The sequence below is a fragment of the Pan troglodytes genome, chromosome 3, assembly GCF_028858775.2.
Source record: "Pan troglodytes isolate AG18354 chromosome 3, NHGRI_mPanTro3-v2.0_pri, whole genome shotgun sequence".
In the NCBI taxonomy this organism is placed as follows: domain Eukaryota; kingdom Metazoa; phylum Chordata; class Mammalia; order Primates; family Hominidae; genus Pan; species Pan troglodytes.
In genome coordinates, this window is record NC_072401.2 from 144,617,943 (window position 1) to 144,685,142 (window position 67,200).

Here is a 67,200-nt window from a genome sequence, read left to right on the forward strand (position 1 = left end):
CCTCCAGATGACTTGATCAATAGCATAATATGAAACCTAATTATGAGATATATTAAGACAGAAGAATTTTTTGACTAGACAAAAAAATAGTACTGCCATTGCCTATAAGTTCCACTAAAAGAGGACAGACTTTCTTTAGCTTTGCAACAATGTACTTGTAGATTATATTCGAAGTTTCTATTACAAGTCTTGAAAACAAGGCTCATTATCTTTTTATCTCAAACAAACCAATAAACAAACAGAATCCAATTTTTAGCTTTTCCACCAATCCCACCACTCTCTTCTCTTGGGCCCCTTTGTAATAGAGAAATTCTGTAATTAGCACTAATAATTTCACAATTCAGTCACAAGGCCTTCACAAGGCAGACATTTTGCCAACAGGCATTTCACTCATGACTAATCTAAAACCAAGCTTGTCCTTGAATCTGCATTGAGGTTGCACATTTGTTTCATTATAGCTTCAATTGTGAATTTAAAGCTTTTATTAAAGACTTTCATCAAGATTAAGTTTATTATGCCCTTTATGCCTGTTGATTCTAGTTGCCACAAAAAGTCAAAATCAACTCATCCTCAGGACTCTAATTCCCAAAAGGTTCTGAACATCCCCTTATTTAACTCCATTTCTTATCTCTGCCCAACTCCTGAAATCTTTCCACTATGCTAAGACTCAGACAGTCACCAGCAAAATCACCTCAACATTCACTTAATTTTTACTTGATCAACCCTGTAGCCCTCTTGTCTGCAGCTTACTCAAAAGGTAGATGTTCTTTCCCTCAAACTCTACTGCTATTGGGTCTAGAGATTAAGAAGGTGACATTCTTATTACTTGTTACTCCTTCCAGACTATTCCGCCTCCCTCCTTCATTTAGATTTTATTAAATCAAACTATAGCGCTATCAACCTTTCCCTGATGCAGTGCTCAAACAACCTCCAAGTCACTCTCCTTCTACCTCATATCTTCAAGATTGTAGCTCCTGACTCACTGATACTGTCACAAACCTTATTCCTGTCATAATTCTCGGCTGACTTCAATGTCCACATAAATTACCCTTCCAGTATATTGTCACACAGTTCTTTGACTTGATCTCCTTTAATGGTTTTGCCCTCCCCCCTCTTCCAGCCACTTACTCTCATGGTCATAACTAAATGTCATTCCCAATAATTACAGCCCCTCTATCATTTCAATTTAAAACATTCGGTTTTCTGAGCACCAACTCCTATCTTTCCAGCTCACTCCCTCTAGTTGGAATTTGGAGAATTCCAACAACCCTCTGACCTACCAGAACCTGTAATTCATTGATCCTAACATCTTTTTATTGTCCTTCGCCCCTTATATTATTTACTCACTTCATTTTTATTCAGCTTAAATTCTGTGGTCCATCATAATCCCTCCCTTGCATACAGCCTAACTTTCCTGCCCTTAGCTTGCTTCCTTGTACTTGGCTAAGACACCACCCTGGTTCTATCCAACTCTCTACCTATTCCATGCTTACACCTGTACACCTGTACATGTGAACGCAGTTGGAGGAAAACAAAACAAACAAATTGACTGGTATCACTAACTTCAAACAAGCCCTTAATGCTGGCTAGGAATTATACTTATTTCCAGTGTCCTAAACAACTATTACATCACTTCACCTCTCTCTTAAAATCTCCATCTCTTCCTCTGTCAGTCTCATTCTCAACTGATGATCTTGCTTTTTATTATACTGAGAAAATAGAAGCAATCACCACAGGCACATTCACTCACCTACAATGAGTGAATTTTGTTCATTCTCCTAGCAAAGGAAAACCACTTAATTTGCATGCTACATTCTTTCTTGCCTACTCAAGGGCATTGTCTCAGCAACTTTTCTTTCTCTAGCATCAATAATTTTTCTTCCTCTTCTAAGTTTTTTATCCATTAGCCCAACAAACATACTTTTTTTCTATTCTTAAAATAAAACTTTTGCTTGATCCTACTTCACTCTATAGCTACCACCCCCATTTTTTCCTTTCCTTTGGTAAGTCTCCTTGAAATGAGTGTTTACATTTGCTGTCACTACTTTCCCATTTTCTCCTGAGCTTACCATTAGGCTTTAATACTCACCACTCCATCCAACTGTTAATCTTTATGTTGTTAAACCCAGTGATCTATTCTTAATCCTCATCTTATTAGACTATTTAGCAATAGGTGACACAGCTAATTATCTTCCTTACATGGCTTCCAGGATACCACACTCTCTTGGTTTTCCTCCAACCTCACTGGTTACTCCTTCAAAGTTTCCTTTGTTCCCTCCTTGCTATGGTCTGAATGTATGTGCCTTCCTGAAAATTTACAGTTGAAACCTAACTCCAAGAGGATGGTATTAAAAGGTGGGGTCTTTGGGAGGTGACTAGGTAATGAGGACAGTGTCCTCATGAATGAGATTAGTGCTCCTATAAAAGCAGCTCAAGGGAGCCCCCAGCTCTTTCCATGTGACCATGTGAGGACTCCACAACAAGGCACTGACATTAAAGAGAGCTGTCACCAGACTTCAAATCTGCTGATGCCTTTATCTTGGATTTGCCCACCTCCAGAACAATGAGAAATAAATTTCTATTGTTTATAAATTACTCAGTCTAAGGTATTCTGTTATAGCAGCTCAGATGAACTATGACACCCCTTTTCTCTCAAATATCTTAATGCTGGAGTTCTTAACTTAGGGCTAGATCTCTTCTAATTTCTTTAGTGATCTCAATTACATTGTGCCTGAAATATCACCATGTGTGAATAACTTGAATTTTATCTCTAGCTTTAAAATTTTCCCTTAACTCAGGACTCATATATTCAACTAATTAACATCTTCACTTGGTGGTTTAGTAGACATCTCAAATATAATATACCCCAAATTAAGTTCATCTCTCCTAAACCTGCTTCTTTGGCAGTCTTCACCATCTTAGTTATTGGTCACTCCATCTTCCAAAATGCTCAGATGAAAAACCTTGGAGTCATTCTTGACTTCTTTTTTCTCTCACCCTCCTGATTCAATCTAACAAATATTAAGATTGCTATCTTTAAACTGTATTTGGAATCTTAACACTTCTTTCCACCTCCACTGTTAATAACCCTGGTCCAAGCCACAACCAACTATCTCCTAGATTACTCCAATAGTGATTTAACTAATCTCCCTGCTTCTGCTGTAATCCCCCATGCCTTCCTTAAGTCTTCTCTCAAAAAGAGATCTAGAATATTCTTTGTGGGGTTTTTTTTTAACTTTTTATCCCTATCACCTATTTTCAACAATTATCATAGGCCACTGTTTTTCAGTGAAACCCACAACCCTACTCCTACATCATTCTGGAGTAAATCTATATTTTATCTGTGACTATTTCAGTATGTATCTCCAAAAGATAAGGATTCTTTTAAAACATAATCACAATGCCATTATTAAAGCTTTAAAAACTTCTTTTATATTATCAAATATCCATCCAGGGTTCACTTTTCCTCAAGTGTTTTATGTTAATTTTTGTGTGGTTTAAATTGAGATTCAAATAAGATCTATACATTTTGATTGGTTAAGATTTTTTATTTTTTTGAGACAGGGTCTCACTCTATCACTCTGGCTACAGTATAGTGGTGTGAACATGGCTCACTTCAGCCTCAACCTCCTGGGCTCAAGGGATCCTCTTGTGTCAGCCTCCCTTGTAGCTGAGACAACAGGTGTGCACCACCACACCTGGCTACTTTTTAAATTTTTTTTAATGGAAATGAAGCCTCACTATTGCCCTGGCTAGTCTCAAACTGCTGGGCTCAAGCAATATTCCCGCCGCACTTAAGGCCAGGAGTTCGAGACCAGCCTGGCCAACAGGGTAAAACCCCATCTCTATTAAAAATACAAAAGTTAGCCAGGCATGATGACATGCACCTGGAATCCCAGCTCCTTGGGAGGCTGAGGCAGGAGAACTGCTTGAACCCGGGAAGCAGAAATTACAGTGAGCCAAGTGATCCATAACAGTGCACTCCAGCCTAGAAAACAGAGTGAGACTGTCTCAAAAAAAAAAATCACTAGGAATATTTCCTTTTTGTGTGGTATGAACCAAAGTGCTATATTACACAAGTAAGTTTGTTTCATTGTATTTTGTAGAGATTTCTTCTTTTTCCTTTATTGTGTTCTATAATTATGTAAAATATTTACATCGTCCTAAAATCAAACATGCAAAACAAGAAATTTTCAAAGAAGTCAAGTCATACGTTCTTCTTCCCTTATGTGTATCCTTTCTAGGGCTTACTCATTTTAAAAAATAAGCAAATACGTGTGTGTGTGTGTGTGTGTGTGTGTGTATTTCTACTCCCATGCCTTTGGAGATAAAAGATAGCTTCTTATAAACATCAATACAGCTTCTTTTCCTACCATACTTTTTAAAATTAATAGTAGGGGGTGGAGACAAGATGGCCGAATAAGAACAGCTCCAGTCTACAGCTCCCAGCGTGAGCAACGCAGAAGACGGGTGATTTCTGCATTTCCAACTGAGGTACCGGGTTCATCTCACTGGGGAGTGTTGGAAAGTGGGTGCAGGACAGTGGGTGTAGTGCACCAAGGGTGAGCCAAAGCAGGGCGAGGCATCACCTCACCCGGGAAGCACAAGGGGTCAGGGAATTCCCTTTCCTAGTCAAAGAAAGCGGTGACAGACAGCACCTGGAAAATCAGGTGACTCCCACCCTAATACTGTGCTTCTCCAATGGTCTTAGCAAACGGCACACCAGGAGATTATATCCCGCGCAAGGCTGGGAGGGTCCTACGCCCACGGAGCCTTGCTCATTGCTAACACAGCAGTCTGAGATCAAACTGCAAGCCAGCAGCGAGGCTGGGGGAGGGGCGCCCACCATTGCCCAGGCTTGAGTAGGTAAACAAAGCAGCCAGGACACTTAAACTGGGTGGAGCCCACCGCAGCTCAAGGAGGCCTGCCTGCCTCTGTAGACTCCACCTCTGGGGGTGGGGCATAGCCGAACAAAAGGCAGCAGAAACCTCTGCAGACTTAACATGTCCCTGTCTGACAGCTTTGAAGAGAGTAGTGGTTCTCCCAGCACGCAGCTTGAGATCTGAAAACGGACAGACTGCCTCCTCAACTGGGTCCCTGACCCCCGAGTAGCCTAACTGCGAGGCACCCCTCTAGTAGGGGCAGACTGACACCTCACACAGCCGGGTACTCCTCTGAGACAAAACTTCCAGAGGAACGATCAGGCAGCAACATTTGCTGCTCACCAATATCTGCTGTTCTGAAGCCTCCGCTGCTGATACCCAGGCAAACAGCATCTGGAGCGGACCTCTAGCAAACTCCAACAGACCTGCAGCTGAGGGTCCTGACTGTTAGAAGGAAAACTAACAAACAGAAAGGACATCCACACCAAAACCCCATCTGTACGTCACCATCATCAAAGACCAAAGGTAGATAAAACCACAAAGATGGGGAAAAAACAGAGCAGAAAAACTGGAAACTCTAAAAATCAGAGCACCTCTCCTCCTCCAAAGGAACGCAGCTCTTCACTAGCAACGGAACAAGGCTGGACGGAGAATGACTTTGATGAGTTGTGAGAAGGCTTCAGATGATCAAACTACTCTAAGCTAAAGGAGGAAGTTTGAACCCATGGCAAAGAAGCTAAAAACCTTGAAAAACAATTAGATGAATGGCTGACTAGAATAACCAATGCAGAGAAGTCCTTAAAAGACCTGATGGAGCTGAAAACGACGGCACGAGAACTATGTGATGAATGCACAAGCCTCGGTAGCCAACTCAATCAACTGGAACAAAGGGTATCAGTGATGGAAGATCAACTGAATGAAATGAAGCAAGAAGAGACGTTTAGAGAAAAAAGAATAAAAAGAAATGAACAAAGCCTCCAAGACATATGGGACAATGTGAAAAGACCAAATCTACGTCTGATTGGTGTACCTGAAAGTGACGGGGAGAATGGAACCAAGTTGGAAAACACTCTGCAGGATATTATCCAGGAGAACTTCCCCAATCTAGCAAGGCAGGCCAACATTCAATTTCAGGAAATACAGAGAACGCCACAAAGATACTCCTCAAGAAGAGCAACTCCAAGACACATAATTGTCAGATTCACCAAAGTTGAAATGAAGCAAAAAATGTTGAGGGCAGCCAGAGATAAAGGTCGGGTGACCCACAAAGGGAAGCCCATCAGACTAACAGCTGATCTCTCGGCAGAAACTCTACAAGCCAGAAGAGAGTAGGGGCCAATATTCGACATTCTTCAAGAAAAGAGTTTTCAACCCAGAATTTCATATCCAGCCAAACTAAGCTTCATAAGCAAAGAGAAATAAAATCCTTTACAGACAAGCAAATGCTGAGAGATTTTGTCACCACCAGGCCTGCCCTAAAAGAGCTCCTGAAGGAAGCACTAAACACGGAAAGGAACAACCAGTACCAGCCACTGCAAAAACATGCCAAATTGTAAAGACCATCGAGGCTAGGAAGAAACTGCATCAACTAATGAGCAAAATAACCAGCTAACATCATAATGACAGGATCAAATTCACACATAACAATATTAACCTTAAATGTAAATGGGCTAAATGCTCCAATTAAAAGACACAGACTGGCAAATTGGATAAAGAGTCAAGACCCATCAGTGTGCTGTATTCAGAAAACCCATGTCATGTGCAGAGACACACATAGGCTCAAAATAAAGGGATGGAGGAAGATCTACCAAGCAAATGGAAAACAAAAAAAGGCAGGGGTTGCAATCCTAGTCTCTGATAAAATGGAGATCAAAAGAGACAAAGAAGGCCATTACAAAATGGTAAAGGGATCAATTCAACAAGAAGAGCTAACTATCCTAAATATATATGCACCTAATACAGGAGCACCCAGATTCATAAAGCAAGTCCTTAGAGACCTTCAAAGACACTTAGACTACCACACGATAATAATGGGAGACTTTAACACCCCACTGTCAACATTAGACAGATCAACGAGACAGAAAGTTAACAAGGATATCCAGGAATTGAACTCAGCTCTGCACCAAGCGGACCTAATAGACATCTACAGAACTCTCCACCCCAAATCAACAGAATATACATTCTTTTCAGCACCACACCACACCTATTCCAAAATTGACCACATAGCTGGAAGTAAAGCACTCCTCAGCAAACGTAGAAGAACAGAAATTATAACAAACTGTCTCTCAGACAACGGTGCAATCAAACTAGAACTCAGGATTGAGAAACTCACTCAAAACCGCTCAACTACATGGAAACTGAACAACCTGCTCCTGAATGACTACTGGCTACATAATGAAATGAAGGCAGAAATAAAGATGTTCTTTGAAACCAACGAGAACAAAGACACAACATGCCAGAATCTCTGGGACACATTCAAAGCAGTGTGTAGAGGGAAATTTTTAGCATTAAATGCCCACAAGAGAAAGCAGGAAAGATCTAAAATTGACACCCTAACATCACAATTAAAAGAACTAGAGAAGCAAGAGCAAACACATTCAAAAGCTAGCAGAAGGCAAAAAATAACTAAGATCAGAGCAGAACTGAAGGAGACAGAGACACAAAAAACCCTTCAAAAAATCAATGAATCCAGGAGCTGGTTTATTTAAAAGATCAACAAAATTGATAGACCGCTAGCAAGACTAATAAAGAAGAAAAGAGAGAAGAATCAAATAGAGCAATAAAAAATGACAAAGGGGATATCACCACCGATCCCACAGAAATACAAACTACCATCAGAGAATACTATAAACACCTCTATGCAAATAAACTAGAAAATCTAGAAATGGATAAATTCCTCGACACATACACCCTCCCAAGACTAAACCAGGAAGAAGTTGAATCTCTGAATAGACCAATAACAGGCTCTGAAATTGAGGCAATAATTAATAGCTTACCAACCAAAAAAAGTCCAGGACCAGATGGATTCACAGCCAAATTCTACCAGAGGTACAAGGAGGAGCTGGTACCATTCCTTCTGAAACTATTCCAATCAATAGAAAAACAGGGAATCCTCGCTAACTCATTTTATGAGGCCAGCATCATCCTGATACCAAAGACTGGCAGAGACACAACAAAAAAAGAGAATTTTAGACCAATATCTCTGATGAACATCGATGCAAAAATCCTCAATAAAATACTGGCAAACCAAATCCAGCAGCACATCAAAAAGCTTATCCACCATGATCAAGTGGGCTTCATCCCTGGGATGCAAGGCTGGTTCAACATACAAAAATCAATAAACGTAGTCCAGCATATAAACAGAACCAAAGACAAAACCCACATGATTATCTCAACAGATGCAGAAAAGGCCTTTGACAAAATTCAACAGCCCTTCATGCTAAAAACTCTCAATAAATTAGGTATTGATGGGACGTATCTCAAAATAATAAGAGCTACCTATGATGAACCCACAGCCACTATCATACTGAATGGGCAAAAACTGGAAGCATTCCCTCTGAAAACTGGCACAAGACAGGGAAGCCCTCTCTCACCACTCCTATTCAACATAGTGTTGGAAGTTCTGGCCAGGGCAATCAGGCAGGAGAAGGAAATAAAGGGTATTCAATTAGGAAAAGAGGAAGTCCAATTGTCCCTGTTTGCCGATGATGTAATTGTATATCTAAAAAACCCCATCATCTCAGCCCAAAATCTCCTTAAGCTGATAGGCAATTTCAGCAAAGTCTCAGGATACAAAATCAATGTACAAAAATCACAAGCATTCTTATACACCAATGACAGACAAATAGAGAGCCAAATCATGAGTGAACTCCCATTCACAATTGCTTCAAGGAGAATCAAATACCTAGGAATCCAACTTACAAAGGACTTGAAGGACCTCTTCAAGGAGAACTACAAACCACTGCTCAATGAAATAAAAGAGGATACAAACAAATGGAAGAACATTCCATGCTCATGGGTAGGAAGAATCAATATCGTGAAAATGGCCATACTGCCTAAGGTAATTTACAGATTCAATGCCATCCCCATCAAGCTACCAATGACTTTCTTCACAGAATTCGAAAAAACTACTTTAAAGTTCATATGGAACAAAAAAAGAGCCCACATTGCCAAGTCAATCCTAAGCCAAAAGAACAAAGCTGGAGAAATCACGCTACCTGACTTCAAACTATACTACAAGGTTACAGTAACCAAAACAGCATGGCACTGGTACCAAAACAGAGATATAGACCAATGGAACAGAACAGAGCCCTCAGAAATAATGCCACATATCTACAACTATCTGATCTTTGACAAACCTGACAAAAACAAGAAATGGGGAAAGGATTCCCTATTTAATAGATGGTGCTGGGAAAACTGGCTAGCCATATGTAGAAAGCTGAAACTGGATCCCTTCCTTACACCTTATACAAAAATTAATTCAAGATGGATTAAAGACTTAAATGTTAGACCTAAAACCATAAAAACCTTAGAATAAAACCTAGGCAATACCATTCAGGACATAGGCATGGGCAAGGACTTCATGTCTAAAATACCAAAAGCAATGGCAACAAAAGCCAAAATTGACAAATGGGATCTAATTAAACTAAAGAGCTTCTGCACAGCAAAAGAAACTACCATCAGAGTGAACAGGCAACCTACAGAATGGGAGAAAATTTTTGCAACCTACTCATCTGACAATGAGTAGGCTAATATCCAGAATCTACAATGAACTCAAACAAATTCACAAGAAAAAAAATGAACAACCCCATCAAAAAGTGGGCGAAGGATATGAACAGACACTTCTCAAAAGAAGACATTTATGCAGCCAAAAGACACATGAAAAAATGCTCATCATCACTGGCCATCAGAGAAATGCAAATCAAAACCACAATGAGATACCATCTCACACCAGTTAGAATGGCAATCATTAAAAAGTCAGGAAACAATAGGTGCTGGAGAGGATGTGAAGAAACAGGAACACTTTTACACTGTTGGTGGGACTGTAAACTAGTTCAACCATTGTGGAAGTCAGTGTGGCGATTCCTCAGGGATCTAGAACTAGAAATACCATTTGACCCAGCCATCCCATTACTGGGTATATACCCTAAGGATTATAAAACATGCTGCTATAAAGACACATGCACACGTAAGTTTATTGTGGCGCTGTTCACAATAGCAAAGACTTGGAACCAACCCAAATGTCCAACAGTGATAGACTGGATTAAGAAAATGTGGCACATATACACCATGGAATACTATGCAGCCATAAAAAATGATGAGTTCATGTCTTTTGTAGGGACATGGATGAAGCTGGAAACCATCATTCAGAGCAAACTATCGCCAAGGACAAAAAACCAAACACCACACGTTCTCACTTATAGGTGGGAATTGAACAATGAGAACACATGGACACAGGAAGGGGAACACCACACACCGGGGACTGTTGTGGGGTGGGGGGAGGGGGGAGGGATAGCATTAGGAGATATACCTAATGTTAAATGACGAGTTAATGGGTGCAGCACACGAACATGGCACATGTATATGTATGTAACTAACCTGCACGTTGTGCACATGTACCATAGAACTTAAAGTATAATAAAAAAACTCTTCAAACTATAAAAAATAAAAAATAAATAAAATTAATAGTATATTCTGAAGATCGCTCTTTTTTTTTTAATGGACTCAATTGTGTAGATTTACTTTATCAGCCATTCCCCTACTCATGGAAACTTGGTTTACTTACAGTAGTCTTTGGTTACTACAAAGACTGCTATCATAAGAAGACTTGCACACATACAGTACATGTGTTTTCATATTTTTACCAGTATGTTTTAAGGATAGATTCCCTCAGGTAAGATTGCTGGATCACATGGAAATGCAGGTAATTTTATTATTGCCAGATTCACCTCTATATATCATTTTACATTCCCATCAGCAATGTATGAGAATGCCTGTTTCTCCACAGCCTCAACAACAAAGCATGTGGTCAAACTTTGGAATTTTTGTCTGACACATGAGAAATACATTTAAGCATAATTTTAATTTACATTTATTTTATTAAGAGTGATGTTGTGTATCTCTTCCCATGGCGGATGGCCATCTCTTTGTAAACTGTTCTAGCCCACTTTTCTATGGAGTTGTTGGCCTTTTTCCAATCTATTTTCAGGAGCTCTTTATATAGTAGGTATATCAAACTCCTTTTTTTCCCCATGACTAACCTGCAAATGTTTTTTCCTAACTTGTAATTTATCTTCTATTTTTCTTCTTTCCTCCCATACAAATTATTAATTTTTATGTAATAAACTTTTCCATTTTTTTCCTTATTTTATCTGGATTTTGAGTAACAGTTAGCAAGGTTTCCTCACTTCTAGATTAAAATTAATTCACCTAGGTTTTCTAGTACTTGTATGGTTTTATTTAATTTAAATTTAAATTAAACACATTTAATTTTCCCAATTAAACTGTATATTGAACATAGGTTTAACTCCATGAAAAAAATTACCTGGTGGCACTGTAGTTGTGACTATATTAAATTTCCAAAAAAAAATAATAACTTTGGAAAGAATTGACTTTGATAATATTGCAGACTGATATTTTTAAAACATCAAGTCAAATCATGCCATCTCTCTGCTTAAAACCCTCCAGTGTCTCTCTACCTCACCTGAAGTACAAGCCAAAGTGTTTGCAATAGCCCATGCTATTTGACTTCCGTTCCTAATAGCCTCCCTTGAAATCACTCCAGCCACACCAGCCATAGCAGTTGCTGGTCCTTCTGTGGGACTACTCTTTCCCCCAAATGTCTGCAGGGTCCTTTGGAGCTTTGCTCAAATGTCACCACTCTTAACAAGCATTTCGTGATCATACTACTTAAAACTGTAATTACTATCACCCTCTTCCCTGAATTACTTTTCCTCATAGCACTTTACACCAACTAACACACTATATGTTTTACTTACTTATCATGCATCTTTGGATCATATTGAATGTAAATTCCATATACCCCACAGAGAATTAAACTGCCAACCAGCAATCGAATTTTTTTAATTTAAAAAACAATTTAGTATTCTAAGAAACTTTGTTTAGACCAACTCTATCTGAAGCAGATCTTGTAAGTATTATCACTACCTAAATTGCCCTTGCTTATAATATCAAGTCTTAGGTTACTAATCTAATTAAGATGAATTATTTAGCATCAGACGAATGGACGCTCGCAGAGGTTCACCATGCTTGAATTTTAATCCTAGTCTCCTTGCTTCTTCAGCTATGGCTTTTGCCAGCAGTCTAAGATGCCTTCAATATTTAAGTCTCTCAAAGTGAGTTTCTTTTTATACCATCCCTCCAAAGTCTTTAGTGCAATCCACTATACACTGAGAAATTCATAACCTAGTAAAGTTATAGCTGTGTCAATAAGATGCCTAACTTTTCCCCATCTAGTTTCTCAACCGCAATTTAATGTGGGGAGAGGGTTTGCTTAGATTAATGTACTCAAACGTGGTAATGCAGAAGAATCAATTGGGGTCTACTAACAACACAGATTTCTGTGCCCTACCCCAATTAAAATTTTAATTAATAGATCTGGCAACAACTCAAAAAAGTCACTCAATTTTAGGTGTCTCATTGAGAAAAACTAGCTTTATGTCTATTAGGTAATAGCAATAATGCAATCCACAGAGAAAAAATTGGTTTCTCTTATGGACTGAATTTTTTCCTCCTTCCCCCCCAAAAAAATGTATACATAGAAGTCCTAAGCCTCAATGGGCATTTGAAGATAGAACCTTTAAGGAGGTAACTGAGGTTAAAACCCTTATTTCTAGCAACAATGATTTATTAATAACTTGTTTCCCATTTACATCTAGTTAGATAAGAGCAAGAATTAATGGCCTCATAGGCTGCATAGGCCACTGTCTATGCATAGTCATGAATCCATTTGCCTCTTAAAACATAATCCTGGCTGGGCACAGTGGCTCACACCTATAATCCCAACATTTTGGGAGGCTGAGGCAGGTGGATCACCTGAGGCCAGAATTTCCAAGGCCAGCCTGGCCAAGTTCAAGACCAGCCTGTTGAAACCCTGTCTCCACTAAAAATACAAAAATTAGCCAGGCATTGTGGTGCACGCCTGTAATCTCAGCTACTTGGGAGGCTGAGGCAGGAGAATTTCCTGAACCCAGGAGGCGGAGGTTGCAGTGAACCGAGATCATGCCACTTCATTCCAGCCTGGGCAACAGAGCGGGACTCTGTCTCAAAAATAAATAAATAAATAAAAAACATGATGTCGGAAGTTCCAATCTCTTAGTTTCTAAATATTATGGAGTTTGGGGTTTGTTTCGGTGGGGAAGATCAAACAGGGCAGACTAAAGTCACCTAATTGAAAGTACAGGCCACTTATGGCCAGGGTTGGTTTTTTAAGGGGTGTTGTGTTTTAAACTTTTTTTTTCATTTAGAATGTTTATTTAAGATCTTTTCTCTTTTTTGCCATAAGCATTTCTTGCTGTAAATGTCCCTTTTAGGACTGCTTTTGGTGCAAAAAAGAGCCTGCATTGCCAAGTCAATCCTAAGCCAAAACAACAAAGCTGGAGGCATCATGCTACCTGACTTCAAACTATACTACAAGGCTACAGTAACCAAAACAGCATGGTACTGGTACCAAAACAGAGATATAGACCAATGAAACAGAACAGAGTCCTCAGAAATAATGCCACATATCTACAATTATCTGATCTTTGACAAACCTGACAAAAACAAGAAATGGAGAAAGGATTCCCTATTTAATAAATGGTGCTGGGAAAACTGGCTAGCCATATGGAGAAAGTTGAAACTGGATCCCTTCCTTACACCTTATACAAAAATTAATTCAAGATGGATTAAAGACTTAAATGTTTTAAACTTTTTAATTTTGAAATCATTATACAGTCACACGAAGTTGCAAAGATAATACAGAGAAATCCTCTGTACTCTTCACTCAGTTATACCTCAATGTTACCTCTTACATAACTATAGCATAATATCACAATCAGGAAATTGATATTGATACAACATATGTATAATTCCATGCCACTTTACCACACATGGAGTCATGCAACAGTCGCAATCAAGGTACAGAACTATTCTATCACCACAAGAATTACCCTCATTCTACCCCTTTATTAAAAGTTCTACTCATCCCTCTGCCTCTCCCATCTATACCTAGCCCTTGACAACCACTAATCTGTTCTTCATCTCTAAAATTTCCTCATATTGAGAATGTCGTACAAATGGAATCACATAGTATGTGACTTTTGAGATTAGTTTTCTTCACTTGGCATAAAAATGCCCTTGAAATCCATCCAAGTTGTGTCCATCAATAGTTTCTTTCTTTTTATTGCTAAGTAATATTCCACAGTAAGAATGTACCACAGTTTGTTTAGCCATTCAGCATACTGATGACCATAGTTTGTTTAGCCATTCACCTACTGATGACAATTTTGATTGTTTTTGGTTGTTGGCTATTGCAAATAAAGCTGCTTTGGACATTTGTGTATATGTATTTGTGTGAACATAAGTTTTCATTTCTCTGGAATAAATACCTAGTAGTTCAACAGTTTGATCATATGATAGCTGCATGTTTAATTTTTAAGACACTTCCAAACAATTCTCCAGAGTGGTTAAACCATTTTGCATTTCCACTTGCAATGTATGAGAAATCAGTTTGTCTGCATCTTTGCCAGCATTAATGTTGTCACCATTTTTTATTTTAGTGGTTCTCTAATAAATGTGTTATAATATCTCATGGTCTTAATTTGCATTTCCCTATTAGCTAGAAATGTTAAACAACTTTCCATTTGTTTGCCATATGTAAATCCTCTTCATTGAAATGTGTCTTGAAATCTTTTGCCCATTTTTAATTGGATTGATTTTTTTACTGTTGATTTTAATTTTTTATTGTGGTAAAATATAACCTAAAATTTACCATTCTTAAGTGTACAGTTCGGTGGCATTAAGTACACACTGTTGTGCAATCATCACCACTATCCATTTACAGAACTTTTCATTCTTTGAAAGAGAAACTCTGTACCTATTAAACAATAACTCCCCATTTATTTTCTCCCTAGCCCCTAGAAACCTCTAATTTGGATATTTATCCACATGTGAGAGCTGTCTCTGATTTTCCAAATTCTTACAAGGTAAAAACCTTGGCAGTCATCAAATCTTATAGTCTTAGGTGCCACCATCTTGTTTACAGTAATTACCAACCTGAGTGGGTAGGGAGGAGTCCCCTGATAGTTTCTACTTTGACCTTCTTCTCTTTGCATAGTAGCCCATCCCAGCCATATTAATTTCCAGAAATGGGACCAGCCCATGTTTTCTTTTTAGATTCATCTCAGAGTTAATTTTAAGGGTTCCTCAGGTGACCCATGTACTTTCCACTGGTCTTTTTCCCACCCTTCTAGGGTCTCTTTTACCAGTCCCTTGACAAGTATAGTGAGTCCACCCCCATTCAGCTGTACACATGGCCATCTCAGGGGTCAGCAGCACTTGACAGGGACCTTCTCAGCTTGGGTGGAGCTTGTCTTCTTTCCAAGTCTTAATCAGCACCTAGTCGCCAGGCTGGAAGTGGCAAACTGCAAACTCAAGAGGAGGAGTTTGAGTCAGAAGTCCTTTTAACCTAAGGGATGACAGGGTGGAGGATAATGCCTGTATGTAATTTCTTAAGAACTGATCCTTGGTTTCCATAGTAGGAAGATCTGTAGCTCTGCCCAAATACAGGAGCCCATATAATAACTCACAGGGGGACAATCCCAAGTCTTTTCTTGGGACTTCCTAAGGAGTGCTATTGGGAGACATTTTGTCCAAGGCATTTTAGTTTATTAGTTTGGTGAAATGCTTTTTGAGAGTTTCAGTCATTCTTTCTACCTTTCTAGAGGAAGGGGGATGCCAAGGGGTGTAATAATCTCATCTAATTTGTAAACCTTCCATAATTCCCCTTAACACCCGGGAGGTAAAGTGGCTGCCACTGTCTGAATCAACGTTTTTCACCAGGCCAAATCTAGGTACAGTCTGTTATAATATTATTTTGACCACATTCCTGGCAGTGGCTGTTGGAAGGGGAAAGGCTTCCACCCAGCTGGAAAGGTAACCTATAATCACCAGTAAATACTTCGGTCTTCCTACTTTGGGTATTTATGTGAAATCTACTTGAATGCTCTGAAATGGTCTTAGTCCAGGAGGTCTTCCTCCCGTGAACTGTTTTCTAATCACCTCTTTGTTTATCCTTTGACAAGTTACACAACTTCCACATACTTGTTTAGCGAGGGTATAAATCCCTATCTATCCATAATTCTTAAATATTGCATCACGCGGACTCTGGGGTCCCCAGTGACTCCCTTTGGGGAGTAATACAGACATCAGTTCTCTCATCAGGGGTTTACTTATCATTTCTCTCCCATCAGGAAGTACCCATTTCCCATCTTCAGTTTGTGTGACCCCTATCCTGCCTAATTCTTCCTTCTTCTCTCTGGTAAACTGAGGCCTTAATACCACCTTAGGGATGTCTGGTATCAGGCTAAATAGTCTAATTTCTTCCTCCAGGGAGGCTTGCCTAGCAGCTTCATCCACAAACCTGTTTCCTACAGCTTCTATAGTGTTCCCGTTCTGATGATCATTTACATGAACTATGGCTACCTCTGCTGGAAGCAGGAGACTTTCTAAAACCTGTTTGACCAGTTCCCCATGTACCAATTCTTTTCCCTTGCTATTTATTAGGCCCCACTCTGTCCAGATTTTTCCAAAAGTGTGTACCACCCCATAGGCACATTTAGAATCAGTATATATATTTCCTTCCTGGCCTTCAAGGAGCTTTAGGGCCTGGTCAAGAGCATGTAATTCACATTTTTGGGCTGACCAGCCATTAGGTAATCTACCTTTCTCACATAATGACTGTTTATTTCCATCAAAGACAGCATAACCATTATGTCCCTTGCCATCTATCACTCCGGATGACCCATCCACAAACAGTCTAATCCATCACATAGTGGAGCTTCCCTAAGGTCTGGTCTAACTTTGGCTTGGTATTCTATGGTATCTAAGCAGTTATGATCTGATGTCTCTTTGTTCTGGTCTCCTTTCCATAGGACACTGGCTGGATTCAGGCAAGTATCTGGTGTTACAACCAAATAATCTTTTTCTAGTAATATGGCTTCATATTTTAGAATCTGAGAATCCACTAACCATCTCCCAGCTTTCTGATTTAATATATTCCTGACCTGGTGTGGGGTGTTTACTATTAGGGCCCCACCAAACATTAGCTTTCGACTCTCCTCTACCAGCAGGGCTGTCGCAGCTACTGCTTGCACACATTCAGATCACCCCTGAGAGACAGGATCGAGAAGCTTGGAGACAAAAGCAACAGGTTGCCTCTTCCCTCCCCAGGTTTGAGTGAGCACCCCAAGGGCCATGCCCCGGTCTACTGTTACAAACAGATAGAATGGTTTCTCTAAAGATGGGAGGGCCAGGACCAGGACTGTAATGAGGGCCTGCTTTAGCTCTTTCACTGCCTTAATTTCATCTAGGGACCATTACAAGGGATTGGGCTCCTCTTCTAGTAACTTGAGATACAGAATTTTGTCTTTTAAGCATATGAGTCAATCCATAACCTACTGTAGCCAGTTAAACCTAAAAATTTTTGGAGTTTTCTCTTTGTCTTAGGCAAAGGCAAACCCACTATTCCCAATATTCTGAGTTTATTATCCACTTCCCTTCACCAATCAGGTGTCCTAAATATTTAACTTCTTTTTCTACAAACTGCAATTTGTTCGTAGAGACTCGCAATCCCCTTTCTCAAAGAAAATAAGGCAAGATTATGGTGGTTTCTGATCACTCGGCCTTCCTTTTGCCAGAAATTAAAAGTTCATCTACATATTGTAACAACTGGGTTCCCCTGGAAGGTTGGAATTCCTCCAGGACTAAGATTTGACCACGTAAGTTTGGGGCTTCTGTGAAACCCTGTAGCAGTACAGTCCAGTGGTACTGTTGTTTTCTCCCAGTTATAGGATTTTCTCATTTCTTTTTTGCCTATGAACATCCAGTTACTCCAGCACCATTTGTTGAAAACACCATCCTTCCTTCACTGAATGGCTTTTGAATCTCTGTCAAAAATCAGTTGGGTGTATTTGTGTGGGTCTAGGTTATTGTTGCCCATTTCACTGATCTATGTGTCTCTCTGCCATTACCATACTGTCTTAATTACCCTGGCATACAATGAGTATTATTTTTGGGTAGTGATATGGTTTGGCTCTGTCCCTACCCAAATCTTATCTTGAATTGCAATGCCCATAATCCCCACGTGTTGAAGGAAGAAACAGGTGGATATAATTGAATCATGGGGGCAGGTTCCCCCTTCCTGTTCTCGTGATATAAGTTCTCACGAGATCTGATGATTTTATAACAGGGTTCCCCCTTAGCTCAGCTCTCGTTCTGCTCCTTCCTGCTGCCATGTGAAAGGATATGTTTGCTTCCCCTTCCACCATGATTTTAAGTTTCCTGAGGCCTCCCCAGCCATGCTGAACTGTGTTTATAAACCTTTCCTTTATAAATTACCCAGTCTCAGATACGTCTTTATTAGCAGCATAAGAACAAACACAGGTAAAATGATCCCTCTCACTTAATTCCTCCTTTTCAGAATTGTTGAAGCTACTCTGATTTGTTTTTCCAAATACATTTTAGAATAATCTCGCCTGTATATGAAGAAGAAAAAAAAAAAACTTTGCTGGAGTTTTAATAGGAATTGTATTAAACCTGCATATCGATTTAGAGATCATTAACATCTACACTATGGTGAGTCCTCCAATCCATGTATATGGTCATTTATTTAGATCTTCGATTTCTTTCATCAGTGTTTTGTTGTTTTCAGCATGAGTCCTGTACATCCACTGTCAGATTTACACCTACATAGCTTTTATTTTGAGCAATTATCAATGGTATATTTTTAATTTTGGTTTCCATGTGTTCATTGCTAGTACATAAAAGTACAACTGATTTTTGTCTATTATCTTATATTCTGAAACCCTGCTGAGTTTTTTAGTTCTAGAAATTACTGTGTAGACTCCTTACGACTTTTTCTAAACCATGTTTTTCATTTCATTTTTTAAAAGTTCATTCATTCAAAAAATAGTTAGATTGAACTGGGCATGGTGGCTCACGTAATCCCAGCACCTTGGGATGCTGAGGTGGGAGGATCATTTGTGTCAGGAGTTCAAGACCAGCCTGGCCAACATGGTGAAACCCCATCTCTACCAAAAATACAAAAATTAGCCAGGTGTGGTGGTGGGTGCCTATAATCCCAGCTACTCAGGAGGCTGAGGAAGAAGAATTGCTTGAACCCAGGAAGTGGAGATTGCAGTGAGCTGAGACTGCAGTGAGCTGAGATCACACCACTGCACTCCAGCCTGGGCAATAGAGTGAGAGACTTCATCTCACAGACAAAAAAATTGATAGATTGTTTACCCTAGTGCTCTAACTGCTAGATATAGAAGTAACTAATAAAATTAAGGGGTTCTTTTTGACCTCATGAAGCTTAGATTCTAGAGAACAGAAAAAGGCTGTAAACATATGATAAATGAGAACAGTAGGAAAAGACACAAGAGCAACTTGATGGAGGGCCTTAAAGTCAACAGTAGCCATTTGAATTTTAAGATGAGAAGCACTGGAAGATTTAAAATAGGGTAGTGAGGCTGCTCTGCCTATGAAGTAGCCAATGGTATATTTTTAATTTTTAATTGTCTTTTATTCCTTTACTTTCTTAATAAACTTGCTTTCACTTTGCACTGTGAAAAAAATTAAATGAAATAGTGTCGTAAGATTAGCTTGATGTCCATTTTAAGTCATTAAAACAAAAACCATATCAAAGTGGTTGGTGTGTTTCTTTACAGTCTTTTTTTCTTTACAACTTAAAAAACATATATAAATTTCATAAAGTCAGGGATTATTTGTAATTACTTCATATGATGGTTTATTTATCACAGTCCTCTCTAATCTATACAATCAGTTTGCTTTTGATTCTATGAGGTGATATAAATTTCCTAAGAGAAAACTAACCTCACAATAATGTTATTGCAGTTGGCCAACTCTAACCACTGCTTTTGGGACTGCCTTTTCTCTTTGCTTATCACAAACATAAACACATACACACACTTTTCATCTAATAGTATGATGGAAATAATGGAGACTCTAGAGTCAGACTTGATTATTTTTTTTAACCTCCTTTGGCTTCAATACCTTATCTATAAAATGCAGCTATTAACATCTATTTCCAAAACCCCGTTTTGAGAACTAAGGATAAAGTATAATATATTGAGTTCCAGGCACACAGAGGTTGCTAAATAAACAATCACTCCTTATCCTGTGCTTTTTCTCTTTCATCCCCATCACTCAGCTTCCATTCTCAGATCTAACATATTTGTAAAACCATGTAGTTAGCAATTGAGGCCTTAGACTAAATCTTTATACGAAATTTTAAAGCCCATTACAATAGCACCCACTAATCCAATGATTAGTGGCATGATTCACTGCAAAAAAATCTTCCACAGACTTCTGAAAATATTTTAAAATGTTAAAAAGGAACATGGTATTATTATAGAACTTTTAGTTATGCTATAAAATAAATTTAAAGTTGGCCACTTTCAATTGAAATCTTATAAAAGAGCATATTACATACATTTTTTAACCAGTGGCAAAAGAAGGAAATGAGCGTTGAATATCTTGGTATAAAAACCTAGTATTTCATTTCATGCATCTATCATTCAAGAGGTACTTTAAAAATACAGAGTCATGGTGCTTTTGGAAGTCTAATATTATGACATGTAATTTACATGGACTAATAGCATTATGTTCTCTCAGACATCTTATTTTGTAATATTCAATTTTTCAAGACCTAATATTAACAGAAAGAAGAAAATGTTATAGACAATTCGAAGTAATCTGTCAAGTTTTAAATCTACCAATTTTTTTTCTTGTCTACTTTGGAATAATCACTTCGCTGGTACTATTCAGCAATCTTCATTCGTCCTGTTAGTTTCTTAGCACAAAGACTAATTCCAAATTTCCTCCACTCCACCTCAAATCCACGATCCTTCTTAATACTTAATTCCTTCTTAATATTTTATTTTCTATATTACTTTTGTCTTCCACTGTGGCATTATTCCCAGTAAAGACAAACATCTGTGTACCTTCACCTCCTACTGGAAAAATCATTCCTGTCTCTAGCATGACTGATAGATTAATTACCTCAATTCTCTTTTATCTTCAGTATCTTCCTAGAAGTCAACTTGGTCTTAAGTTCCCTTTTACTCAAGCTCCTGTCTCCTCTAAACTGCTCTTCTTAAGACTACCATAATCGACGTGTGAATATATTAGTGTAATCGTGTTTGTAACTTGGTAAAAAAACAAAACACTATTTAGCAAACTGAAGTAACAGAATTTTGTTCATTTTTCTACGGGACATTTTAAATGACCTATTTCTTTAAAGTTTTGTCTGTATTACAGGGCCTTAATGTCTAGTTTCACAACTATATTAACCAAGCCTGAAGCAGGCTACAGTTAGGCAATATTTTCCAATATAAAGACCTCTGATTAAATTCTTACTGTGAATCTTTGGAATTTGGCATGAAACAGAACAAGCATGATTGCACGTGTTCTTCCCTATTGTAAACCATCTTCGGTGTCAACATATACAATAAGTTTTGTGGTATTTCCACCTGGTTTTCTATTTTCAAAGTACCCTTGTATGACACAGGCATAAAAATACTTTGATTCTAATCTGCCATTTTCCTTACTCTCCTCACACTTTCTTGGACGGCTTATAATTTTCGATATGGTACAAAGCTCACTAACTGGTTCTTTGCTAGAGGCCTGCTACTGATACTGATGGTCGCTAAGTGCTAGGTACGCCGCCGGTATTGCTCTTACTTCAATACCGACATCGCAGGATAAAGGCAGTCACATGTAGGCGCGCAAGCGCAATTCTTGATTAATGAGCCAAGGCAAAGATTTCTCAATCCGAGTTCTGAGTTTTCCTTACTTTTCCCCCAAATGCTCTTTTCCTCGGATTTCACATCAATAGCACTTATTCGAGTTTTCACGAGTAACCTGACGCAGGCGGAACCGACGAAGACTAGCCGGCAAGAATCCTACAGTCGCAGCCATCTGCGCAGCGTCCGCCGGGGACGCTCCGCGCGGAAGACCGCCTGTGACTCGACACACTCTCCAGTGACGCGGCCGTCGCCGCACCTGCGCGGCGGGGCGGGAAGGAGACTCCCAGCGCCGGGGGGAAGGGAGTCTACGACTCGGGACAGAGGTGGGGGAGCAGGGAGGGAGAGAGGGAAGAAGGGAGGAGGAGAGAGGCGGACAGGCGGAGGGGCGGAGGGGCGGTCCTTCCCGGAGGTTCTTAGATCCTTCACTTCCTGTTTGCCGGCACTTCAAAATCCGGGTCAAAGGGTGTCGCTTCGGTCTCTTCTCCCCGGCTGATCCCAGCACTCTCCGTGACAGCGCCTCCTGACTCAGCCCAGGACCGGCTTCTTCTCACGACCTGCTGGAGACTGGACGCCCACACCTGACCCGGAACTCGGAGGCGTGCTTCCTCCACCCGCCGGCTAGCAGCCCCAGGCCCTGAGCGCCCGCCGACGCCGCTGGGGGGCCCGACAGGCCCCTCGGCGCTGATGCTGAGTGGGATCGAGGGCCCGGGGCGGCGGCGGAGTACGGGCCTCTGGCGCCTTAGGCCAGCCGCAGGTGTCGGTTCTTAGGCTCTCCAGGCTCACCAGCTCCCGCCCCGGCTTGGATGGGTCTCCCTGCGCCATAAATGTGGCTGCTGAGGCGGCGGTGGCCGTGGCCCGTCGCGCTGCTGCTGCGGCGCTCCAAGTTCATCTCCGCCCCGGGGCTCTCCTGCCCCACCTCGGGGCTGCCGCCACCCGCTCCTTATCCCCTGGCCCTGGCCTTGCAGCGTGGCGACAATGGACAAGATCCTGGAGGGCCTTGTGAGTTCCTCGCATCCCCTGCCCCTCAAGCGGGTGATTGTGCGGAAGGTGGTGGAATCGGCGGAGCACTGGCTAGACGAGGCGCAGTGTGAGGCCATGTTTGACCTGACGACCCGGCTCATCCTGGAGGGCCAGGACCCTTTCCAGCGGCAGGTGGGGCACCAGGTGCTGGAGGCCTACGCACGATACCACCGGCCAGAGTTCGAGTCCTTCTTCAACAAGACCTTCGTGTTGGGCCTCCTTCATCAGGGCTACCACTCTCTGGACAGGAAGGATGTAGCCATCCTGGACTACATTCACAACGGCCTGAAGCTGATTATGAGCTGTCCGTCGGTGCTGGATCTCTTTAGCCTCCTGCAGGTAGAGGTGTTACGGATGGTGTGTGAGAGGCCGGAGCCGCAGCTCTGTGCCCGACTGAGCGACCTTCTGACCGACTTTGTGCAATGCATCCCCAAGGGGAAATTGTCCATCACGTTCTGTCAACAGCTGGTTCGAACGATAGGCCATTTCCAGTGCGTGTCCACCCAGGAAAGAGAGCTGCGGGAATATGTCTCCCAGGTGACAAAAGTTAGTAACTTGCTGCAGAACATCTGGAAGGCCGAGCCTGCCACACTGCTGCCTTCCCTGCAAGAAGTTTTTGCAAGCATCTCTTCCACAGGTAAGGGTCATTATCTTTCAGAATATCTCATAAAAAATCAGTATATGTCTCTCTTGCACACACACATTCACACCATGTTTTCCTCCTGCCCTGAAAACATTCTTAAGCGAGAGCAAATCCTAATACCTCATCCCAAATTTATTCACATTCACTACCTTATTCAGGACGTCACATCGTACTTTAAAAACAGGCAGCGTTCCCATTTTAAAGGTTGAGAACGTCCAGGTCTAAGACCTTTGGCACTAAGCAAGTTGTTTAATTACCCAGCCTCTGCTCAAGTTATTTGGAATGCTTTGAGGATGACAGCTACTGCAGAAAGCTTCCATTCATTAGTGACTAATGGTAGCATGATGTTTACCATAGTATTTATTGTACGTGTCTCTAATTTTGTAGTGAGTTTTTCCCCCATTTTTGTATTTCCTCATTTTTGAATTAATGGATTGTGCAGTTTGTTTTATTACTGGATTATCCCAGATAACTATGAAGTTTTTAAATACTGATATTTTTTGTCTACAGTATCTAGTAGGCAAAGGAGGGATACAGATAGAATGAGGGAAGGAAGAGTACGAGGATTTAAATATTTGTTTTTGTGCCCATGAACTGCATTCTTAGAAAGCAGAGAAGGGTCCCATGATACTTGCCTAGAAAATGCTTTCTCGCCGAGGAATTTTACCAGTACCTCTACCTTCGTTGTTCTGTCTTGGACCTTTCAGGTCTGAATAGATTCAAAACCATGTCCATTTCCGCTCTACTTGGTACAAGCATTCTCCTTCATTTATAACACCAGTGGGGACTGTGTGGCTGTTCAAATTGAACTTGTGAGGGATGTGTCCTCTTCTTATCTTAAGAACCAGAAGTAAAGGTGGAGTTTTAACAAACGTTCTATGTTCTGATGAATTTAATATATTTACGAAAGAATTACAAACGATGTATTTGCAGTATCTGAGTTTGTTTGTTTTTTTTCTTATTGTAATTTTACTTCTATTGCCTGTGTTGTCATAACTGTTAGGTTCCTCCCAAATTTTTTGAACTGTAGCAGTAAAGGTACTTGTCTTGGATTTGCTTAATTTGTATACAGTTTAAGCAAAATCTCCACAAAAGTCACCTTCATTTCTACTTTAAGAGATTTTTTAAAAATCTTCCTTAGAGCAATGTAATGATGAATAGTTTTAAGTTATTTTGGAGGGTCTGAAGTGGAAGTTGAAATGATACTTTATGTTTCTTTATATTTCCTTTCTGATTAGTGATTTACAAGTTAATATTTTAGCTCAACAATAACTCGATAAATTATGAAAAATTAAAGTAACTTATGGACTAACCATATCAATATATTTCAGTATTCTGTCTATAGTATGAGTGATCATTGCTGTTCACTCCTAATCTTTCATTCCTGTAATTTAACATTCCTTGTAAATTAAGAGTCTACCCATGAGGGTGTAGCATAATAATCTTTCCTAGTTAACACCTTTGCTGCAATTACTTTTTTTTTTTTGTAAAGTGTTGTTCTTTTTAAATACTTGAACCTACTTGCCATGTTCCCTTTTCTTTTTAATTGAAAAAACAGATGCATCATTTGAACCTTCTGTAGCATTGGCAAGCCTTGTGCAGCATATTCCTCTTCAGATGATTACAGTTCTCATCAGGAGCCTTACTACAGATCCAAATGTAAAAGATGCAAGTATGACCCAAGCCCTTTGCAGGTACTTCTTCATGACACTATTAATGGTAATTGTAAATTTGGGGAAGAGGAAGTATTTTGTATTTTGTGAGTAATGAAAAACTTACGAATGTTTAAAACTAAAATCGTGGAATGACATATGTAAAGATTCTCCAAATAGATTGGAATTGTTTATAGCGTTAACAGGCATCCCAATAATTCACAAATCTATTTTCAATTCAACTTTAATTCCCAAAATATACACACATATACACATATTATACACTCAGATGTTGATTGGATTATCAGTATACAGTATTTCACTAACTTCATTGCCCATTATTGTTTCCTGCAACCTATTTCTTTCTTCTGCGTTTTTTTTTCTTTCTTCCTTAGTAAGTATATACTTTACTTTCTCTTTCAACCAGGCTCAATGTGTAATACACTCTTTGCCTTTGCCTGTTTGAATTTTTTTTCTTTCTCAGTTTTAAATAGATGATTTGGCAAGATACAGAATTCTAATTTGATAGCCATTTTCTCTTAGCATTTTAAAAATAATACTGTATTACCTTTGGGCATCTGTTGTTGCTCGTGGGAAGTCAGCTGTCAATCTGACTGTCATTCCTTTGTGAGTAGTCAGCTTGTCTGGAAACTTTTATGTTCTCTTTATCCTTGATGTTCTGTAATTTTATTCTTGCATTTCTAGGTATAATCTTAATATTATTTACCCTTCTTAGCACTTTGGCACTTTTATTCAGTCATTCATTCATTTATTCAAACCACACTTATTGAGTACTTACCATGAGTGCCAGGCAGTGTTCAAAATGTCCTCAAACAAACTGATAAAAATATCTGCCTTTATAGGCTTGCATTCTAGTTGGGGAGGCAGACAGTAATTTAATAACACACTTCATTGATTCCAACATGTCTTCTAATTTCAAAGATGTTTAAATGTAGAAATGCCTAGTCATTCATGTCCTGGTTAAATTGGCACGGCTTTTCTTGCCTTAGTGGTATATAAGCTAATTATGCATCTTAAAATTGGTTTTGTTTTAGATTTGATTAAATATGATAAGTAAAATAATTTAGTATGTTAGATAGTGATACATGTTTGAAAAAAAAGCAGACAAAAAGAGGGATAGGAGTAGACAGGAAGGGGGACAGGTTGTGAGGAAGTAGTTTGCAATTTTAAATAAGATGGATGAAGAAGGCTTCACTAAGGTAACCATGAAGTGAAGACATGAAGGATGTGAAGTAGCAAACCTGTGGATATCTGAGGGGAAGAATATCAATACTATTTTATAGTTCACTAATTTTCTCTTCAAAGATGCTCATCTGTAGAGCTTACTTAGTTACTGAGTTTCTTTATTTCAATGACTATTTTTTTCTAATTGAGTTTTTTGTGTCTGTCTGTTCTTATTTAATACCTGCTTGTTTTTGTTTTTTAATTCTTTTCCTGCATGTGTGTGTATATTAAGCACATTTACATACAATATAAGGATTTGGACAAAATGGTTTCTGTGCCCTTGTTATAAAATTATAAGGTAACATATAAACTGAGGTATTCATATTGAGTTCTCAGCTGCATTTGTACTAACTTCACTCTCTGTAACACAAACTCTGGGGACTTTGATTTTCTCCACCGTATCCCCCTTTTCACTTCATTGTTTAAAAAGGTCTTCCTCTTCTAGCGTTTCTTCTTTCTTCTTGTGCTCTTAAACATAATTGAATCAATTTATCTGTAACTTTTACTTCCAGTTTCATACTATTCATTCCCTCTTTGACTTTCAAGATTTGTAAAGGTGCTTTGTACGTTTGAGAAAACTCTTATGTAAATGTTTTTCCTGTTGTGTGACCTCTACCCCCATTGCTTTTAATTTATGATGATCCCCTTGCTGTGTTTGATAATCTGTATTTTTATTGTCATCTCCTTGATATCTTTCTATTCATTGTTCTTGAAACTTTTGTCTCTGACACCATACTGTTAGGAATTTCTTTCTGTATCTATTCTTTTTATTTTCTTCCTTCCCATTATTATCATCACTTTATCAGTTCTGATCTGTATGTAGTTGACTTCCAAGTCTTTATGTGAAGTTCTCATTGTTCATTTATTTTTAAGAAACTGTTATCTTGTTCATCTCCTCATAATGTAACTCCTTCTGTGCCCTATTTAGCAGCAGCACACTTTTGTCAGTGTGACTGTAACAGCACTAAAGTCTCTTTCTCTTTGGGATGAATGTATTATAACTTCTATTTCTTCCTAGTAAAACACTTTCAGAGAATTACAGATTTTACAGCTGGAAGTGAAATTAGAAATTAGTTGGTCCATCACTTTCATTGCATAGGGTAATAGTAGCAGATTTTCTTTACATGACATAACTATTTAATACTCACCACAGTCTTTTGAAATAGGTGGTTATTGGCCCCATCTCATAGTTGAGGAAACTGAGAGGTTAGATAATTTACCCAAGCTCGTTCAGGTAATAAACAGTGAATCCAGTATTTGAACTTAAATCTGGCTCCCAGTTATGATATAGTCACCAATGAAGAAACAAACCAGGGTAGTCAAGTTTCTCACTTAGGGTCACTCTCTTAGAGGCAGAACTTATCTTCATGGCCTGATGTTGGTGTTTATTTTTTCTCTTTTTTTACTTAAATTGACAGTAATTCTAGATATCTGGTCACAAACCTATAAGCAATTTTCAAATCCATCCTTTCATTCCCTTTGATTAACATAATTAATAAGTCCTTTGGATTATTTCTTTAGGACATTTCTTAAAATGACGCTTATTCTATCCCCACTACCTTGAAGAAATCAGGCTTTCCTCATTGCACAGTTTTTTAGTTGGTCTTTTTGCTAGCAGTGACTTACTTTTCTTATGTCAATCATCTGGACTCCTGATTTTTCTCTTCTAATTAAGACATTGTAGTGACTTCCACTACCTACTAAGTCGAATTCATATTCCACTTCTTGGCATTCAGTGCTCTTAATTTTCCAGCCTCTTCAAAAACAGTTATAGTACCCAATTTAGGAATTTTTTTTCAAGATGTATTTGGGAATTAATTTTTACTTATTTTTTTCTACGGGGAGTTGTGACTCAGTTTTTGTATTATATTTCCAGTGTAGCCTGCGTGATCCTATGTACCCATAATCTACCTGAAGTAATTACTCTTATACAGAAAATGTAACTGAAAGGGATAGTGATATTTGCTTTTACCATCCACCTCCCACTTTATACCTCCCCGTGCACTATACTTTCCCAAACATAGCAGTGATCATGTTTATAGTCATTTTCTATAATCCATAGAAATGCAAATGCAAATGTAGATACCGTACCAGGACCAAACAGGTAACATTAAAATATTAAATAGGCCAGGTATAAGTGAAATGATAGGGAATAGGATACATAAGTACCTTCTAAAAGAGAAAACTGATCATCAAGTCCAGTTGTCTGTTAATACAAGGAAATTGGAATCCAGTCTTGTTTGATCTGATTTTTCAAAAGAAGCCTGAAATCCAGTTTTCTGTGTGAAATTTCTCAATGTTTAAAACATTGGAACAAATAAAAGGGAAGGCTGCCTATAGCCCACAAGCTGCCATGTGAAAATGGAAATTGCTGTTATTCTCCATAAATTACGATTAAACCAATCTTGGTGTCTTTCATAATTTTTGCCAGTTTTACTGTTATGGTTTTAAAGTTGCATGTACTTTTCTTTAGCTATATAAAGAAATGCTTTCATTTATTTAACAAATTTGAGTTCCTACTCAGTGCCAGGCACTAAGTGCTGGGAATCCAAAGATATATGAGAGATTACTGCTCTCAAGCTCACAGTCTAATGGAGACAGGTCGTGGAGTACATAAATGACAAGTATATAGTTAAATGTTATTTAAATAGTAAGATATTAAATCAGTATACCAGAGTTAAAAGAAAGTGTCCTTGGAATTCAAATTGATAATCACTGATACATGGTGAATAAGATTCCTATAGTTAACCATAAAAATAGCTTATCTTGCAGTGCCTGCCTGTACTGGAGAAGAACCTCAGACATGTGCAAGTCCAATCAAATTGAAACGGAACTGAAATATAATTAAAGTGTGGCAAAAAACATTGTATTCTATGCTGGCAGAGCTTAGTTTAAATGCCAGTACTATTATTTGATAATTGTGTAATTGTTGACAAATTTCCTAAGTTTTCTTTCCTTTTTAAGGACAGAAACCATATCTTACTGTTATATTCTCAGCACCAAACACAGTACCTGCTATATAATACACAAATATTTATTTCATGAATGCTTTCTTAGTCTGTTTGGGCTACTGTAACAAAATACAGATTTTAGATTGGGTTATTTATGAACAACAGAAATTTATTTCCCACAGTTCTGGAGGCTGGGAAATCCAAGGTCACCATGCCTAGCTAATTTTTGTATTTTTAGTAGAGATGGGGTTTCACCATGTTGGCCAGGCTGGTCTCGAACTTCTGACCTCAGGTGATCCAGCCACCTTGGCCTCCCAGAGTGCTGAGATTACAGGCGTGAGCCACTGTGCCCGGCCTTCAGTTGCTTTCTGAAAGAGTTGTACCAATCTTCATTGTGGTAGAGATCTAACTTCAGGGAGTGTCTCTATCAGATCCCATATTACTTTTTTTTTTTTTTTTTTTTCATTAAATTGGTCAAGCAGATTTGGTGTCTGGTGAGGGCCTGTTCCTTTAGATGGAGCTTTCTGTGTGTCCTCACATGGCAGAAAGAGCAGGGGTGCCCCCTTCAGCCTCTAATCCCACTAGTCACCTGACAAAGGCCCCACCTCTTAATACCAACACACTGGGGATTAGATTTTAACATACGAATTTTGGAGGGACACAAACATTCAGACCACAGCACCTTCTAATTTGTGTAACATCTGATATGAAGTTTATTTATAGGTGGTCAGGAGATTGGCATACGTGAAATAAGGTAAAGAATGGAAGCTTTTGAGATGGAAAGGCAGAAATGGAAAGGATGAGAAAAAGGCTGACTGAGTAATGAAGAATAATGAAAAGCCATGGCCAAGTGGAATTTTCTACTCTCTGTGCTCTCGTCCTCTCTCAGTACTCTCGTCCTCTCTCAGTACTCTCTTTAGACTGAGCTAAAGGGGGTTCTGGCCTTGAGACCTGTATTCTGGTGAGCCCTGTCTGGTTCTGCTCTGACAGTGTGACTTCCCATGATGCAAAGAATCCACAGAGCCAAGATGTGCTCACACATACCCTGCCTCTAGATTACATCTTTTTTATGTCCATATTTACATATATATTCACATGATTTTCTTTTAAACTAAAATTGTTTTTTAAAAAAACTGCAGTGGTTTTTTTTTTCCTTGTTAATTCAACAATTTCTCAGCTCTTTCCATTTTAGATTCCTCATGGATAGATTCATGTACATCTATCTTATTATTTAAAACTCTATATACTGTTGCATAGTATCAGTACCATAGTAGCCATTTCCTTATTGACAATCATTTAGGTTGTTTGCAGTTCTTCTATACCATAAACAGTGCTAAAGTGAATACCCTCTGTACACATATGCAAGTGTGTCTCTGCTTTGCTACTCTGTATAAGTAGGATGGCCACAAAATTTTATGAGAATCACCCCAACAATAGTTGGAAGACGTGGAATAGCTGTCAAGGACTATGTTAATCACTTGTAACCATCATTGTTGGAAAAGGCCAGAAAAACAAGAATGGAAATAAAGTTTGTGTAGAGAATGGAGGGAACATACACATAACTTGTAGTTAACATGCATTTGGACTTTGGGACCACTCTTAATATCCGAATGGACATTTTAATTTTAAAAGCAAAAACCTTAATAAAAAACATTCCAGTGTTAATGTAGATAGTTATATAACACAACTGTTGTGAAAATAACCATATAAATGAAGATGTCAGTCCTTTGGCCAGGCACAGTGCCTCACACCTGTAATCCTAACACTTTAGGAGGCCGAGGTGGGCAAATCACTTGAGGCCAGGATTTCAAGAACAGCTCAGGCAATCCCCTTGGCGAAACCCCATCTCAGAAAATACAAAAATTAGCCAGTTGTGGTGATGCACAGCTGTGTAGTCCTAGCTACTCAGATGGCTGAGGAGAGAGGGTCGCTTGAGCCTAGGAGGCGAACTTTGCAGTGAGCCGAAGTAATGCTGCTGCACTCCGGTCTGGGTGACAGAGCGAGACTGTGTCTCAAAAAGAAAAAAGATGTCAGTCCTTTTAATATAGTAGTTGTTGTTTTAGTAATGTATTTATGTCCTTAGTGTTTATATTTACATTTTGTATAATCAAGGTATTTATTTATTGCCACATGTATTAACTTTTGGTGGAAGAGAGGCATTCACAATATTTCCAGTGTTATAGATTAATTCATTTAATCTTCACAACAGTGCTATAAAATAAGCATGTTTATCTGTAATTTACAGGTGAGGAAACAGAGAGGTTAAGTAATCTATGTAGGTATTTAGGGTCCCCTAGCTAATAAATGGTGAACTGAGCTTTTTAAACCAGTCACTCTGGCTTCAAAAACTCATTTTTCCCCTTTCTATTTTCTTAGTATATAATTCCAAAAATAGGACTACTAGGTCAAATTATATGAACATTTGCTTCAGTTGCTTTCTTTTTTTTTTGGAGATGGAGTCTCGCTCTGTTGTCCAGGCTGGAGTGCAGTGGCGTGATCTCGGCTCCCTGCAACCTCCGCCTCCCAGGTTCAAGCCATTCTCCTGCCTCAGCCTCCCGAGTAGCTGGGATTACAGGCACGTGCCGCCATGCCTGGCTAATTTTTGTATTTTTAGTGGAGATGGGGTTTCACCCTGTTGGCCAGGCTGGTCTCGAACTTCTGACCTCTGGTGATCCAGCCGCCTTGGCCTCCCAGAGTGCTGAGATTACAGGCGTGAGCCACTGCATCCGACTTTCAGTTGCTTTCTGAAAGAGTTGTATCAATCTTCATTGTGGTAGAGATCTAACTTTAGGGAGTGTCTCTGTCCTATCCTATATTACTTTTTTTTTTTTTCACTAAATTGGGTAATTTAATGAGTTTTCTTTCAAGAAAAGCACTCATTAGTGCAAAATGAAGCCATTACAATATTTACAGACTTAGTGCTTTTTTATATATTTGAAGTTTCTTTTTGTTCTCTTTGTATAGTCGGATTTGAAAAAGATACCTCTTTCACAGTTCAAAATACAGTCTTTTTAAACAGTACATTTCATATTAGACTGTACTCACCAGGAAGGAGGAATCTTGGATCATATTCATATGTCTTAGTTCAGATTACATTTCAGCTGCTCTTTTTAGAGTAAATTTGCCTAATAAATTATTGATACAGGTTGAGCATCCCAAATTTGAAATGTTTGAAAATCCAGTACTTTTTGAGTGCTGACATGATGCTCACAGGAAATGCTCATTGGGACATTTCAGATTTCAAATTTTTGGATTTGAAATGCCCAACCGGTAAATATGTAATGCAAATAATTGAAAATCCAAAGCACTTCTGGTTCCAGACATTTCAAATAAGGAATACTCAACCTGTGCCACTATATAGCATAAATTTTAAGTTTTGCGTTTATGCAAAATAATTTATCAGAAATTCTTTTTATGGAAATATGTTGGATATGAGAAACTGTCAGTTTACAAGATTGGAAATTACATGAGAACAAGCACCTGTTACATTCACTTCTACATCTTGGTCAGTGCTTTTCACCAGCAAATTCAGTAAATGTTTATTCACAAAGTGAGTGATTATCTACTGTAACTCTTGTTATCACTAACTAAATGAAAATATTTTCAATAATGATTGTTTCATTTTCCTTCAATTTCAGAATGATTGACTGGCTATCCTGGCCATTGGCTCAGCATGTGGATACATGGGTAATTGCACTCCTGAAAGGACTGGCAGCTGTCCAGAAGTTTACTATTTTGATAGATGTTACTTTGCTGAAAATAGAACTGGTAAGTGGGAGTATGGAAATCTATTAGAATATATAGACTCATAAAATCAATATTTTTTTCTTTGGGTGGTATCCTTGAAAGCATCTAATTTTGAATATGTTATTGTTGTTTTGTTTTGAATAACAATTTGAATAGGCTTTAGAAATTTTTTTAAATGTCATTTAAATATAAGTAATTAGGTTGGGCATGGTTCCTCACAACTGTAATCCCAGCACTTTGGGAGGCTGAGGCGGGCAGATCACTTGAGGCCAGGAGTTCAAGACCAGCCTGGCCAACATGGCAAAACTCCGTCTCTACTAAAAATACAAAAATTAGGTTGGCATAATGGTTCATGCCTGTAGTCCCAGCTGCTCAGGAGGCTGAGGCACGAGAATCACTTGAATCTGACAGGCAGAGGTTGCAGTGAGCCAAGATAGCACCACTGCACTCCAGCCTGGATGACAGAGCAAGACTGTGTCTCAAAAAAAAGTATAAGTAATTAAAATAATTTTTTCATTTTCAAATATCCAATATGGAAACATTCTTTCCATTATCTCTTGAGTCCAACTAATCAAGCTTTTACCACCATTACTCTACCAAAATTACCTTTGACACCAGTGGTTTCCAGGGTTGCTAAACTCAAGAGTCATTTCTCAGGCCTCTTCTCATTTGACCTGTCAGCAATATTTGGCACAGTCGATCACTCCCTCTTGTTTCCAGGACATTATGCTCTCCTGATTTTTGTCCTCCTTTACAGGCATATCAGTCTCCTGTACTTACTCTAACTTTTAGAATGCCTTACAGTTCAGTCTTTGGTCCATTTTCTTCTCAGTGCATACTCACAGCATAGGTGTTCTATGGCTTTAAACAACATCTCTAATTTGATGACTGCCAGATTTATATTTTTAGTCCATTTTTCTCCCTTGAACTCCATATTCATGTATCCGTCTGTCTTTACATGAATCTCAGATTCACTTTATCTACAATCTTATTCCTGACTTTTCCCTCCCAGACCTAGAGGCTACTCTGTGCTTTCACTTGCTCAAGCCAAAAACCTTGAAGCTATTCTTATCTTTTTTTTCATTCCCTCTCAGCCCATATCCTACAAATTCTACTGATGCCACCTTTAGAATATATCCAGAATCCTACCACCGTGGTCCTACATTATCATCCCTTGCTGCAAGATTGCAGCAGCCTTCCTGCTCCTGTCCTTGGTCCCCTGTACTTATCACACAAGGTCCTGTGTATTCTGGCCCACTTTTTCTCTAGTCCCATTTCCCACTGTTATTGCCTCGGTCTCTTGCTTCACTTACACTGCCCTTTTTTCTTCATCTGTAGCACACCAGCCTGAAGGCCTCAAGGCCTTTGCAATGCCGTTTGCCCTGCCTATAATGCTCTTGTCCCAGGTATTTGCAAGGCTTATTCAATTCCTTCAGTTTTACAGTTGGATATCACTTCTTTCATGAGGCATTTATTGAACGCTATATAAAACAGCAGATTTTTTTGCTACACAGCATTCCCTATTCATCATACCCTGCTTTAAATTTCTTAATAACACTAACCACCATGTGTTACTTTTTATTGTTTCTACCTGCCCTCTAGATGGTAAACCCTGTAAGAGAGAGATTTTTTTTTTGTTTTTTTAATCCACTGTTGTAGCACTAGTTCCTAGAACGAAGACAAGTAATAGTATGTGCTTAACAAATATTTGTTGAGTGAATTGAATGAATGGTGGACTAGGGAGCTATTGCCTTGTAAACATAGTTTGACAAATTTTTATTTAATTGGGGAGTTTTAACGGTTGGTTAGGCCAGTTACATTACCCTTGATCTCTGTCACGTTATTTCCTAACTTCATCCTTCTCCCAAAGTTTAATAATATAAGTTATGTTAGAACTTTCCAGAAGGGGGACATTCATATAAATAAATTCTAGCTCTAAGAAAATAACCACTGTTGGATTAATGATTTTCCTGCAAATTCTTAAGAAGGTGTCTTGTCTTATTTTGAAGGTTTTTAATCGACTTTGGTTTCCTCTTGTGAGACCTGGTGCTCTTGCAGTTCTTTCTCACATGCTGCTTAGCTTTCAGCATTCTCCAGAGGCGTTCCATTTGGTAAGTTATGACATAAGCGTTCTACTTTGAAAAAGCCTCATTTTGAAAATTTAGTTTAATAGTGAGTCACATTTTTATGTAGTGAAAATATTGCAAGTTAGTCCCAAATCTGTTTTCATATAGCTTTATGATTTCCTAGAAAATTGAGATTGTGAGATTTCCCTCCTAGGAATATATTTTCGTGTCTCATTCAAACTACTCCATTTGCAACAACTACCAGCAGTTGAGAGTTACTGTTCACATGGGAGATGTCACTGATGGATGTCTGTTGCACAAATGAACAGTATAGAAGGATTAAAATGATTGAAAACCACTGCTTTAGAATTTTGAAAGCATGGAAACACACCAGTCTTTGCAGGCTTTTCATTCACTCTCAGCCTACATCCTACAAATCCTGTTGACCCCACCTTTAAAATACATCTAGAATCCTACCACGTTAAGCCAGCTGAATCATTGGCGTTTATTTGATTTCAATTATGTGATTATCAGTTACTGCAGATGAGAAATGACAAATTGTAATTTTGGTCAGCTGTCCATTTACCACTCTAGGGCATCATAGGAAAACAGTGCCTTTGTGTGGTTACTTAATTCTTCCAAAGACTAATCCTGTTTTATAGGACTAGAAACTCATTGTCAATAAACCCACAGTGGAAAAATCTTAGGAATACTGATTCACCATAACAAACTTCAGAGGAGACTAATGAAGTTCAGAATTCCATTTGTTTTTATTTATCTAGAATATATTCACATAGGTTGCTCAGTGTCTCATTTCCACTGAAGGAAAGCCCACAGGCTTTGTAGTAAGTAAACCTTACTAGCAAGTAATTACATTACACATTACCACTTAGGATGAGTGATTTCTGCAGTTAATTGCCCTAATTTTGGTGAATTTAATCATCAAGCAGTAACCTTATATATATGTATAATACAAACAGAACTCAAACTCTAAGATAGCAGGTGTACTAGCAAAGTCTTCCAAGAAAAAAAATGTCAATTACTTGTCCTTGTCTTCAGGCACAATCATGTGTAAGACATTTGAGAAAAGGCTTTGTTTTCCACATTTTTTTTTTAACTGTTAGATTCAGGGAAACGTGAAAGTTTGTTACATAGGTAAACTCATGTCACGTGGGTTTGGTTTACAGATTATTGCATTACCCAGTTATTAAACCCAGTACCCAATAGTTATCTTTTCTGCTCCTCTACCTCCTCCCACTCTCCCCGCTCAAGTAGACCTCAGTGTCTATTGTCCCCTTTTTTGTGTTCATGAGTTCTTACCATTTAGCTCCCGCTTATAAGTGAAAACATGGGGTATTTGGTTTTCTGTTCCTGGGTTAGTTTGCTAAGGATAATAATAGCCTCGCCCTCCATCCGTGTTCCCGCAGAAGACATGATCTTATTATTATGGCTGCATAGTATTCCATGGTGTATATGTACCACATTTTCTTTATCCAATCTGTCACTGATGGGCATTTAGATTTATTCCATTTCTTTGCTATTGTGAATAATGCTACAGTGAACATTCACGTGCATGTATCTTTATGGTAGAATGATTTATATTCCTCTTGGTGTATACCCCGTAATAGGATTGCTGGGTCAAATGCTAGTGCTGCTGTTAGCTCTTTGAAGAATCACCATACTGCTTTCCACAATGGTTGAACGAATTTATACTCCCACCAAGTGTATAAGTGTTCCCCTTTTTTTGAACCTCACCAGCATGTCTTCTTTTTTGACTTTTTAATGATAGCCATTCTGACTGGTGTAAGATGGTAGTTCATTGTGGTTTTGATTTGCATTTCTCTGCTGATCAGTAATATTGAGCTTTTTTTCTTAAGCTTGTTGGCTGCATATATGTCTTCTTTTGAAAAGCGTCTGTTCATGTCCTTTGCCTGCTTTTTAATAGGGTTTTCTCTTGTAAATTTGTTTAAGTTCCTTATAGAGGCTGGATATTAGACCTTTGTCAGATGCACAGTTTATAAGTATTTTCTCCCATTCCGTAGGTTGTCTGTTTACTCTGTTGATAGTTTCTTTTGCTGTGCAGAAGCTCTTAAGTTTAATTAGATCCCGTTTGTCAATTTTTGCTTTTGTTGCAATTGCTTTTGGTGTCTTTGTCATGAAATCTTTGTGTCCAGGATGGTATTGCCTAGGTTGTCTTCCAGGGTTTTTAAAGTTTGGGGTTTTACATTTAAGTCTTATCCTTGATGTAACGAACATCGATACAAAAATCCTCAACTTGCAAAGCAAATCCAGCAGCACTTCAAAAAGCTAATCCATCATGATCAAGTAGGCTTCATCTGTGGGATGCAAGGTTAGTTTAGCATACACAAATCAATCACATAAACAGAAATAAAGACATAAACTACATGGTTATATCAATGGATGCAGAAAAAGCTTTCAATAAATTCAACATCCCTTCATGTTAAATACTCTCAATAAACTAGGTATTAGAGGAACATGTCTGAAAATAATAAGAGGCATCTGTGACAAACCCACAACCAACATTATACTCAATGGGCAAAAGCTAGAAGCATTCCCCTTGAAAACCAGCACAAGACAAGGATGTCCTCTCTCACCACTCCTAATCAATATAGTACTGGAAGTCCTAGCCAGAGCAGTCAGGCAAGAGAAGGCAATAGGGGACATCCATATAGGAAGAGAAGAAGTGAAACTATTTGTAGATTATATGTTTCTGTATCTAGAAAACCCCATAGTCTCAGTGCAAAAGCTCCTTCAGCTGATAAACAACTTCAGCAAAGTCTCAGGATAAGAAGTTAATGTAAAAAAACACTAGCATTCCTATACACCAACAGCAGCCAAGCTAGGAGCCAAATCAGGAAGGCGATCCCATTCACAATTGCCACAAAAAGAATAAAATACCTAGGAATACAGCTAACCAGGGAGGTGAAAGATCTCTGCAATGAGAAATACAAAACAGTGCTCAAAGAAATCAAGAAGACACAAACAAATGGAAAAACATCCCATGCTTATGGATAGGAAGAATCAATATCATTAAAATGGCCGTACTGCCCAAAGCAATTTACAGATGCAGTGCTATTTCTATCAAACTACCAATGACATTCTTCACAGAACTAAAAAAACACTATTTTAAAATTCGTATGGAACCAAAGAAGAACCTGAATAGCCACAGCAATCCTAAGCAAAAAGAACAAAGCTGGAGCCATCACATTACCCAGCTTCAAATTATACTACAGGGCTACAGTAGTATATTAAAACAGCGTGGTACTGGTACAAAAACAGGCACATAGACTAGTGGAACAGAATAGACAGCCCACAGACGAAGCTGCAGACCTATGACCGTCTGATCTTGACAAAGCTGTCAAAACAAGCAAAAAGGCTCCCTCTTCAATAAATGGTGCTTTGACAACTGGCTAGCCATATGAAGAAGATTGAAGCTGGACCCCTTCCTTACACCATATACAAAAATCAACTCAAGATGTTTTCCAAATTTCTAGGAAGGAGATTCTCTGACATAACTTTATCATTCATTCTAATGTTTATTGCCCATATTGAGGACATTCCTTAATCTAGTAGTGGGTAATGTGGTAGTTAAATCACCTATAACTCCAAATAACTCAGTAAAGGACTTGGGCTTAGGAGTTGCTAAGTATGAGCAATAATCTGGAATCAGCATCATCATAATTCATCATAAGTTTAGAATATCTTAGGGCAAGCCAAGGTTGATGTTAGAATATGTGGTGTTATGGGTCAGGTTGCTTTTCTTATGCATTTTACCCAGTGGAATAAATTTATTTTAAACAGACACTATGGCAGATAGTAATAATGGAGAAAGAAAAAAAATCAAAGCTTCTAATTAAATAAGTTTTATACATTTCCTCAAAAACTTTAGTATTATAATAATGTCAAGAAACATTTAGTTTCACTTATTCAAAAAAATCAACTTTCACACATTTAGAAAGTAATAGCCTGCTTGGAAGTATATCTGTATAACTGTGAAAGACTAAGTCTTATTTCCATGTCGTGATAATGTTGACCATTTGAGATATAGTAATAGACAACCATATAACCTGATTACAAAGACCTAATCTAATTTGACAGATTTGGAATTATAAATTTAATAATTACTTCTAAAATTTTTGCCTCTTCTGTCTCCCTTCACCTTTGAGAAAACAAAATAATTTTGGATTTCTGACTTTTAGCAAGAGAATATCTGATAAATGTGGCTTTATGTGACAGAAGTATAATTCATATTTGCTTAGAAATGTAAAGATGATAGCATAGAATGAACTCACTAGGAACTGGTAGTTTTATGGTCACATTAGTACCTGTGATGGAGGTAAGAAGGTAATGCAAAAGCTGCAGTGTGATTTAAGCACAAATGTAAAGCTAGACAGAGCAGAATGGAAATAGCACTGTGTTGTAAGACTATGATTGTTCTTTTTGTGGGAAGGACAGGGAATTAGTGGGTTATTACTATAATTGCTGTTATTGCTGTTTGATGGCATGACCCTAATAGTTATAACTTTTTTACCATGAGTTAGCAACCCCAAAATGTTCTACAAATAGAACAGAAGATACCTTTTACCATAAGAAGTGTAAATATGTAGTATCAGATTATAATTAAAAATTAATTGAAAAAATATAGTATATCATGCTAATGGAAAGAGCTATGTCTGTAAAATGGAAGTTGTTTCATTTTAATAACCTCCTAAAGATATGATTGGCTCTGGATTGATGACTTTTTAGTTTAATTTTACTATGAAAGAACATGGTTGTGCTGATGATCAATATTAACAATATTCTATATGTTTATGAGCAATGATCATTTTAGATTTCACTTTTATTTTTAGCCCCAGGTCTTTAAAACTAACAGAAGTTTCTGATGCCCTTTATTTTTAGAACCATCTCATCTTTTGGTGTGAAATGGGATTTGTTAGTAAGAATAGCCACTCTAACATAAGGCATGGTCTCTGTGCTTATCTAAAAGTAATCCCATTACCTGAGCTGCAATTTTAGTTACTCATGTAAAGATTTTCTTGAAGTAGACTTTAATGTGCAATGTACTTTTAATTCTTTCAAGTAAAAAATTTTAGATTCACACTAGATGGAGCTCTTTAGCTAATTCCAGGATTATTTTTCAAAAGTTTATTCCCATTGAATGACCTGGTAAATATAATAACCCTAACAATTTCAACCTACAGCATTTTTCAGAATGGCGGCAATGACTAAGATTCCTATTTTATACCTTAGTTTATGTTTTAGATGGTGTGTAAGGATGAGGAGAGGGGTCATATATGGGATTACAGTCATATGCGACTTCGAAAACTAGATTTACCTTGATATTTTAGAAATGTTTAACTTAATAAGAAAAATTCTGTGACTGCACATACAGAAAAGTATTTGCTGATCATATATCGTTTGTGTTCTGTTTATAGGCTAGAGAATGTGTTACCAATTTGTATAAATTCAGCATTGTTTATCCTTTTTTCTTTTCAGATTGTTCCTCATGTGGTTAATTTGGTTTATTCTTTCAAAAATGATGGACTGCCTTCCAGTACAGCCTTCTTAGTACAATTAACAGAATTGATACACTGTATGATGTATCATTATTCTGGATTTCCAGATCTCTATGAACCTATTCTGGAGGCAATAAAGGTATGATGATAGTTGTACCAATATTTGTGGAGTTGTGTTATATTAATAAGGTGAAACATTCTTATAACCAGCTACTCAATTTACTATTTTATGGTAATATGCTTTTTATTTGAAAAATGCAGTTAGAATCAGGTTTCATTTAGAGAGTAACAGCTTTCCTGCTGGAGTCACCATTCTAAATTAATAACCATATTTCTTTATTTCTGCAGTGTCATCAATTATAAGGCATATCTTTAAATTTATAATAGCTTTTTGGGAAATTTGTTTAAAAAGAAATGCTACGTTAAGTTAATGCATACAACAGATTTGCACCCCAATATTAGAAGTGTTAAAGTACATGTAGAGTACGTCTTAGAATACAGGAAATGGAGTTTAATAAAATATTTGACTTTGATTTCATTCCCTTTTTAATCTTTTTTTTTTTTCTTCTTGAGACCAAGTCTCGCTCTGTCACCTAGGCTGGAGTGCAGTGGTACCATTTCTGCTCACTGCAACCTTCACCTCCTGGATTCAAGCGATTCTTCTGCCTCAGTCTCCTGAATAGCTGGGACTACAGGCACCTGCCACCATGCCCGGCTAATTTGTATTTTTAGTAGAGACAGGGTTTTACCATGTTGGCCAGGCTGGTCTGAAACTCCTGACCTCAAGTAATCTGCCTGCCTCGGCCTTCCAAAGTCCTGGGATTACAGGCATGAGCCACTGCACCTGGCCTCTTTTTTAATTCTATTTTTGCTGTGGACTGTTCATCAATGTTTAGAATCTTTACTTGAATTATTTGTGGAGTTATACTGTGTTTCAATTTTATATGGAAATGGTTCTAAAAAGCACTTTTTTTTTTTTTTGGACAGTCTTGCTCTGTTGCCCAGGCTGTAGTGCAATGGCATGATCACGGCTCACTGCAGCCTCTACATCTTGAGCTCAAGTGACCCTCCTCCCTCAGCCTCCCAAGTAGCTGGGACTCCAGGTGCACACCACCACGCCAGGCTTTTTATTTTTTGTAGAGTCGGGGCCTCGCTATGTTGCTCAGGCTGGTCTTGAATTCCTAGGCTCAAGTGATCCTCGTCCTCCCAAAGTGCTGGGATTACAGGCATGAGCCACTGTGCCTAGCCTAAAAAGCACTTCTGTTTGTGTTGAAGACTGGATCACAATAAACATACTTTCCTCTCAGTAAACTTACTGCATAATCAGTGTATAGCAAAAGAATAGGAGAACTGAACTCAGCCAAACTCAACCAGAAATTATTAGAAATCAATTCTATTGATGGTTTTTTTGAGATCTGAATTTCAATATAAAGGTCTTATTATCTTTACTTCTGTATCTGAGGTGGATTAAAAACAGTTCTTTTTACTGTATCATTAACTAAATCAAACTTATTTTGGTTGAGCTCAGAACACAAAGACTGTTAAGCAATTAATGTGTATTGCTGGGGTGACACTTTGACACTTCAGAAGTAGATTATGTTCAGGAGCATTTTGAAGTGGATTTGATGGTAATATTAATCTCTTTCTACATTGTCCCTGGATTCATAGATGATAGTTGCTGCACTTGTTAATTGATTGCCATTCTTTAGTTCATCAGAGTTTTTCATGTTGAAAATTCTGATAACTCATATAGGCTCAGAAGAAACAATGGGCTCGCTCTAAGCCCAAAGAAAGCACTTTTTCTTAGCTGTCAACAACAACAAAAATGAGAAGATTGAAACTCCTTCAGAAAATGTTTGTTTGTTAAGGTCTAAGTGCCAGATGCTAATAGCAGTCCAGATAAGCCCTAATGATTTTACCAACTTCCCTTACTCTCCAGTGCTCTATTCATGCTTGAAATAATTTACACTTGAAATGTTATCTCATACTTCACAAAGTTGATAAGAAAAATCTATATGTTGTAATAATTTTCTATATGGGTAACATGAGATTAAGTTTTATTTTTCTTAAAGGTCATTGTGCATAGATGCTTTCATTTCTCATTTCTTAATTACTTTGGGATTTTATTTCTAAGGGTTAATACTGAGTAAATATTAGTATTTGATGAAAAGGAGACATTTTTATTACAAAATTTGAAAACAAATTGTTTACTTATGTTTAACTGTGTGCTAAAATTTAAGTCTTCATTCTACTGCCTTTGAATAGCACTGCAGTGTATTCTCTGACCCCAAAGTTTTATTTTATAAACATTTTGCTGGCATGTAGAGAACATAAAGAGTTCAAATGTGACTTGAATTTCCAGCTTTTGAGTATTCCTTAACTTGATAAACTCTGTTATTAGACAGTATTTATTTTTGCCATACAGTGAAATTTGATATTTTGATGACTAGCCAAGTACTGCCAGTTACTTCAAAACTAAGTGGGGGAAAAGAAAGTTAAAATGTCAGTGTAAGAATCTTCTTAATGGTGTTAATTAATTTAACAACAAAAATAATTTTTACTTTACTTTTAAACTGTTTTTCTTCTTTATGACCTATAGGATTTTCCTAAGCCCAGTGAAGAGAAGATTAAGTTAATTCTCAATCAAAGTGCCTGGACTTCTCAATCCAATTCTTTGGCGTCTTGCTTGTCTAGACTTTCTGGAAAATCTGAAACTGGGAAAACTGGTCTTATTAACCTAGGAAATACATGTTATATGAACAGTGTTATACAAGCCTTGTTTATGGCCACAGAGTAAGTTTAAACTTGAATCTTTTCATTTTAACTGTAGAAGTTGATGCATGCTGATGAAATATAAGATGATAGAATTGTCTACACATTATTCCTTATAAATGGCATAAATGTTAACTTTGATTGCCTTATTCAGAAATGAAACTGCTTTTAGTGCTCAGAAACTATGAAAATGTTAACATTAGGCTGGGTGTGGTGGCTCACGCCTGTAATCCCAGCACTTTGGGAGGCCAAGACGGGTGGATAGCTTGAGGTCAGGAGTTTGAGAGCAGCCTGGCCATCATGGCAAAATCCCATCACTACTAAAAATACCAAAATTAGCCGGGCGTGGTGGTGGGCACCTGTAATCCCAGCTACTCGGGAGGCTGAGGCAGGAGAATCACTTGAACCCAGGAGGCAGAGGTTGCAGTGAGCCAAGATCGTGCTGTTGCACTCCAGCCTGGGTTACAGAGTGAGAGTCAGTCTCAAAAAAAGAAAAGTTAACATTAATTCTGCTTATTATTCATTGCATTTAAATGCCACTTTAAAGAAATTACTATTCCAAAGAGTTTAAGTGTGCTAGAGTACTTCATTGTTGTTATCCTGTGAGACTGTAATTTTTTTTAACCTATACGTGTTTTGAGGGAAGTTATATATAATTTTATCTGCCGGTCAGTATTTTGGTATTTGTCAGATCAGCAACTTTGTTGCTGTTTAAGAAGTTTAAGTTCTGCTCCACCCCGGGGCAATAATAACTGAACACATGTATAAACAGACATGTTCCTTTCCCCTCTTAAGAATTTTCTTTCAAATCCATTTTCTTTTGCACCTAAGCAAATAGGAAATCAGAAGTTGTTAGTTATGTGAATGCTATCTGCAAAGGTACAAAATAACGATAAACTTTTCCTGAAGACAAAAACATGATTGAATTTTTCTCCTGAATACCAATAAAGTATTCATGGAACTTGCCCAAAGAGGTTTACAAATTGAGTTCTAAGCTTTCCAAGTTGTTATGCCTGCCCAGAGGAATCATAAACTATGAAATGTCGAATTTGGTTGGGTGCCGTGGCTTGCGCCTGTAATCCCAGCACTTTGGGAGGGTGAGGCGGGTGGATCACGAGGTCAGGAGTTTGAGACCAGCCTGACCAACATGGTGAAACCCCGTCTCTACTAAAAATACAAAAATTAGCCAGGCATGGTGGTGCGTGCCTGTAATCCCAGCTATTCAGGAGGCTGAGGCAGGAGAATCACTTGAACCCAGGAGGCGGAGGTTGCAGTGAGCCAAGATGGTGCCACTGCACTCCAGCCTGGGCAACACAGCGAGACTCCATCTAAAAAAGAAAGAGAGAGAGAGAGAAGAATTTGCTTTATTTTATTGTTGGGCTCCAGATTATAATATCAGCACTCAGGTGTTTTTGGTTTCATTTAGCATTTAATTTTTTGGTTTGTTTGTATTTGGAATTTTTTTTTTTTTTAGAAAGCAGCTATATCTTTAGACACAAGTGATACTAGGCATAAGACTGAAAGAATCCCCGTCTTACCACCAGAGGTCATCTAGTCCAGACATCTCCTTTTACAGATGACAGAGAAAACAGAAAACCAAAGCAGTTATAACTGCAAGAGCAAATAAAAGGTTATCTCTTATTGAACAGTGGCCAATAATATTATCTCTGAATGGGAAGACAGCATATTTTATTTCTTAAGTAATATATGAATTCTTCTTCATAGTTTAAAAGTAAATTTTATACAGAATAAAAAGCAGACATTCCCATTTCCAAAGGTAATTTGTTAACAGTTACGTTGTTCCAGACCTTTTTTGGTACAATTGCATGTTTGTATTTAATATGAAAACAAATGCATTTTTTAAAGAAAATTTGCAGAGAATCCTATTTATATATTCTTTTCCAGCCACTTGCTTTTATCATTTAATAATTTGTATTCGAAATATTCCCATATTGGGGCAATACAGATCCGTGTCATTCCCAGTAAATGTGTATGCCATCATTTATTTATTAAATACTCATTTAATTTAATGAGATTTAATAAATAAGTTAAATTAGTATTTAATAAATACTCCTTTAATAATGCTCCTATTGATGAATATTAGGTTGTTTTGCTTATAATTAACATCTCTCTGCCCTTATACAGATATAGAGGATTTTTCTTTGAATATTTTCCATATCTTTGAATATCCTTTGAATATCTTTCAAATTGCTCTCCAAAAAAGCTGTAGCATTTTGAACTCTGATACCAATATAAGATTATACCTAGAACCTGTACCTTTAGCAGCAAATCAGCCTTTTTAATTTTTTGCCAATATGAAGAAAAATGTCTCTTAATTTGCATATTGCTGCTAATTATAGAGTTTTTCCCTCTCTTATTTTTCTTTATTCATTTGTGTTTCTCTTCCGAATAACCTGTTCTTTTCTTTGTACATCTTTTTGTTGGGTCTTTTTTGTTTTCATGTTGCTTTATATATACTCTGGATGATCATCCTTTGCTACATGCTTTTTTCAAGGCACAATTCAAATTTGTGGGGTGTTTTATTTATAATTTTTTAATTTTATGTATTCCAGTCTTCCACTTTTCATTTGTAGCATCTGGACTTTTAAAAGCCTTTACCCTCTAAATTTCTTGTTTCTTTATTTTAAGTACTTCAGTAGTTTTGTATTTTATATCTAGCTCATTAGTCCTGTGGTATCTGTGTTGGTGTATAATCTTATGTAACTTCATTTTTTACCAGATGGATACCCAGTTGTCCCTTTACTTTTTTTTTTTGAGTAGTTTATCCTTTTCCCACGCTGTATTCTTTAAATGACTTTAATTTTATAGTGTGTTTTAATGACAGCATATTTTTTTATTTCATGAAGATTTGAAAGAATTTAAGTTTACTTATCTTATAAATTAATGGCTTAACCTATTTGTATTTGCTAATCCAGAAAATAGAAATAATATGTGATAGCACATAGTCCATTAACAGGCTTTATAGTAAATGTTAATTTATTGTCATTCTTCCCTTCCTTCTTTACTGTTAGATAGATAACTTCCTTAGGAAAAGGACCATTAGGTAAATGAAGTTTTACTTTAAGGATAATAAATTCTTGAACTAACTTGCTTTTAGCTTTTAAGAAATGCTTTTAAATGGCCAGGCACAGTGGCTTATGCCTGTAATTCCAGCACTTTGGGAGGCCGAGGTGGGTGGATCATTTGAGGTTTCGGTGAGCTGAGATTGTGCCACTGCCCTCCAGCCCGGGCAACAAAAGGAAACTCTGTCTCAAAAAAAAAAAAAAAAGCTTTTAATAAATGCATGTGTTTGTACACACATATATATAAATCATTATATTCTCTTTCAGTTTCAGGAGACAAGTATTATCTTTAAATCTAAATGGGTGCAATTCATTAATGAAAAAATTACAGCATCTTTTTGCCTTTCTGGCTCATACGCAGGTGAGTGTGTATGTGTATATAGTATGTTTATGTTAACTGCGTGGTAATATTCATTAAACTTTACCTTATACCTAACCTTTTTAACTGATGAAATAATATAATAGATATCTCACCCAGTACAACAAATCCACTTAGAAATGCTAAAGAGATCCTGCCTAAAATATCTAGATTTTTTTTATTTTCAGGATATGCCCTAAGTTTTTATATTTTTCTCTTGCTTCCCATTATTGTAGCTGAATATTACACTGACCCATTGATCTAGAAATTTTTACAAAGAAAATATGATTTCCTATCCAATAAATAAGTTCCTTCATGAAGAATTATTTTTAAGTGCATCTTTGTTTCCTGATATTAAATTAATAGATTTGTACAATAATGAGCAAATAAAATAATATTGTGGTGCCTGGGCTTTTTTCTCTTTTCTTATGTATACCTATTCATTATAACTAAAGATCTCTGCAGTTCTGTTTATCTGTTAAGTTCTAGAGCTTAAAATTTCGTGGTGATCTTTTATGTCCACACATTAATCCAGGGTCATTAATTTATATTAATGGCACCAAGGTGGTCATATATAGTAAATATTCACTCAACAGACATTTATTAAGAGACGCTATATGCAGTCAGTGATAAGCATTAAAAGAAGAGTCTTGGCCAGGCGCAGTGGCTCACGCCTGTAATCCTAACACTTGGAGGCCGAGGCAGGCAGATTACTTGAGGTCAGGAGTTTGAGACCAGCCTGGCCAACATTGTGAAACCCCGTCTCTACTAAAAATACAAAAATTAGCCAGGCATGGTGGCACACGCCTGTAATCCCAGCTACTCAGGAGGCTGAGATAGGAGAATTGTTTGAACCCAGGAGGCGGAGCTTGCGGTGAGCCGAGATCATGCCACTGCACTCCAGCCTAGCTAACAGAGCGAACCCCTGTCTCAAAAAAAAAAAAGAGTCTTTATGTTCAAAGAACTTTTAGTTTAGATTTTGAGCCTATACACATGAGTAATATATATGTCATTATTTATAATATATATTATTATTTTTCTGGTTTTACTTTCATTGCCTTTGTCTCACAGAGGTCTAAAGGAGCAGTAGTTAGGACCAGAAGAAACAATAGGTTGAGAATTGATGGGGTTCAGTTGATGGGAATGCTTTTGTTTTCTTTCTACAAGCTGAGAAATATCTCAAATATAACTTCTTAAGTGGAAAGAATCTAGACAGGATTAATATGAGATGATAGTAATGGCCTATGAGTAGTTATATACTCAGATAATTTTATTATTCTTTATCTGGGGAAAGTATGTTCACAAATTAAATTTACCATATCAAGACCAAGGGAAATGAAATGAAAACTATCTCCTTCCTCACTCCCTGTTGTTTCCTAGTAAATTGATTTTTGTGCTTTATCACTAGTATGTATTTATTACATATAAAATATATATGTAGGTAGATATATACTTTATTAACTTACTAAATCAGAGCTATTAGGAAAAAAAATCTTAGGGGAGGTTTCCCTCCTCCTCCCAAGAAAAGTAGAAATTAAAAAGAGCCTGATTAAATTTCTGTCACAGTTGAGACTGTCTCTGGTAGCAGCCTGACAGAGATTATTTTAGGCAGATAGATTTTCACATATAATTGAAAAGTCCTTTTTTCTTATAATTAATAAAACAACACTTATTGAACAGTTACATTTTTTTAACCCCTGGTCTAAATCTTTTATGTCTTAATCATCAAAAACAGTCTGTCAGGTAATAAGGTATATCCCCATTTTACAGATGAAGAAAACAGGCTTACATTACCTGTTCAGGGTCATGCAAACGAGCAGCAGGGTTGAGATATGAACCAAACAGCTCTGAAGCCCATGTTTAACGTAGGCTAAACTTCCTTCCTTCAGAATGCTATAAACACCCTTAATTTGGGTAAAATTTTTCTTAACTGAGAACTTCATTGTTATGAAGTTATGCCACAAATAATCAAAATGTCAAGAGAATTCCAAAGTTTCAACTTATAATCACATCTTTGAGATGCCTTTTCAGTTCTTTTTTGTCATGGCAAAATCTAGGATTTGAACCTGGTTCACTCCAGAGTCCAAAGTTTAATCACTAAGCAGCCTCTATACTTTAAAACAAAAATTAGCAAAGGTTTCTAACCAGTGTACTCACAATCTGCACATATATGACATGTATCTGCTCAAGGAAATTTTTGCCTAAAGTAGGTATGCATGACTCTACTGTAGAGTATTTCCTTTATTACTTTGTTCAAAATATATACTAACAAAATATACATTAATCTTTTTTAGATTTGATTTTTCGAAAAATTGTGGACTCAAACGTGACTGTCATAGAGGGATGATACCAGGAGCTTTATATCAAGAGTTAGACATGGGTTCTACTTTAATGCCCTGTGCTACTCATTTAGCTGTATGACCCTGGGCAAGTCACCTGTTTCTCTAGCTCTCAATTCTCCTCTGCAGAGTGAGAAGTTATGACTAAAGATTACCTAACTTTATTTCTAAATAATTTTATCTGTCCCTAAGTTGCCACGTCCGGCACTTTTGGCTGATGCAATGTTAACTGTAAATAATCTTTATTAAACACTGTATATTAAGATTTCAGTTACTTGGTTCATGCTATAAGAATCACTTCTTTCTATTTTCTGAATTGCTATCAAAAGAGGGAAGCATACGCACCTCGGATATTCTTTGAGGCTTCCACACCTCCATGGTTTACTCCCAGATCACAGCAAGACTGTTCTGAATACCTCAGATTTCTCCTTGACAGGTAAAAAGTATTCTTAAAATTGTGATTTGAGTGTTGTCTTTCATAACAGTTTAATTCTACTTAATATTGCTTTTACCTTTAAAAACATATTTCAAATATTACTCTTTAAAATACTATTGCATTTCTTGTATGTTTTTTATGTTTTCTTTTGTTTTTAATTTGTTTTCCTTTTTTGAATTTTCTTCCTTGAGACCAGCTGTTCTCAAAGTATGAAACAAGGACCCCTGCGGGTTCCCAAAACACTTTAAGGAGTCTGTGAGATCCTCTCTTTTCCAACAGCATAACTGTGTGAGGCCAGATTTTCTTTATATGCTTCATCCAAAAAACATATAACAATAGAATGCAGAGAAGATATGAGGCTCCAGCTGTCTTCTGTTAAGCCAGATACTTAAAATATTTGCAAAATGTAAAACACTGCCATTCTTACTTTTTTTTGGTTTTAGAAAATACAACTTTTTCATTTTTAAAATGTTACTAATATTAAATAATGGGTTTATTATTGTTTGCTAAATGTTAATATTTTATTTTCTCAGTTCTGACAGTAAATATCAATAAATACAACCCATGTAAAGGAAAGCTCTTTGTTTTCTAATTATTTTTAAGAGTATAAAGGGGTCCTGGCACCAAAAAATTTAAGAGCCACTCCTTTAGACCAGTTCATAATTGTATGGGTTTGGTATGTTTTATTGTCACCTGACCACTTAATTAATAAAACCTGTTATCATCTGTATCACCCTGTCTTTGTTCTGCTCTGTGGAATGACTAGTAAAGTTAGTTGGGCTTGGTATGTGCAGCCTTCCTTCCATTCAGCTAAGAATCTATTCAGTAGTTTATTTGTGCCTGACTTTCTATGAGATGTCAGGAAGACAGAGATATATAAGACAGTTAAGGGACGTTTATAATTAACTGCAATGTAATACATGCTATTAAGTAGCAGTATGAAGAAAGTGTAATGAGAATATAGAGTAGTAATAGCCACCCAGCTTTTTTTCTGCATTCTCAAAACTGTTCAATTTTCTTTTAATTAAAACAGGAAAAACCTGATTTGTTTACATTAAATTTGATTAGTTTATAGAAGCCACTAATATTTTTTAAATAGAAATGACATTTGAAGTTAATTTAAGTAGCTATATAATGATATCCTCTGCTGCAGGCTCCATGAAGAAGAAAAGATCTTGAAAGTTCAGGCCTCACACAAGCCTTCTGAAATTCTGGAATGCAGTGAAACTTCTTTACAGGAAGTAGCTAGTAAAGCAGCAGTACTCACAGAGACCCCTCGTACAAGTGACGGTGAGAAGACTTTAATAGAAAAAATGTTTGGAGGAAAACTACGAACTCACATACGTTGTTTGAACTGCAGGAGTACCTCACAAAAAGTGGAAGCCTTTACAGATCTTTCGCTTGCCTTTTGTCCTTCCTCTTCTTTGGAAAACATGTCTGTCCAAGACCCAGCATCATCACCCAGTATACAAGATGGTGGTCTAATGCAAGCCTCTGTACCCGGTCCTTCAGAAGAACCAGTAGTTTATAATCCAACAACAGCTGCCTTCATCTGTGACTCACTTGTGAATGAAAAAACCATAGGCAGTCCTCCTAATGAGTTTTACTGTTCTGAAAACACTTCTGTCCCTAATGAATCTAACAAGATTCTTGTTAATAAAGATGTACCTCAGAAACCAGGAGGTGAAACCACACCTTCAGTAACTGACTTACTAAATTATTTTTTGGCTCCAGAGATTCTTACTGGTGATAACCAATATTATTGTGAAAACTGTGCCTCTCTGCAAAATGCTGAGAAAACTATGCAAATCACGGAGGAACCTGAATACCTTATTCTTACTCTCCTGAGATTTTCATATGATCAGAAGTATCATGTGAGAAGGAAAATTTTAGACAATGTATCACTGCCAATGGTTTTGGAGTTGCCAGTTAAAAGAATTACTTCTTTCTCTTCATTGTCAGAAAGTTGGTCTGTAGATGTTGACTTCACTGATCTTAGTGAGAACCTTGCTAAAAAATTAAAGCCTTCAGGGACTGATGAAGCTTCCTGCACAAAATTGGTGCCCTATCTATTAAGTTCTGTTGTGGTTCACTCTGGTATATCCTCTGAAAGTGGGCATTACTATTCTTATGCCAGAAATATCACAAGTACAGACTCTTCATATCAGATGTACCACCAGTCTGAGGCTCTGGCATTAGCATCCTCCCAGAGTCATTTACTAGGGAGAGATAGTCCCAATGCAGTTTTTGAACAGGATTTGGAAAATAAGGAAATGTCAAAAGAATGGTTTTTATTTAATGACAGTAGAGTGACATTTACTTCATTTCAGTCAGTCCAGAAAATTACGAGCAGGTTTCCAAAGGACACAGCTTATGTGCTTTTGTATAAAAAACAGCATAGTACTAATGGTTTAAGTGGTAATAACCCAACCAGTGGACTCTGGATAAATGGAGACCCACCTCTACAGAAAGAACTTATGGATGCTATAACAAAAGACAATAAACTATATTTACAGGTAAGTTGGAAATACAAGCTTTATTTGTTGAAAATATTAAACAATTGACACAGTTAAATGAGTACCCTCATTTTGAAATCTAACTTATGAGTTTTTATGAAATTCTGAAATATAGGTCTGGATTTATATGAAGTATTCTCAACCTGTATAACTAAATTGCCTTTCTAATATTGTGACAATTTAAATGAAAAGTGGCAATTAGATGTAATGCAGAAGACTTTATTTGTTCCTTACAAAAGATGGCTCATTCTGAAATCATGCCATACAAAATACAGAAAGTTTACAAAAGTGGACATATCCTCCCTCTTCCCCTCAGCCTCACCCACCAGAGGAAATAACTGCTAAATGTGGTGTTTATGCCCTCAAGACTTTTGTGTAAATGTTTTAAGGGCTATTTATTGATATTTAGGTGGATAAGATTAAAAAACACTAAAATGTAGACTATGTAAAGAAAGGATATTCATATTCTTTGAGTATGTGGGCAGTAAAACCAAGGAGATAATAGAACAATTGTAAATCAAAGCCAAGGAGTGGTTTTATATGAGATAAATTTATTCATAAATATACTTTTTTCAAGGAGTTAGTGATTTTATTACTTAAATAAATGCTAATAAAAAGTTAAAATTCTTGCTGAAAGTATTTTTGTTTTTGAAACTTGCTAATTTGTTCTCAACATACAGGGCTAGCAGTAAATTACAGGTGAAATTCTAGGTACATTAATTGGGTAGTCTAAGTGATTTTGAGTTTGAATGAGTACATTTTGAAAATTTTGTGTTTGAAAGTCACTCCTGAAAGATACAGATAGAATAAGAAATGAGCCACTATAGTACTGATTTTTAGAGGGAAATCTTCTCAAAAGCTTTCAAATTTACTGCGTTATAAAATACTCATACATTTTTAAAGAAGTATAGCGATGTTCTTGAGTGACAAAAACAATAAACTTTACAGAAAAAAATAGAAAATCAGAATATTTGTTTGAACTGATCAACTACTGAAGACTCTAACATCTAGTCAGATGGCTTATGATCAACATGCTAGAAATAGAATGTATTCAACTGTGTCCTTCTTACTAGATATCATATAAACACTAGTCAAAGGAGAAATATGGGTTTTGAAAGATAAAAAACTACTCTCATTTCTGTGATTAGAATCCCAAATGCTTGTATAGCCATAGCAACTACTTGTTTGTAGCTTAGCTCCAAGTGATTTTCCAGTTTATCTTGCCTTTTACCCCATTACTTTCTGATTATACAATATTTGAGCGTGAGGAGCTGTTCTTTTCATTATTATTTTAAGACTCGTATGTTACTTTATTATAAAGAAAAAGCATTATGTATTTTGTTAATTCAGTTTTTCAGTTTTGTGCAGTTGTTCTAGATTCAATCTTAAGTTTCATATTGACAAGTTGTTTGATGCAAGAAAAGATACCACCAAATTTTATATTAAGGTATTTACCTGTATTAAGACTAGGTAGTAAATCAAAGTTTCATTATTAGAGTACCCTTTTAAAGCAAAAATACAATAATAAATATTCAATTTTTTTTTTTTTTTTTTTTTGAGACTGTCTCATTCTGTCACCCAGGCTGAAGTGCAGTGCCGTGATCATGGTTTATTGTAGCTTTGAACTCCTGGGCTTAAGTGATCCTCCTGCCTCAGCCTCCTGAGTAGCTAAGGACTACAGGCATGTGTCACCATGCCTGGCTAATTTTTTTTAAAAAATTTTTTAAAGATTGTCTTGCTATTTTACCCAGGCTAGTCTCAAACTCCTGGGCTCAAGCAATCCTCCCTCCTCGGCCTCCCAAAGTGCTGGGCCACTGCATGTGGCCCAATAATCAACTCAATTAGGAACTTATATTTAGATTGTGATTATTTACATTTATTTATTTATTTATTGACACAGAGTCTCGCTCTGTCACCCAGGCTGGAGTGCAGTGGTGTGATCTTGGCTCACTGCAACCTCCACTCCTGGGTTCAAGCAAATCTCAGGTCTCGGATAACCAAGTAGCTGGGATTACAGGCATACGCCAACGTGCCTGGTAAATTTTTTTGTATTTTTAGTAGAGACAGAGTTTCGCCATGTTGGCCAGACTGGTCTCAAACTCCTGGCCTCAAGTGATCTGCCCACCTTGGCCTCCCAAAGTGCTAGGATTACAGGCATGAGCCACTGTGCCCAGCCTGTTTACTTTTAAATACAGTGATTGATAAAGGCTCAAATTGTGAAGTTTTTCATACCATTTAATCAGATCATTCTGGTATTTTAAGTACATGTTAAAAGACTACGTTCTTTATTCTGTTATGTGGATGCACATGTGCTCATAATTGCCAGGCAATAGAAAACTATAGCGTTGAGATTATGTATACAGCAGTTTTCAGCTATCACTTCTTAAACACCTGGAGCATGTACATGTGTGTTTTCATTCTATCATTTTTGTTTTTATATCCATTTTTGAGATATAATTATTAGAAATATATGTCATGCTTTATAATAGATTACTATGTCTGGACTATAACTTTAAGAAATAGCATAATACCTTTTTATAAAACAGCTATAAAAACTTAAATCGTCAAAGTAAGGATGTGAAGTGAACATTTTGAGTTCCTCTGCTCTTGAACAATATTGCTAATGAATTTACCATTTTAGTACATATCAGGGTAGCTGCTTTCATTTTAATACTTCATAATCAGATTAGAAACTCACCTTGTGATAATTTTAAGAAGCTTTTTTTAGGATTTCATTTTTACATTTTAGGATTTCATTTTTCAATTTTAAATCTAGCCACAACCAGATTTACAAGTGTTAGAAAATGTTGCTCTTTTGAGTATTGGCAAGATCCGTGGTTTTGAAAAACCCAGGCAAAAAATCTTACGTGACAAACCATTTTCTACTCTGTGTATCATAGCCTGACATTTGGGAAAACAATGCAAATTGTGGATCTCGAAGTAAATTTTTGAAAGGACTTTTCTCTTCATATATTTCTTTCCCCTTCATATATTTCTTTCCCTTCAGTCCAGCTTCCATTAGGAGTATCTCCATTGTTTTAGTGTCTGGAATACAAAAACTAAGCCTTTGGTTAGGATACAGTGAGAGATTGTGTAATGCATCATCATTGCATGGTCCAGATTACCCACCCATCTGTCCTGCATCAATCAGCCACAGACCACTTCCCATCTTTTCTTGCTTGGTTTCTTTCCTTTGTTTCTTTGGAGGAGGTAGTAGTTCTTCTTAACTTCTTAATTATTTTCTTTTTCATACATTCAGAAGAGTATATTCAATATATATGTGCAGTTTAAAGAAAAAAGGATTAATGTCAACAGTTTTACTTGAATGAGAAATATAAATATACTGAAAATTATTTGTCTCAAGGAGCAATAACTTTCCTGTGACTAGATCTATAGTCTACTACTGAAATTAGAATTAACTTTAGTACTTGATATAAATTTGTGATATAAATTACACATTCTATGATAATCATAATTTTGACATTGTACACAATGTTCTTACCTGTATTAAGTAAAATAAAAGACAGTTTTTCCTATTTTTATGCATTGTCTAAGATTATCAGAAAACAGAATACCACACATTTTTTTCTGTCAGCCATATATTTCTATAAATAATAAAGCAGAAAAAGAATATTACTTTTTTGGGATGTTGTATATCTTGAAATACAATGTAGGTTTCATGGGTACAGATGCAATGGAGCTACTAATTTTATATTTTATGTCATTCGACATAGTTTCTATAAGGGAATCACTGTATAAAAACGTCTGTGCAAGATTTGCCGTATCTTTTAGTAGCAGAAGTTCAAGGAGAACTTCTTGAACTCTACCTTACATGTTTGTTCAGTTTTAATTCGTTACAGAACATTGTCTATATATCTGAAACCGTGCATTGTTTCTCAGATACAGAGTCATAGTTTCATCGCTTGTTTGGATAGTTTAATAGGTTATAGAGCTAGAACAATGAGGATCTGTGGGTGGGGGGGTTTCTGTCTGTTTCTGATGTTACTTATGGCACTTAATTTCCATCTGTAAAACATTTATAATTCCTACGTTAATTTTATAGATCAAAGGATAAATTAATATATGTATCACCTTAAAAATACTCTGTAGGTAGATATTATACCAAAGAGCCAGCAATTATAAATGTTGTAAATGACACTGTAGATCACAAAAATGTTTTTAAGAAATATCCTGCAAATTAAGTTTTAAAAGTCCTAACAGACTGGTTAGTTAAGCCATTTTGTTACAAGGATTTATCAAAGGTCCTTTCAGCCATAAAAATAGGTGATTCTTCATCATCTTGTGTACTGGGACTTGAACAGAAGATGCTGCATGCTACTGAAAAATAAAGTATCTATAATATGACAGATAGGTGTCAGGGTATGCCTGGGTCTTTTCTTCATAACGAAAAATTGAGCATTTTGTGAAGAGAGAAGAATAATAAACTAAACCATTTTAGCTAGAAATTATAAAATAGTATTACCTTGCCAGATGGAACAAAATCACTAGGCCTTAAGTTGAAAAATCGAAATAATAATGTTTTTGTTATTAATGTTAACTGTATTTTGAAAGCCCTTCAGGATGATTATGCTAACAAGTTCAGGTATGCTGTGACCAGTAACTTTTAGACCTTATTTTTACCAACCCCATTTGAAATCTGTAGATCCTCTCCCAGAAAAATAAGCACATGCCAGAATATTTTGCATATTTTTCCAAAGAGTTTGTGGGTCCCAGTTTTAGAAACCAGTTGTATACCTTGCCAAATGAATTTGCCATTATTTATTCATATTTGCTCCCATTGAAGCTAAGCACCTAATAGTATTCTAATCTGAGATCATTAATATTTATTGAATACCTAACATGCTTGGCATCTAGATAAATATGACTGATTTCTGATAAAAGTTTTCCTGATAAGGAAATGTTTTAGATATTACTGTGAGGAGGTAGGTTTCATTTTACTTGTCAGTGTTCTTTGAGACCTGTTTTATTATTTATTGAGAAATAGTCTCTGGAAAGGCCAGAAAAAAATTCAGTCTTCTTCCTTTATTCATACATTTAACTGTAATCACGCACTTCCAAAATAGCCCCAATTGCTGGAGAATAGATAATCTATTGTGATAATCTTTGAATTCTATGTTAAATATATTAGAAAAGAATCTATTCCAGTATGTTTTAGAGAGTGTTGCAGGAACTGTAATATTTTCTTAGAGAAATTTTTTTTCTTAGGTGCTTTAGTTTCAAAGTTATTGAGATTTGAAGAATGTTTATAAGGATTAAGGTAGTTTTAAAATATTTCTATAGGTGATATAACGATCCATTGTATTTAGCATTTTAATTTCATAAAAATTATTTTTAATTTTAGGAACAAGAGTTGAATGCTCGAGCCCGGGCCCTCCAAGCTGCATCTGCTTCATGTTCATTTCGGCCCAATGGATTTGATGACAACGACCCACCAGGAAGCTGTGGACCGACTGGTGGAGGGGGTGGAGGAGGATTTAATACAGTTGGCAGACTCGTATTTTGATCCTGAGAGAGTCCAAAATGCACTGGTCACGAAACGTCTAATACTATGACTGTTAAAATGTCAGACTATAACAAATATCTATCTTTTATTTTTCATTAGACCCTTATACTTCAAGAGAACACACTCAGTGCTTGTTTTTATTTTCTTGACACATTTATTAACAAAATGCATCATGGAAGAAAAATCTACCTCTTAAAATTCCATTTGCTTTTATGGTTAGACATGCTTGACCAAAAATGTTCAGAAGAAAATATGTACCTGGTCCCTAATTAAGCTGCGTTAAATTTGGTAGAAGCATTTAAATGGTCTATCTTCAGTTTTACTGAACAAAAAATGTAATTTATTTAGCATTCTTTGTAAAAGAATTGATGCTAGAGGTAAGAAAAAAAATACTTGTTTTTAAAAAATCCTTTACGTCTTGTGTAATTACCCCATTATTAAATTCAAGTCTTTGAAAATCAACTAGAGATTATAAAGTCTCTAAAGAAGGCAATAACAAAATTTATCAAGATATAGTACTTTTCAGTTTTTGTTTAGTGTCTTCAGCATCACTGTGTCTGTATTTCAAGTACAAATGTTTTTAAAAAGGATTCTTTATACATATGTGCTGAATTGATTTTAAGAAAGTTGCATGATCCTGTAGGAGCAACATTTTTACCTAAAAAATGCTAACTTTGTAGTATTTCTAATTGTTCAAGGATTTTAAAATTCTATTTCAGGGAGTATATCTTCTGTGTGTTTTGAAGGAGGTGAGTTCTGTATGTGCCTTGCAGTACTGTAATTCAAAAATAGGAATCTTTGGCTGCGAAATTTTAATGAAATGTTAGGAAGTAATTTTCGTGCTAACATTAAAATTATAACTTTTTGAAAGGTAATAGATTTTCCAGAAGTAAAATCTGATGGTTCTAAATCAATCAATGTGATAGTTCATTTTTAACTCTTAGAAGAATTCAGAGGAAATGAACCCAGCTAAGTAAAAAATCTGTCTTGATTTTGTTACTTATTCCTCAGAATATTAAACATTGATCACATATTTTTAGAGTTTTACATTTGGGTTTTTTGTTTGTTTGTTTCAGTCATATGTTTTGCACTATTGTTTCTATTTTCGTAGTTTTAGATAAAATGTTAAAATGCCAAACCCTACCTTCCTACACTTTTTCTTTTGCCAGGAAACTGGAAACATGTCAGTTCTCCCGGTTCTTGATTATACAGTACTCTAAGAGTTATCCCAGTTATCCCCCTTCCTAAAGGTTTTAACTTATCCACAGTTGTGCATTGTTCTGAAGATTGGTCTCATATTTATTTTGAAAACACTTTAAGGAAACAGTGTTCTTCGATGATTTGGGGTTTATCTTTTTCCCAAGCTTTTATGGCAGTGGTTAAAAAACAGAAATCCCCATATTTATTCCATTACCTCCCATTCCTAACCTGTTTCCAGTCACCAGGAAGATTAGGAAGGCAGATTAGATTAAAAACTGAAAATTCTTTGCAGATTTAATGAAGGTTCTCCTCCTTATAAATGAATGAACCAGTTATCATGCTTTTCTGTGGTTTTCCTATCCCAATAGTGAATTTCTGAGCTATCCTGTGTGTTCAGTTATCCACTTACTTGATAGCAACTTATGACCAGATTATATCAGTCTTGGCATTTATTGAAATTGGTAAAGTGATTTAATACTTGATAGATTGATATTGGGCTAAGATGCTTCTAGGAACTTTCATAAAAGCAATTAGACTTGTGCAGCTTTATCTATGAATATCAGGTCTCTCAAGGATTTTATGTATCAAGATAATATGTATTGACTTTTTTAAATGATAAAATGAATTCTAGTTAGAGTCTTTCCTTGGTATCTGCAGTGGATTGGTTCCAGAACACCATCCCCCGATATTAAAATCCACAGATACTCAAGTCCCTTATTTATATAAAATAGCACAGTATTTGCATATAACCTATGCACATCCTCCCATATACTTTAAGCTCCAGATGATTAGATATGATTGCATAGCACTTACATTGTGCTATGTAGTTGTTATATTGTTTTTTCATTTGTACTATTTTTATGATATTTATTGGTTTTTTAAATTTTCTATCCAAAGTTGTTTGAATCTAAGGATACAGAGCCTGAGGATATGGAAAGCTGACTGAATATAGTAACACTGAAGAGTATTCAAATGATAACTCATACCAGTACCAAAAACTTGAAGACTTCCTTTTAACATTAAAAATACAGTAACTTTTTACATGATTTGTTGAATTCAACATATTTGGAACCAGAATAATCAGAAACTTCATTCAAAACCTATGCATCTGAACTTTTTTAGTAAGGTAATACTCAGGACTGCTCTGATTCTAACAGATCCCTGTTAATTACAGATTTATTTGTCATATTAGGTCTTTTCTTTCTCCCATATTCCTAACCCGTGTACTAGCTCCAACTGTTGTGAGGTTTGACTCTGAAGACTGAGTAGAGTACTATTGCTGTTTTTCTTTCCTTAGTCAGAGTAATCAGTTTAAATGAAGTTGCTCATTGCTGCTAAGAAGCATTAGGCTTTACTGCTAGCAAAAATGAAAAACTACAAATCTGAGTCTTTCTTTCAAAGATGTTTATTGACATAATTAAGTAAAAAATTGTTTAGAGATATGCAAAGAAGGAAATATATATGATGTCACACAAGCTCCAGTAAGCTATCCACTAAGCAGGTGCCTGTGCAACTCTGATTTATGGCATTAACATATCTCAAATTGAAGGAAGGATTCTAGCTCATTTTCCATTCAAGCATCTTCCCGCTGCCTCTCTTCCAGCTAAATAATCAGAGAAGCAGGGCAGTATATCCCTGGAGATCCCTGACTTTTATCTGCATACCTTAAATTGTTGGTAGATCCTTTGGATGTAGAGATAAAAATTCATTATGATGCTAGAGGCATTGGGGGGTCCATGCGAAAGGTTCAAACAGCCTATTACATTAATGCACATGTGGAAAGAACAAAAATTTTCAAGCTAAGTCTGAAGTTCAAATCTATAATTTTTTTCTCTTCAGTTCTGTTCTTTGTATGATAATACTTAAAAAAGTAGTTGTCTTCTTTTCACATACACCTCTTTAAAGCTATCATCTTATAATAAGTGGAATTGGATGCTTATTGTGTGCCCAGCACAGTTTAGGAAAAAAATAATTGGCACTGTTTGTCCAGTTACTGGAGATCTTCATTTTGATGCTTTGTACTTTGTTCCAGGTCTTTAATTCTCAGTCCATCTTTTCCTATGATTGCGTACTTCACATGATACATTCCATATAAAGAGCTCTTTTAAAATGAGTATTTCAAAAATACTGTACATTTATATATAGTATTTTTTCTCATAAAAATGCGATAGTTTATATATCCTTTCATCATACGTTTTTTCTAATGAGTTTAGATTTCTGAAACTAAATATTCCTGAAGTAGAGAAGAGTAAGTTATTCACATTTTACAAAAACATACTAGGAAATGCTAACTGGTTATTATTAGCAACTCAGTAACATCAGAGGAGTAAGGTTAAATCTTAGATAATGCAAACCTGTAACTAAGAAGTGCAACAGTAAGGAAATTTGAATTAAAAGTTGCTATCCCCAAAAAAAATTCTAAAATATAAGCTGTTTCATATGTATATTCTTAAGTTTTATCAAACTGTTATGTATCTTCAGTGTTAACCTAAGTTAATTTTCTTACAGTCCTTTTTTAGAAGTGAACGAACCTCAAAATGAATGGGGGATTAAAAAAACAAACTGCTTTAAAAAAACTAGCTTGTTTAAAAAAAAAGCTTTCCCATATGAAGAAATTTGTATAGAAATAATTTCTAAAGAAATGAGAATCAAGATTTTTATAAAATCAGCAGTCTAGGTTTCACAAATTCAAAAAGATTTATTATGTAAAACCATTAGCCCCACTGTTACATAACCAGTGTGGACTTAACATTAAAAATAGAATCTAAGAAGTCAGCCAAGTGTATTGCCAGCTCTCGTCAGTGTCTGTTATGACCTGCAGTTGTTTTTCTCTTCATGGAGCTCATGTTTTCATGTTTTGCTTGTGTTGACACACACACACACATCCCTTAATTTCAGAGGGTGAAAAATTTAGCCTTTCCTGGCCAGGTCATCAGTTTTTAACCTTGCATTTCATGTTGAAATCACTTGAAGAGCTTTTTAAAAATAATACCATGCCCAAGCCTCATCCCAGACCAATTACATTATGTGGAGACTGGGCATCAACGTTTTTTGAAGTTCCTCACATGATTTTAATGTGCCACCTGGGTTGAGAACTGGACTACAAAAGGAATTTTTTCCCCATAGGTCTTTCATTCAAGGGGATTATTAACGTATGTCGAGAGTCTACCGTGTGCTGGACACTGGCAGATATTTATGTGTCTTTTTAACGTATACCAGCCCTGTAAGTGGGCTCATACCCATATCCTCCCTCACCCCTTAATGGACAAAGAAAATAAAGATTCTGATTAAGGAACTTGCTCAACATCGTGCAGCTAGTAAAAATCAGAACTAAGATTTTAACCCAAGTCTTCAGAGCTCCAAAGTCAATACTCTAATGGAGCAACAGGACTTAAGCAAATTACATATTAACAAAAGCTTAACAATGAATTTTGTAAAATGAAATATCAGTGTGTTTCCTTTATCCTTTTGCACTCCAAACATGATTCCTTAAGAAAAAAAAAAACAAAACAAAACATCTACTTTGTTAAAACCTATATGTGATAATCTAAAGGGTTGAGAAATGTGGTTCTTAAACTCATTTGTTTTACCCGCCTAGTTTCTGTTTGCTTTACTAGGCTTATCTCTTCCATTCTTGCCTTTATGCCCTCTGTCATGCATATTGGACCTCGCATCATTTTTTTTCACACAGCACCATATACTTGCCATCTCAAGACCTTTGCACATTCAGGTCTCAGGATAGCATACCATTCCCCTTACGCTACTTTCTCTTCCCAGCTTTCAGCGGACTAATGTCCTCCTACTCTTCAGTATGTTCATATCTTCTCATACTGACTTCCCAAGCTGATTAGTCTCCGCCTTTATCCTGAGGTGTGTATTGTGCTTCTCTTTGAGAAGGCCATGGCTTAGCAATGGGGCTAAATTAACACTGGAGTAAAGGCTAATCCTTTACAGTATAAAGTTTACACCCAACAAAGATTAAAAGTAGGTCTTAAAAGGATCAAATTCTAATGCTGGTTAAATTCTTTAAGTAATTTAATTGCATACAGAACAAATGGCAACCTTTTTAAGGAAATGCAGTATACATACCCAGCATTTAAGAAAGTAAAATTCACAGTATCCAGCATCTGATCAAAAAGTCTGAGGCATTCAAAGAAGGAGAAAAATCCAGAAATTACGGAAAGAAAGGAATTTGCAAAGTAGGAGCTTAAAAGGAATGTAGAAAATCATGAGCACAGTGAAGAGAAAAATGGAAGATCTGAGAGTCAGTTATCCAAGAGAAAATTAAAAGCACCCAGAGGAAAAGAATATGAGGTCAGCAAACAATACAGAGCCCACAGACCAAGTCTATCCTGCATCCTGTTTTTTCGTAAGTAAAGTTTTATTGGAGCACTGCTATACCTGTAACCTATTGTGTATGGCTGTTTTTACACTACAGTGGTAGAGCTGAGTAGTTATGACGGAGACCATATATATTAGTCTGTTTTCATGCTGCTATAAAGAACTGCCTGAGACTGGGTAATTTATAAAGAAGAGGATTAATTGACTCACAGTTCTGCATCGCTTGAGATGCCTCAGGAAACAAAATCATGGCAGAAGGGGAAGCAGGCTTGTATTACAAGGTGGCAGGCAAGAGAGAGCAGGGAAAACTGCCTTATAAAACCATCAGATCTCGTAAGAACTCACTATCCTGAGAACAGTATGAGGGAAATCATCCCCATGATCCAATCACCTCCCATCAGGTTCCTTCCTCAACACCTGGAAATTACAATCCAAGATGAGATTGATTATGGTGTAACCATATCGCCATACAGCCTGCAGAGCCTAAAATATTTACTGTGGTACATTAAAAAATTCTGATCCTTGATATAGAGAAACAAAAGACCAGTCATTTTATCAGAATATGAAAGCTAGAGGATGGTGGAATGGCATCTAAAAAGTGCAGAAGGGAAAAAAAGTCAACCTAGTGAATACTCACTATATCCAGTGAAGATTCATTCAACATGAAGGGGAAATAGATATTTTTAGACAAAAGCTGAGAGAATTTTTTTCTTGAATATTTGCACTACAAGATAGGTTAAAATTCTTCAGGCTGAAGAGAGCATACCAGGTGGAAATTTGGATCTACAAAAAGGAAGGAAGATTTGGAAATGGATTTGGCACCATTGACTCAATTTACAGAACAAGAAAGCAGGGACAGTTTTGGGAAGCTCAAGACACACTTCCCATGAGCAGCAATTTGGACCTCCTGCTGCATCCACTGTGCATCAAACACACACTGTACAGACAAAGACTCCCAGGAAAAGAAGTATAAACATGGACTAACACAGAGATGGGCAAACTACAGCCTGTGACCCAGCCACCTGTTTATGTAGAATCCAAAGTAAGAATCTTTAACTTACACATAAACTTCTAGAATTGAGTTTAGCAAGTCTCCTAAATACAAAGTTAATATACAAAGTTCAAGGGTATATTTATACACCAGTGACAGGTATTAGAATATGAAATTTTAAAATATTGACAATAATGTAAAAAATCAATTTTTTAGAAATCTAGAAACAGCTTTTTAGAAATAAAAGATGCATAAGACTGCCACACAATACCACAAAACATTATTTAGGAAATTAAAGAAGACCTAGATAAATTATGGTTTGGAAGACTCAATATTATAAATACCTAATTTGTCCTCAAAATAAATAGCTAACTTTTCCCAGTCTGTAGAATCAATGCAATCCCAATCTGGGAATTCTATTTTGTATTGAGGAGCTGATTCTGAAATGTAAAGGGAAAAAGTCCAAAAATTGTCAAGACTCTTGGAAATGAGGAACAAGGTAGAATGACTTTCTTTACAAGATAAAACTTATAAAGCTAAAATAATTAAGATAAGGGGACTTATCAGAAATACACCCATACTTACATGCATATGTGATTTATGACAAAAATAATGTGACCATCCTAGTTTGAGACTGAGGCTGTTCCCAAGACATAGAAATTTCAGCTAAAACCAAGAAAGTCCCAGGCAAACTGCAATGACTTGGCCCCTAGACAAAGGTGACACTTCAGTGTGAAAAGGATGGTCTTTTCCATAAATTTTAGTGGTACAGTGGGTAATCATGTAAGCTAAAAGAAAACCCTTACTGCACACTATATATAAAAAATGTATTTCAAGTGGATTTTAACTGTAAACTGAAAGGCAAAATAACACATCAAAGAGATTACTTAGAACATCTTCAAAATCTAGGTGTATGGTTAAGATTTCTTAAACAGGACCAAAAAATCCTTAGTCGTGAAGGAAAACAGTGATAAAATGGATTACATTAAGATGAAAAGCTTTTCATCAAAAACTCCATTAAGAATAAAATATGGGCCAGGTGCTGTGGCTCACACCTGTAATCCCAACAATTTGGGAGGCCAAGGTGGGAGGATCACTTGAGCCCAGGAGTTCAAGACCAGTCTGGGCAATTTAGTGAGACATCGTCTCTAATTAAAAAAATAATAATAAAATACAAAGCCACAAAATGGTACATCTGTGTAAATCATAAGCGAACGTATAAAGAACTACAAATCAACATAGAAAAGCCATAGAAAAATGAGCAAAAGACTTGAGCAGGCACTTCCAAAGAAAATAAATTTCTAATAAACATGCAAAAAGGTGCTGAACTTCATTAATCACCAAACCTCAATAATATGCCATTAAATGCTCATAGAATGAGTAAACTTAAAAAAAACTGGCAATATCAAACATTGGTGAGGATATAGAAAGTTAATTCTCATATACTACTTACAGGAGCGTGAATTGATAAAAGTACTTTGGAAACTGTTTGGCACTATCTTCTAAAACTGAACATGTGCCTACTGTGTTATCTGGTAACTTCACTGCTAAAGAGAGATGCTACAAAAAATGTGTGCAGAAGGCACATTTTAAATGTTGTGTACACAGAAACCGTTTTAAATGTTCAATGCAGTATTATTCATAGTAGCCTAAAACTTGAAACAACCAAAATATTCATGAAGAAAAGAATGGATAAATAATCTGTGGATATTCATTTTTCTTGCTGCTTTTAGCAAAATATAAATTCTGATGGACATTCATATATATTAAATTCCTTTACAGCAGCAAAAATGAATAAACTCCAGATACACGTCACAACATTTGAATTCCACAACCATAATACTGAGGGAAACACAAAAGAATTCCCATCTTGTGGCCGGGCGTGGTGGCTCAAGCCTGTAATCCCAGCACTTTGGGAGGCCGAGGTGGGTGGATCACGAAGTCAGGGGTTTGAGACCAGCCTGGCCAACATGGTGAAACCCCGTCTCTACAAAAAATACAAAAATAGCCGGGTGTGGTGGTGTGCACCTGTAATCCCAGCTACTCGGAAGTCTGAGGCAGGAGAATCACTTGAACCTGGGAGGCGGAGGTTGCAGTGAGTCTAGACTGCACCATTGCACTCCAACCTGGGAGACAGAGCAAGACTCCATCTCAAAAAAAAAAAAAAAAAAAAAAAAAGAATGCACACTTTTATGATTCTGTTTCTATAAAACAGGCGGGAGCTAATTTGTGGTATTAGAAGTACAGACAATATTAACTTTGGAGAAAGGGAAGGAGAAGTGTTCAGAAAAGATCATGAATAGGGGACTTCTGTGGTGTGATTAATGTTACATTTTTTTACCTGGTTCTTTGTTTACCAGGTTGTGTTGATTTTGTGATTACATGTGGAACTATCTACTTATAATTTTGTGCTTCCCTGTATGTCTTTTATACTTCAAAAAAAGTTTAAATTTGTAATTATAACTGGCAGCTCTATTGAGTCTAGCCTCCCAGAGTGTTTCATTAGAAAAGGAAAGTAGTTAAGCTGTTGGAAGAGCCTCAGTGATGGATGATGGGCCTAAAACAAGAGAGTTGCAGAAAATTGGACAGGATGAAATGAACTGTTTGTATATATCTAAATTGAATATCCATTATTTAATTTAAATGTCACCTACTCTGGTGCACTAGCCACATTTTAGATGCTCATGAGCCATGAGGCTCATGGCCGCCATAATGAACAGCACAACTCTAGTGATAAGCCATAATGGTGATAAACTACACTTTATCATTTTATGCCTCCTTCCCATCCTGTCCATTATTTGGGTACCCTTTAAAAATTAAACACATGTGTTGTCTAATTACTGAAATA

At 36.8% G+C, this 67,200-nt stretch overlaps 1 protein-coding gene across 2 annotated transcripts; it reads left to right on the forward strand.

Annotated features, from left to right (window-relative positions):
- Positions 1 to 19,896: 19,896 nt before the first annotated feature.
- USP38 (ubiquitin specific peptidase 38) lies at positions 19,897 to 58,853 on the forward strand. 2 transcript variants are annotated; one of them, XM_016952271.4, is made up of 10 exons: positions 19,897 to 23,588; positions 25,153 to 25,288; positions 33,081 to 33,210; positions 35,199 to 35,300; positions 40,773 to 40,931; positions 43,392 to 43,585; positions 46,915 to 47,008; positions 49,674 to 49,780; positions 50,934 to 52,296; positions 57,659 to 58,853. In XM_016952271.4, exons 1-10 carry the CDS (start codon positions 22,907 to 22,909, stop codon positions 57,818 to 57,820), a joined length of 3,129 nt encoding a protein of 1,042 aa, XP_016807760.2. In that variant the 5' UTR covers positions 19,897 to 22,906; the 3' UTR covers positions 57,821 to 58,853. The 2 variants fall into 2 exon arrangements, with proteins under 2 accessions (XP_016807760.2, XP_016807761.2); XM_016952272.4 differs by lacking the exon at positions 25,153 to 25,288 and having other exon boundaries at positions 22,390 to 23,588.
- Positions 58,854 to 67,200: the final 8,347 nt, after the last annotated feature.

What these genes read in the sequence shown, in the direction of transcription:
- USP38 (XM_016952271.4), top strand. Translation starts at nt 22,907, where the DNA reads ATGGACAAGATCCTGGAGGGCCTTGTGAGTTCCTCGCATCCCCTGCCC. An exon ending in TGCAAGCATCTCTTCCACAG is followed by an intron (nt 23,589 to 25,152) that starts GTAAGGGTCATT and finishes TTGAAAAAACAG; the next exon opens with ATGCATCATTTGAACCTTCT. An exon ending in CTCAGATTTCTCCTTGACAG is followed by an intron (nt 49,781 to 50,933) that starts GTAAAAAGTATT and finishes CCTCTGCTGCAG; the next exon opens with GCTCCATGAAGAAGAAAAGA.